Source organism: Mangifera indica, chromosome 7, assembly GCF_011075055.1.
Source record: "Mangifera indica cultivar Alphonso chromosome 7, CATAS_Mindica_2.1, whole genome shotgun sequence".
Classification (NCBI taxonomy): Eukaryota; Viridiplantae; Streptophyta; class Magnoliopsida; order Sapindales; family Anacardiaceae; genus Mangifera; species Mangifera indica.
In genome coordinates this window covers 2,583,232-2,644,179 of record NC_058143.1, presented here as the reverse complement: position 1 = coordinate 2,644,179, position 60,948 = coordinate 2,583,232, and the positions used below count along the sequence as shown (strand labels likewise).

The following is a 60,948-nucleotide window of genomic DNA, read 5'->3' as shown; positions in this document are numbered from 1 at the left end:
ACCTTGACAAAAACTAATATATCTAAGACTCCTCTGCAGACCACAACACATTTACATTGAACAAATTTTGAGCAAATTCAAGGCATCCTTAAACTTACTCAATGGCACAGGCTTTGTTAAGATGTCAGTATGTCAGCTGGATTGACATCTGTTGATATTTTCTTCACATTAACTTTACCAGCAGCCAACACATCTCTGATGAAATGCAGTCTTACATCAATGTGTTTAGTCCTCTCATGAAATGCAGAATTTCTGGACAAGTGAATAGCACTCTGTGAATCACTGAAGACTTCTGGAACATCAATATTCAGCCCCAATTCAGAAATAATTCCCTTTAGCCACAGTGCTTCTTTAACTGCTTCAGTTAATGCTATATATTCAGCCTCAGTTGTTGAAAGTGCCACAATGTGTTGCAAATTACACTTCCAGCTTACAACATTTCCACCAAAGGTGAAAACATAACCAGTGAGGGATCTCTTTTTATCAAGATCAGCTGCAAAATCTGAATCACAAAATCCTTTCACAGAAAATAGGTTAGTAGCATCAGCAGTATAACATAAGCCATAATCAGATGTACCCTTCAAATACCTTAATAACCATTTTGTTGCATTCCAATGTTCTTTACCTGGATTACTCATAAATCTGCTAACAAGACTAATTGCATATGTTATATCAGGTCTAGTACCTATCATTGCATACATTAGACTTCCTACCACATTAGAATATGGTATATTCTTCATGAAATCAGATTCATCAGAAGACAAAAATCTAGCAGATTTTAATTTAAACTGAGCACCCATAGGAACATTCACACACTTTGCATTGATCATATGATATAGTTCAAGTACTTTTCTAATATAAGTAGATTGAGATAAAGTCAAACATCTTTTCAATCTATTCCTACTTATATCCATACCAAGTATTCTCTTTGCAGGACCCAAGTCCTTCATTTCAAATTCAGAATTCAGCATACATTTCAAATCAAGTAAAGCATTCATATCCTTAGAAGCTATAAGCATGTCATCCACATAAATCAGCAAATATACAAAATTGCCATTTTCAATTTTTTTAAAATAAACACAGTGATCATAACTGCTTCTAGAAAATCCAATTGAAAGAACAAAATCATCAAATCTTTTGTACCATTGTCTAGGTGACTGTTTAAGACCATATAAAGATTTATGAAGTAAACAAACCTTATTTTCATTAGCAGGTTTCACAAACCCTTCAGGTTGTTCCATGTATATTTGTTCTTCTAATTTTCCATGCAAAAAGGCAGTAGTAACATCCATTTGTTCTAATTCTAAATCAAACAAAACAACAGTAGATAACATTAGTCTAATAGATGTATGCTTTACCACATGAGAGAATACCTCATTATAATCAATGCCTTCTCTTTGTGAGAAGCCTTTAGCAACAACTCTTGCTTTAAATCTTGCTTGTTCAACACCAGGTATACCAGGTTTTCTTTTGAAAACCCACTTACATCCAATTACCTTTTTACCTTTAGGTCTATCTACAAGTGACCATATGTGATTTTTCTGTAGAGAAGCCATCTCAGTCTCCATAGCTTTCATCCAATCATCCCTGCATTTACTTTTACACACTTGCTTGAAATTAATAGGTTCATCCATTTCTATCACATCACCTATCTGTAATGTATATGAAATGAGATCTGCATGTGCATACCTAGAAGGTAGTCTAATTTCCCTTCTAACCCTATCTCTAGCAAGTTGATAATTGGACAAATTAGGACTACTTTCAGATTGAGAACTTTCTTCTTGACTCTGTAGTGGTGGTTGCTGATTCAAGTCTGAGATTTCGTACTTTGAAGCATGAATTTCATCCAAACCCAATTTAGGTCCACTACTAGACTCTTGAGACTGTCTATGTAAGCTAGACTGTGGTGTCTCCACCTCAATTTGAACCTGTCCTGATTGAGTACTAACAAACAAGTCTTTATAAAATTTTGATTCATTAAAGACTACATCTCTACTTATCACACATTTTTTATCATCAATCAACCACAATTTATAGCCTTTTGTACCTGTAGGATAACCCAAAAAAACAGCTTTTAAAGCCCTAGGATTTAATTTTCCTTGATTTACATGAACATATGCAAGACATCCAAACGGTTTCAAATGGCTTAATGATGGTGGTTTTTTATTCCAAAGTTCCATAGGTGTTTTAAAATTCAATGCAGATGAAGGTGATCTATTAATCAAATAACATGCAGTGGCAACTGCCTCTGCCCAAAATCTTTTGCTTAAACCTGAATCTGCCATTATACACCTAACTTTATTCATAATGGTTCTATTCATTCTTTCAGCTAACCCATTTTGTTGAGGTGTTTCAGTACATGTTCTATGCCTAAGTATTCCTGCTTTCTTACAGAAATCTGAAAAAGGTTTATTACAAAATTCCAATCCATTATCTGTTCTTAAAACCTTTATTTTTTTGTTAGTTTGATTCTCAACAAGTGTTTTCCATTCTTTAAAACAATCAAAGGCTTGATCCTTATGTTTTAAAAAATACACCCACACCCTTCTAGAGTAATCATCAATAAAGGTTATAAAGTAATGAGAATTAGACAAAGAATTAGGGATCTGTGGAGATCCCCACAAATCAGAGTATATATACTCTAAAACATCCTTAGTTCTTTGAGTAGCAGAGGCAAATTTAAGTTTATGTGATTTACCCAAAACACAATTTTCACAGAAATCCAAATTACCAATCTTATCAAGATTAATCAATTTCTGTTTACAAAGTTCATGCAATCCAGCAACACTTATATGTCCAAGTCTTTTATGCCACAAAACAATTTCATCAGATTTAGGATTTAAATTCATAGAATCTGACACAATAGAACCTTCCAAAATATACAGCCCCTGATTCAATTTCCCTTTCATAACCACTAAGGACCCTCTCATTACCTTAAGAACACCATTTTCAGATTTAAAAGCATATCCATTTGAATCTAAAGTACCTAAATAGATTAAATTTCTTCTTAGATTAGGCACTAACCTCACATTTTCAAGAATTTTAATAGAACCATCATGCATTTTAAATTTGACACTACCAACAGCAATAACATCACATGACTCATCATTTCCCATTAATACTTTACCTCCATTCAAGTATTTAATGTCAGTTAGCCAATCTTTCCTAGGTGTTATGTGAAAAGTGCAGCCTGAATCCATAACCCATTCCTCACTAAGCATTCTCTCTGTTAATGTAAGAACCTCAGCACTCTCATACCCTTCTAGGAAATTTACTGTGTCATGGTTTTCATAATTGTTATTATTATTATACAATTTCTTTTTCTCTGGGCAACTCTTCTTAAAATGACCCTCTTTATGACATTGCCAACAAGTTTTCTTACTTTTAGATTTGGATCTAGAGGTTTTCCTATTTTTCAGATTATTTCTCTTTTCAGTCCTACCTCTAACCTGAAGCCCTTCATTGATTGCCTTCCTTTCAAATTTAATTTCTAAATCTTTTGATTTTAAGACACCCAATACATCATCTAAAGACAAAGACTCCCTACCATATTTTATTGCAGCTTTAACATCTTTAAAAGAATCAGGTAAAGAGTTCAAGATGATTATTGCTTGGTTTTCATCAGATATCTTCTCTTCTATATTAGCCAAACTAATGACAATTTTATTAAATTCATCCAGATTATCATCAAGAGATTTGTTAGAAACCATTCTAAAACCAAACAATTGTTCCTTCAGGTAGATTTTATTAGTTAGAGACTTAGTCATATACAGTGACTCTAATTTCAACCAAATCTTTGCAACAGTATTTTCATTATCAACCTGTCTTAAGACATTATCAGATAAATGCAAGATAAGAAGACTATATGCAGTTTCTAAAATTTCAGATTTCATATCAGGGTCCATATTTTCAGGGAGAGCAGATTCACCACCCAATGCCTTATTACATTTTTGATGAACAAGAACAACATGCATTTTCTTTCTCCACATATTAAAATCACGCTTCCCATCAAATCTCTCAACATCGATTTTTGTTTGACCCATTGTTAATTAAGTATTTACTAATCCAGTTCTTTACAAACCACAATAACAGAAAGAGATCAAAGCAAGCTATTTATTATTTTATTTCTTTAAGCCACAGTGACAAAATATCTAACACATGAACAATATAGTCACAATCGGCAAACAGAGAACAAATAGCAAGCAAAAAATAATTTCAGCTCTTTCAGAACAACAATTTCAGAATGTAAAGAACATCAAGATAAACAAATCTTGAACCAAGAAACACTCCAAACAATTTTCTTCAAACAAAAATAACAATATTCAACTCAAGAGTGCTCTGATACCACTTGTTAATGTTTGATTTTACCGAGTTTGAATATTAATCAGAGTTTCGGATCGATTTTCAGTCAAGAATTTGCATAAGAATCATATAATAAACCATACACAAGTCAACACACCAATATTTACTTGGTTCGGGTTCAAAAGATTAGAACCCTACATCCAAGGCAGAGGAATCCTCTAGTAAATCCACTAATTTGTAAGTAAAATAATACAACTTACAGATTCAGAAGCCAATCTAGCATTACAGACATAAACGGAAACGAATCCAACCTTTCGACTCGAATCCTTCCTAAACCCGAGCACCACAGCGACCTTGTACACTGACTCAAGTGTTTAGACAACTAGATTTAAGCAAAAAATAGTGGACTGATGCAGTTCTTGTAAACCTAGCAGAGAAGAATGAAATAATCCAGAAGAGAAAAATATTTCACAAAGGCTGCCTTTTTCCTTTTCAAAGAAATAGCCACGTAAAACCTTTTTTTCTCTTCACTTTTCTTTTCTCTAAAACCAACTAATGGTTATAAACCATTAGTTAAAGCATTAAACCCAGCAAGGACAAAGCTACCCCTGGATAATAACTATAGCCCAAACTTTGCTCAAACTTTGCTCCTTATTTACAAGACTGCCATTAGTTTATGTCACAGACTTAACAGTTTTCGTTTAGGATTATTATATGAGGTTCAACGGCTTAAAAAAGGGCTAGTTAGATAAACGACATTCTTCAGATTGTCGTTTGTTTTCTGGAGATTTCTGTGCCCTTCTTCCCCGGTTTCAGTTGGTTCAATATTTTAATATAAATTCAGAAAAGAAAATAAAGTAAAAGGCAAAAAGGCACACGTGCAAAACTTCACACATGTGGTGAAAAAACCTTTGAAAAACTGTGTTTTGCCCCCCACCACATGGATTCGTGTGATGGGAAACTTTGAAAATATCCAATACCTCCCCATCTCTAACAAATCTCACCATGCGAATTTACATGGTGAATGCCAAATTCTCAAGGCGAGATTTGAAGTTCCAAACTCCGTTTTTCGAATCCCATTTTATTAACAATCAACTCTACATCTATTCTAATACAAAACCTTTAAAAGAATTCATCCAAAATACCAACGAATCAATCGATTTCATCCACTGTTTAAATTCATGTTGTGTATAATCTGCCAATTTGAATGGAAAACTACTTCTATGCAGTACGTTTTTATACAACATATCAATTTGGAAGCCAATTTTGCACTTTTGTTAATGTGGTATACTCTCACTGGTTGGTTAATAAGGCTTGCTGGCTATTTTGTTTTCGTTGGCTATTTTGAATTGGAAAAATACTTCGATGCATTATGTTTTAATACAAACTATCAATTTGGAAGCAAATCTATGAGACTCTTGGTGAAGTTTAAAAAAATTTCCCCCCCTTAGTATCAACATAAATGTGATTTAGGACGGTAGGATGAGAAAAAATTCTCTGTTGTTATTTTGTAGGTTGAGAATGCATGCCTATATTCCAATTTGACATGAGCTTGATGCATAGATTACCATTAATGAACTTTTTTGAGACTAAATTTTTTTTATTGCTACATGCTTGGGCAATTTCTTGGTTTGGTGAAAGCTTCATCAAATGATAGTCTTTTTCTATATAACATCACAGCTCGTGGCGAAATACTGTAGGAGATGCTTAAAAAATGATGAGTTTCATGCATGTACTTGACGGGGTTGAGCTGCATCCACCAGTATCTGATGTTTCCTGCAACGGTCTTGCTGCCAGGGTATACTTCTATGCTTATCCTGTTATTTCTTTGAGATCATTGTTTGTTAGACTTGACTAATTTGATAACTAATGGGAATTAATCATGGGTTTTATTGTGTCTATGCATATGCTAGTCTGACATGGTTGTTACAGCTTGAAAAGTGCAGGATGTTAATTGAAATTGCTGGAAATTACTTAGATGGAGGAGGAAATCCTTTCCATGGAGATGCGGCGTGTAATGAAGTTTTAGAAGGGCATGGTAGTGAAATTGGATCCATGTTGAGGCATGAATGTCTTTGCACAAGTGCCGCCTTATTGCTTAAGGTTCTTTAAAAAGTGTTGCTAAGATAAATGCTTGTAATCTCTTTATTTTGATTGAAATCTGTTTCTAACAAGTCATTAGCTATTTTAACATGGCGAATAAAAGTAGTAATATGTGTAGACCTAGTTTTGAGTACTAAATTAGATACTCAAATTATACTTACGATTAATATTAATTTATCCTTGATTAAAATTTACTCAACCAATACATTATCTGAATACTTAATTAAGCATTCAAAATTATGTACATATAGTTTTATTGATAATATTTTATCGATGAAACAATAATATTCCTTTGTGACTTAATGGATTAATACTCATAGTTTGAAACATTGGGTTGGATATCCGAGTCCGGACACAGAAAATTTGTATTCAAATGGTCAATCTTTGTTCTTTGGCAACAAGCACAGAAAGTGGGAAGCCAACTTTCGGGACTTGGATCAAATATCCGACCATTCAATCTTTGAGTAAGTCTCTGTCATTGTCCAAGACATGAAGCTCATGCAATTTTGCCTCACTTTCATAATATTTTAATGTGATAATGACACTCGGAGAGATCGAACTTTTTTTTTTGAAGGAATTAAATTTTATTTTTTATTGAAATAATTGAATTTTTAAATTTTTTTATTGTTAAAGAGACTAACCTTTCACTATTTTTTATAGCAAAAATCAAACTAAACACCTTGTATGAGGGAAAAAAAAAAAACCAACTTTAATTCAATCTGTGAGTAAGCCTCTCATTTTGCACGACATGAAGCTCAACCTCATGCTCATTTAGTCAAAGTTCCTCTTTCAATTTTCCATTTCTTTTTTTCCTTCTTTCAGGACTTATTTGTAATTTCCCTTCAACATCAGGTGGGCAGGACCCATCCGTCATAATTTACAGATACGGTTGATCCGGAATGGTATGTAACAGGAAATTGACCTAATAGAGTGGCATCTTCTGCAATTATATTCATTTCTAGGGTCTTTTCATTTCCAAAACCTTACTTATATTTACCTAATAGAGTGGCATTTTCTGCAATTATATTCATTTCTAGGGTCTTTTCATTTCCAAAACCTTACTTATATTTACCTAATAGAGTGGCATCTTCTGCAATTATATTCATTTCTAGGGTCATTTCATTTCCAAAACCTTACTTTTATCTACCTAATAGAGTGGCATCTTCTGCAATTATATTCATTTCTAGGGTCATTTTCATTTCCAAAACCTTACTTTTATCTACCTAATAGAGTGGCATCTTCTGCAATTATATTCATTTCTAGGGTCTTTTCATTTCCAAAACCTTACTTATATTTACCTAATAGAGTGGCATTTTCTGCAATTATATTCATTTCTAGGGTCTTTTCATTTCCAAAACCTTACTTATATTTACCTAATAGAGTGGCATCTTCTGCAATTATATTCATTTCTAGGGTCTTTTCATTTCCAAAACCCCACTTATAACATATATGCCCCTTCCCTTCCCTTACTAAATTTGATATCCAGCCTATAAATCTTCACTCACGCCAACAAACAATGGCCTTTTTAGAAACTATCAAAGAATTTTTCTCTTGGATTGTCAGCTTCATAACCTCCAAAATCTCCCAAATCTGCCTGAGAATGTACCCGCCTTCATCGTCACAACCACCGTCTTCCTCTTCTACTGACATAGAATCTCAACCAGTTGATGTTCCTCAACAAAATTACAACCTCTTTCTGCACCAGTGGAAACATGTTGTCACGGCATTTTGCTTGGAAGCTGCTCTTCAAATAGCTTTGGCGTCTGCCCAAATCCAATCCCAACTCCCTGTTTCTTTTCATATCCTCTCTTTGGCTATCTTGCTCATCTTTCTTTCACTGTTTGTTTCAAGCTTCATAGGCAGCAATTTTACTTCACGAGCTCGAGTTTTGGAGATGGCATTAGGTCTCCTGGTTACCACCACTGTGGTTTTCACCATCACAATTCCATTTCCTCTGAGCCTCAAGTGCGTTTCATGGGCTCTGTTTGCAATCTCCCTCATCACCATTTTGATATGCAGAGCCTCAAGGTCTCATTCTGTTCTTACTCATTGAAAAAATTAAACTGCCTTCTTGCTGTTTTACATGTTCTGTACCTGTCTAATTTCCCGTTTTTTGTATTTGTAATGAGATGGTGTAACATTTCTCCGGTTTTATGTTTGTCATATGTACTCTGTTTTTGTTTTTGTATTGGACACTCTTTGTAATCTCCTGGCTTTCCACTGTCATATCTTCAAGTTCATCACAATCAGTTGGTTGTAAAAATAGTTGATGATTATTATGCATGTAGCAGGAAATAGAAAGCGGATATCTATGTCCGAATATTAAATCAAGTGCTGGCTCAAACTTTAAGATCATAAATAGAAAATCAGATTACTTTTAAATTCGCATATCCGGATGGAATTTTGGCATTACATTACATGTACCAAAAATAAATAAATAAATAGATAAAACAAGCGTAACATGCGACAGGCAAACTGAAATCTTGGAGCAAATATTATCATAAATAGGAAATTATTGTTATCATACAAACCACTGGAACAAAAATGCAAAATAATATTTTGAACCCATACTTCCTAAATTCGGATATTCTCTTAGGAGATTCAGGTTATAGTATATACAACGCAAAACATGTAGGAAAAAGAGTGATTTGAAGTCTGTGACAATTCCGATATCCATATATGAGTCATTTATATAATTTGACTTCTCTCCGAGGATGTATCCATGGCATATTGTTGACAAATTTATGTGGAAGATCCAAAAATGCAAGGAAATATATTATAGATTATAATTGAATTTTAGAGGATAGCCTATTAAGAATTGGAAAAGGAGCTCAAGTGTAAACCCATTGCAAATTAGATGAATTAGTTTCTACTATTTTATCTAATTTTTTCATTTTATTTTTAAAAATTCACAATTTTTTCACCTAAATTTTGAAAAGTTACATTTTTCCCCTTTAAATTTTAATCTTTTCCTTCATTTTTCGAGTAGCATCTCCATCTCTGCTCATTGTCACTTTTTCTTTCAACGTGTTTGTCTCTCCATTGATGCACTCTCTCTCCTAACATTGATAGTTTGTCTCTCTACAAATCGAAATGTTGATTCATCTTGAATGAGAGATTCAATTAACAGTTGACCGCGATCTATTGTCGATCGTTCTCTTCAACCAATCTTTTGATGAAAACATTCGCTTTTAAAAGAGAGAGTGAACGAGTTCCGATTTGTAGGGAGACAAACCGTTGACATTGGGAGAGAGAGCGATGACAACCAAAGATGGAGATGCTTCCTACAAAATGAAGAAAAGAAAAGATTGAAACCCTATAGTGGAAAATGTAGTTTTTTAAATCTTAGGTTGAAAAAATTGTGAGTTGTTAAAATTAGGGTAGGATAATGGGAAAAAATTTTATTTATTTAATATTATTAGTGAAGTAATATGTTTATTCTTATATCTAATAAAAAAATTTAATAAAAATTCGATGATAAATAAATATATAAGTTTTTAAAATCTTACAAGTAAGAATTTGCAAATGTACTAAACTTTGAGGGGGGAATAAGTCTTTTGGCCGAAATGACGTACTGATGGGTTACTATAATGATGGAAAAACAAGAATCGATCAACTGTTCGATAAAACATGAAAACTGATACCAACATAATACGAGTAAAGGAAGGCATGTGGGGTGTCCTCAAAAGTCAAAAAAAGTGATTTTCCAGGTATAACCTAAGTCTTGCCAGTTTTGCTAAAGAAAATTCATAATTTGTTGTAACTATTGACCATCCATATTCATTCTAATACTTTTTTTTTAATCATTGTGCAACTATTTCATATGGAGGCTTTCACATCAAGTTACTTGAAATTAATTAATTTCATTAACATTTATTGTGCCTTATTTCAGGAACACTACATCAAAATGGAATCTACAGTACTTCCAAAGTGATACAATGATTTGGACATTGAAATTGTAGTATTCTTGCTGATATATTAGAAGAAATATGTATAACTTAACAAATTAGATTTCCAACATTATGAGATGAGACTATATCAATAAGCAAATTTTATAAACTGCAGTTCATAAGATTTCATTTCATTCTAATTAATCATTTATCATAGTAACAAAACAGGTTTGAGATAGGGGCAAATTACATACTCCCTCCCCCATATTCACCACCATTTTTTTTCCCAAAAGGGAAAAGGAACACAGGTAGACTATTTGAGCTCAAATTACACATCATTATCATCCTCCCACATTGGTGGTGACAAGTATGAATGGACCAAAGATAAAGGTACCAGTGGCCGTGGAAATACATCATTAAAATTATTGTAGCCACAATAGCTTGTAAATAATGTAACCTGGGCCTTTCTTTGAACAACATATTTAGAGCCATTTGCGCTTCCCAAACAATCACAAGAAATTAGCCCATCATTTCACACGTGTCTGCACTTTTAAACAATTTATCAACATTAGATACAAAGATACAATTGAAATTATTATGAGACGAAGAACAAGAGGCATTTTTACATGTGGAATTCTTCTGGATCATTGGTTACCTTAGAAGGCTTACATCAATAAAAGAAATCACAACAAAACTATCCAATGTCAATCTAATCCTTCCATCCCTTGGAGTGACCATCTTCCATGTATAGTATTTAGTTCTCAAATACAGGTTGCTCGTAAGGTTATATGACACATTTACAAGTATGAAATGTATTAGTATATGAGATTTTTGTGGCTAAGTATTTGACTTGGTTCTTCCATCATATGTGAGTGGGAGATAATGGATCTGGGTCCACCTATGATTCGTTGACCCGACCTGGTTTTCTTACTTGTCAAAGGACAGTTATTGGGGGTTAATAATTACCAGTTGGACTCTTATTTAAAGTTTAAATTGCCTCCCAAAAAGAGAATAACACCATTTTTATCAGAAAAAAAATACTCTTGTAGAAACCAATGCACATATCTTGTTTCCCTAATAAAAATGCAATACGTGAAGCAAAATAGGTTGTGGAAATCGACTAACGTCAATACATCACACCAGATTCGAAGAGGTTTCGTCAAAAATTGAATCTAGGTACGTAAATTTCTATTTACAGAATTTTACAGAATTTGATTCTAGTATGTTTGATTATTCTCAATAGAAAGATAAGTATATGTTGGAATAATATTGACTATTGTGGACATTGGCATGTAATTTTGGGTGAACCATGATAAATTGCAAGTTTTTTCTTTTTGTTGTTCACATTAGTTTGAGTATCATTGTTTGTTTTATTGATTATACGAACTTTTTGATTTGATCATTTTCTATATAATTTGTAATGTATGCACATCAACTAATTAAAGTAAACCTCTTTAGGAATATAATGTATTGGATAATATTTGAGCAATGCCATGAGGACATAGTTTTGAGTATTAGATTGAATACCTAAATAATACTATCATCAACAAACTAGATTCTTATAAGCCAAAGACAGCCTCTCAATTGTTACGCTAAAACGAGAAGGGAGCTTATCTATATATCCAAGAGATTTGCACTTCTCTTGTTCGTAAACAACAAGAATATTATCCTTGATGCAAACAATGAGTACAAACTTAAGTATAATTGATGATATATTATCATGTAATTGAATAATTTTAAATTAGAAAAAAAACAACACTTAATCATACGATGATATATCATTCTTTGTACTCAAGTTTGTATATATTGTTTGTACATATAGTACAACACCAACAAAATTATTTTTTCCAAGTATAGACACGTGATTTATAAAGACATATGTAAAAGAATATAATTTTGTTAATATATATTAAATTTTATATTATTTAATAATTACATAATTTTGTTCAAAATTAGTTATCTTACCTAAGTGTAACTTGATAAAACAAAGAAAATTTATGGGGCCTTTGATTTAGGTTGGGATAATTTATTTTTATCCGATAATCTATCATTTATTACTTTCATTATCATATTTAGTTTGTCAACTAATAAATTATTCTACTAATATTATAGATAATATAGTAGTTAATTTGATTACTATCTTTACGATAGTTAGTCAAAAGTTATCAAGATTTGGACAAATATACCTAAATTTTCAATTAAAATAACAAATAATATAGAAAATATTTAAAATTTAATAATAACAGGACAACTAAAAATAATTTTAATGTATCATTACATGAAGAATATTTTAGAAAATACACAAAGAAAATGTTCTAACATAAAGCATATTAGTTTAAACCAAAAACACCCAATAATTATACATATATTTATTAGGAAAATCTAAAATATTTAAAGTGAAAAAGAAAAACAAATCACTGTAAAGGCTTGAAAACATGTTGAATTTAAGCAAACAAAAAAAAGAATTTTAGTCATGGATTCTGCATTGGTTAACCCTAATTTCTTGAATTCAAACAATAATTTCTTAAAAAACAAAAAGAAAAGTGAAGAGTAATAAACAAGTTAGTATATAAGATTACCTATAGATCTCATTGAAGAGATTGAAGATAGTCTATGATTGCATCCCTCATTTCTAGGATACTGTTGTTTTACTAAACAAAATCTTTCAAATACTTGATTTTATCACTGATATTTACCTTTAGCAGCTACGTAAATTACACAGATATCAGAAAGAGAAAATAGGAGATCATTGAAATTGATTTAACATAAAAGATAAAACTGTTAGTGTAAATATATTTATGTCAATTACTTATCATATATTGTTAAGATAAATCTGTATGAATTAATAATAAAATAACCCATTAGACCATATATAATAGCCCACAAGACATGTGTTTAGGCCCAATAAGGTTTGTCGGATCACAATTTAGTGGAAACATGACAGTATAACAGTATGATCACTTGAGTCTCATTGGAATATTCCTATCTCAAAACTAATATTATTTTTTAATAAATATACTGTATACTGGCGTGGTCAAAGTATATTTAGAAGATCACTTGACCCTAAAATTTTAGAAAAACATATATTTTTTACAGCAATTAAAAATTTTGATCTTATTAAAATTTATCAACTTAAATCTTTTAACCCCACTTATTAGAATATTAGAATTCCTGACTATGCCCTTAATACTACATATATATATATATATATATATATATATATATATATATATATATATATATATATATATATATATATATATATATATATATATATATATATATATATATATATATTTATACATATTGATATGTTTTTTTTTTTAATTTTAATGACTTAAGAGTTATGTTAATATTCTTAAAAATTAAATATTAATGTATAACCCTCCTTAAGGTACTGTTTAGGACCATGGATTTAAAAATTATATTGATTGGGCTGACTAGTTTGGTCTCACCGAAATTGGGCGCAAGCCTTGTGACTAATGACAACAAATAATTTTTGACAAGTTGAGAGACTGCTAGACACCCTGGGGAGGCCTTGAACATCTTCAAATTCAGAACTTGATCTCTATTTGGACAAGCCTAAAATTCCTTTAGTTGAAGAATTTGGTTAATTTAGTTCAATTCAATGCTATGAATCAGCTCTTGAAATTGGCTCTCTTGTCAGCGCAAATTCAATCCCAACTCCCCTTAATCCTTTCCTGTCCTTTCTATTGCTACTTATATTTTGTTTACAGTTTCTTTCGAGCTTTATCGGCCACCGTTTTTAATTCTAAAGCTCAAGTTTTGGAGTAAGCAGCAGGCCTCCTTGCTGCTACAACTGTGTTTTTTACCATTGCGATTCCATTTCCTTTGTGTACCTGGGCTCTGTATGTAATTCCTCTATTAACTATTTTGTTCTTCTGAACACGGTTTTAATTTCTTTGTACTGTTTTATCTTGGTGTTATTGCTGTAATTTTCCTTTTCTTTTTTATGTTTGGTATAATTATTGTCAAAGTTCCTTCCATTCCTTTTTTTCATTTTATGTCAAATATTCTGTCGACATTAATAAGTAAATATTTTTCTCTCATATATTTTCTACTGTATTGTTTTGTGTTATAAAGCCTATCAAATTTTGTCTTGAAATTCTTGATCACTTCATCCGTAAGGCATTACAGACATAAGTTTCCCTATTCGGTTAGTGGGTAGGGGGCTTGCTTTACAGTGAGTTTGAGGAAAATAAAGGGCAGCACCCCCAGACCCTTAAACAGTTTGGGCTAAACACATGAAAAATCATTTTAGGATTACTTTTAGAAATAAAAAACCTAATATATTTTCTCTCATCTAAAAATATTCCTCTGTTGTATGAGTGGTATAAAAATTTATAAATAAATATATTTATTATAATAAGAAAGATGCCCATTACACAGGGCTTTCCGGAGGCCTGCACTTTCCCTTCATTTTCCTTATTTTTCTCACAATTCTCTCCGGCCTCCTCTGCTGTAATTCCCTTCTTTTATCCGTCACAACCAACTTGCTCTCCTTGATTGTGCCACGTTTCATTGTCTCTTCCAGTGGTCCATGCAATTGAGTATTGACACGTGTCCAAGCTAGCTACTGCCATGTGTCTTCTTCCCTCCCCACTCTCTTTTCCTCGTGTAGTACATATGTGAGCTCTAAAGACTAAGTCAATCAGAGAATTTCATAAACTGCAATTCACAAGATTTCATCTTATTCCATCCAATTAATCATTTGTCATAGAAACAAGTTCTTTAGATTAAAAAAAAAAACAAAAATACTACTTATAAGAGTAACTAGAATAGATATTAATTACAAGAGGATTAACCATATAGTAATAGCAGAGGTTTGAGATAGGGGTAATTACATACAGACACAGACCTGGGATTTTCTAGCATTCTTCTGCACATTCTTCCTGTCCCCTGTCTCTGTTGTGATCTTCTGCTGTTTCTGCATTCTGCACATGTTGATCTGTTGTACCCTCCAAGTCAACTGTCCCTCCCTCAGCTAGCATTTCGCCATCTGTTTCATGTAATTTTCCGCCAAGTGTCATTCTTTTAGCTCTCTTTCTCCCTTTTCTTCCTGGTATAAACTTTGACCCTACCCATCCAGAGGCACCTTGTCCTCAGGGTGCAATTGAGGGAAAAGTCTTCTGATGTTCTCATATAATTCCCAAGAGCATTCAAAGTCGGGAAGCTGCATCCATTTTATAAGCAGCTCGAGATCTCCTTGAGGGGGATACCTGTATTTCAAGACTGCTTCGGCCTGCACAATTAGCACTTCTTCTTCGCTTAACCCTTCTTGTAAGGGTTGGCTCTTTGCTGCTGGACCTATCTGGTTTTTTTAACTGTGAAACACCGGGTGTATTTTAGCTGGCATGGGAAGCTTCGACTTATATACGACCTCCCCTATCTTCTCTCTGATGGCAAAGGGACCATAAACTTTGGCCCTAACATTGCCTTACCCATCCATCTAGAGACACCTTGTCCTCAAGTTGCAATTGAGGGAAAAGTCTTCTGATGTTCTCATATAATTCCCAAGAGCATTCAAACTCAGGAAGCTGCTTCCATTTTATTAGCAGCTCGAGATCTCCTTGATGGGGAATACCTGTATTTCAAGACTGCTTCGGGCTGCACAATTAGCTCTTCTTCTTCGCTTAAGCCTTCTAGTAAGGGTTGGCTCTTCGCTGCTGGACGTATCTGTTTTTTAAACTGTGAAACATGAAACACCGGGTGTATTTTAGCTGACATGGGAAGCTTCGACTTATATACGACCTCCCCTATCTTCTCTCTGATGGCAAAGGGACCATAAAACAAAGGACTTAATTTGTCATTAAGGTGCGATGCCAACGAACGGATACGATATGGTTAAAGATTGAGATGAACCTAGTCCCCTACATTTAATATTACCTCCCTGCATTGTTTATTCGCTGACTTCGTCATTTGTTCTTGTGCCCTGTGCAGGTTAAACTTAAGTGCATCCAACATCAGATTTCTTTCTTTGATAGTAGTGTTCGCCTCTTCTATTTTTTATTCTTTTTCAACCCATCTAAAAATTGGCAGTGGATCTCTCCCATATATCACCTTGAAATGTGTCATCCCGGTCGAGCTATTGAACAATGTGTTATACCAATATTCTGCCCAAACTAACCACCTCGGCTAACTCTTAGGTTGTTCAATGCAAAAACACCAAAGATATGTTTCGATGCTTCGGTTTACTATCTCTGCTAGACCATCCATTTGGGGGTGATTTGCTGAGCTAAATTTGAGATAGGTGTCAACAGCTCTAAATAATTCCCTCCTCCAAAACCCACTCATGAAAACTCGTTCCCCGTCAGTAATTATAGTTTTAGGGAAGCTGTGGAGGTGCACAACCTCCTTAATGAAAATTTCAGCTACCTCCTTGGCTGTGAAAGATGCTGAAGTGTCATCAAGTGTTCATACTTTGAAAGTCGATCAATCACCACAAGGACCGTGTCTACTCCTCTTATTTTTGGTAGCCCCAAAATAAAGTTCATCAATAAATCTTCCCAAACCTTCTCTAGTATCGGTAACAACTATAGTAGCCCAGCAGGCGACATCACCTCCTATTTCATGCATTGGCACATGTCGCATTTGGCCACAAAACTTTTAATATCGTCTTTCATTCCCTCCCAGTATAGAGTGGTAGCAATCCGCTTGCATGTTTTGTAAAAACCAGAAAGCCCCCCATATGAAGAAGAATGAAATTCAGTTATAAAAGATGGAATGAACCTGGATCCCTTAGGTATCACTAGTCTACCTTGGTATAACAAAATGTTTCCCCTCATTGAATACCCTTGGTGTGTCGTGGGCTTGCATAACATCTCGTATTTAATTTTGTTCTGTTTCTCATCTTCATCAGTTTCTTTCTGTAAACCCTCATCTCATACCATTTGTGTTACCAAATAAGCATGTAATTATTCCATAAATTTGGGATTACAGGATAGTGTGTTGATGACTTTGTTCTCACCCTGGACGATACACAATTTGAAAATCAAACCCCATAATCTTAACTAGCTACTTCTGTTGCCCATGGCTTAGTACTCTTTGTTCTGTCAAGAATTCCAGGCTCTGTTGGTTGGTTCGTATCTTGAAATGCCTCCTGAGTAGATAATGTCACCACTTTTGAAATGCCAACATGATCGCCATCAGCTCACATTCGTATACTGATTTACTTCGATCCAGTATTGAGTGTGCCTTACTGAGGAAAGCAATCGACCTCCCTTCTTGCATTAGCACTGCCTCCTCTCCCACTTCTAATGCATTAGTTTCTCCTAATGTCGGCATCACTAGCACTGACACTGTTATCATGGCAGATTTTAAAGCTTCAAATGCCTGCTGAGTGTCCACCCCCCACTAAAACAAGTTGTTCTTGCATAGATTGGTTTGAGGCTCGGCTATTTTTCCATACCCCTTTACAAACTTCCAGTAGTATCCCATTGACCCAAGGGATCCTCGAAGGTCTCTGATGTCACTCGGCTGTGGCGAATTTTTCATTTCATGGATCTTGCGAGGATCAGCCTCCACACCACTTCTGGATATGGCCTAAATACTTTATTCTATTTTGTCCGAAGGAGCATTTCTTTTGGTTCACCACTGGATGATTGTCCTTCAGCAAGCTCAGCACCACCCAAAGATGCTACAAACGGTCCTTGAATTCTCTTTGTAAACCATGATGTCATTGAAAAATACCAGCATGAATTTCCGCAGATAAGGCCTAAAAATGGTGTTAATCAAATTCTAGAACATGACAAGAGCATTAGAGAGGCCAAAGAGCAGTACTAAAATTCGTAATGGCCCACATGCATCCGAAAGGCAGCCTTCTCTACATCTTCTCATATGTGGATTTGGTGGTATTCGGATTTAAGGTCCAATTTACTGAATACGACAACCCCAACCAACTCGTATAAGAGTTCCTTGTTGGTTAGCATGGGAAACTTTTTAGGGATTGTCACCAGGTTCAAGACTCGGTAATTGACACAAAACCTCCACCCACTGTCTCTCTTCTTGACTAAATGCAGGGCTCGCAAATGGGCTCACACTTGGATGTACTACTCAGACTGTCATCATCTCCTACACAATCATTTCAATCTCATTTTTTTTGTAGTAGAGGTACATATAGGGTCACAAGTTTGGGGTTGTGTTCCATTCATGAGGGTGATGGCATGGTGCAAAGCTCTCTTTGGCAGAAGTCCTCTGGGTTCCCCAAATAATCCTTCAAATTCAATCAGCATCTCAACAACTTCAGGAGGGATTTAATTTGTTCCTTGATCATCTAAAAGGTCCCGTAGTTCCATCTCTAACCAATACCCCTCCTTTTCTTCCGTGGCTTTCATCAATGCCTTAAAAGATGATTCCAGCAATGATAATGACAAATCCCCCTTCAGCTCTATTTTCGTACTCCCAAGTAAACCTCAAAATCTATCTCTTCCAATTGGTTTTTATGTCTCCCAATCTATGTAACCATTTAATTCCTATTATCAAATCCACTCCTCCCAAGCGGAATGGAAGGAAGTTCTGTGTTATCGTGATGCCCTGCAGTGTGATCGTTACTCCCTCACATTTACCCACCCCCTTTACTCTGTGGTCATCTCCCAACACCATGGCGAACTGTGCGGCCTTCATCGGAATTTTCAGTTCTTCCAGGAGTTTCTCCGAGAGGAAGTTATGAGTCGCTCCGCTGCCGATCAGAACTAATACCTTCCTACCCCTCAACTCCCCCACCATTTTCATTGTTTTTGGACAGCCAATACCAACCACCGAACTCATATTCAAACTCACCATCCTCTCTTTATTCATTTTCTTCGTCCGCGTGCCAACTTCTAAGAAGCAGAGGAAACTGAACACTTTATATACCTATTGTTTTAAGCGTTCTATACTTGTCTAATTTCCTCTGTTTTTGTATTTGTAATAAGATGGTTAAAAGACGTCTGGTTTTATTTTTGTCACATGTCCTCTGTTTTTGTTTTTTTATTTAATAAATGGGAACTCTGTTTTTGTTTTATATTTTATTTAATAAATGTGAAATCAAGTGATGAGTGGATCAATGATTTGGACCAAGCGTTGAGTTGGTTAAGAGTTTGGTCCAAGTTTGACCGATCTGACTAACCGTTTGGATTAGTTTTATTAGCTATTATATATATTAGACATATTTTTTGAACAAGTTATAGAACATATATATTTTCAGTCTAATGAATTTTGAACCAGCTCCATTGTAAAGGTTAAAACAAGTTTTAGCTTTAACTTAGATCAGACTAATTATTGAATCTAAGTTGGATCAATTGATACAATTTAGATTTTAAAAACCATTGAATCTCAGTTGGATCAATTGATATGGTTTAGATTTTAAAACAATGGAATGGATTACTCGTGACAAAGTTGAAGAAAGAATTAGATTTTTTGAAGTCAAATGGAATTTTGGCATTACATGCACTAAAAATAAATAAATAAAACAAGTACAATATATTAACGTGTGACAAATTGAGATCTTGAACTAATTCACTAATATTTAATTGCAACTCATGACGACCTTAAAAATTGATTTGGCAAAACGGGTTAGTTACTCGCAAAACCTGTGGGTAAACCATCTAAAAATGAATATGCAAGATAAATTTTCTTTCCTTCACACAATATTTACATACTTAAAGAGAAAAATTATCGAAAATTAAAAAATGAATATATTAAAATAATAAAAAGCAAAAGAAAAAAGTAAAAAATTAATATTAGTGAGTAACCCAAGGATTGACCTGTACTCGTAGAGCCGGATAGAGTTTTAGATATCATTTCTTATATAAGTTGACTCTTTTTCAACCCACACCAGTATTGACCTGACTAATCTGCCCATTCGTCAGGTCTACTTAAAAACTCTACAGGTTCCTTGCCTAATTTGGGCCAAATGATTATTTTTAAACCAAGGTTTGATGAAATAATATTTTCCACTCTTTAAATTTAAAAAAGTCGTTTTCTCAATTAATCTATTAATTTTTTTATAAAATTGTTGAAAAAGTAAAAAAGAAAAAAAAAACCCTCTAGCTAAATAGCACTTTACCCTTAAAAATTATATTAATTTCAATTAAAAATAATTAAAAAATTATTAATAAAAGTATAAATATGAGTGTTAATGACATATAATAATATATTTGTGGGAAAATTATAATTTTTTAAAATGTTAGGGCTATGAATGAATTTTTTCAAGGGTTTTGGAAAGTTGAAAAAAGTTTGGAGTTTTTGTTTGTAATAATTTTTTTAAAATGACATTTTCAACCCTACAATACTATGTATAGTTCAATCAGATAGAGGTATTATTGTAATATTTTAAATTTGTAGGATAAAATGACAATTATTACACAGTTATTGTAATATTTGGACAAATTGACATGAATAGTTATTTACTATTAATAACAAATAACTAACTTTGACAAAAGAGTAAAATGATATGAGCAATGTCATGTGTACATATTTTTAAGTATCCAATTACATATAATATGTTATCATATGCTTTTACAATGTGCTTTTGCAAAAGAAAATAATTAGATTAGTAATGTGCTTTTGCAAAATAGGTTTGAATAAATACACAAAGTAAAGAAAATGTCAGCCAGACTTTCATAAATAATGAAAAAAAAATATAGAAAGAATTATATTTTTTTGTTGTATATTTTCGGTTAAATTATTTAAATTTTGATGTAGCATTTCGATGGGATGTAGAAGTGAATAAAAAAAAGAAAAAAATGAGAGACAATTTTTATTATCATGTACAATTTTCATATTAGTTTGAGAAGATGAGATGAACAACAATCAAGATGTAAACATCACGTGGCAATTGACAATAAAGCTTGAGAAGTATAATATTTTGTCAATTTTTATACAACAAAATGTTAATCCTTTTTGTATTAAAAGGATAAAAAACATATCACACATTCAACAACTTAATTAATTATTTTCAATAAAGTTCAACCAATATTTTGTACATGCCAATTTGAATTTGAAGTCATCATCAAGATCATTATAATCATAAATATCTTGAATTTCATCCACAATGGAAGAAGGCAAAGAAGGAATTTCACCTGGCATTGATAAGAAATCACGTGCCATTCTAGATAGTATTGGATAAACTGGAGATTTGTGACGCCACCATTGCAGAACATCAAACATTTCATCTTGAGGAAACTCTTCTATCGAATAGCAGTCAAGTTCTGATTTTGAAGTAACATTATAGTCAAAGTTTGAAGAGGATGATGACATGCCCTTCACATATTCATTGAAAATATTTGTAACATCGTCAATCGCTTTTTGAAAGTGTATCTCAAAATCATTATCATAAACCATTTTGTAGATATCTGCTACCATCTCCAATTTATACCGTGGATCCAAAAGGACCATGACTTCTAAAATCGACTGAGAATTCTTCCAATATTTTATAAGACGTTTTATGATCAGTGATGCAAAGTGGCAAAGGTAATAATTATCACTTTTCCCCAACTGAACCAATTTGAAAAATATGTCACAGACTACTTTAAAATTCGCTTCATTGTTAGAATATACTAACTTCGAAATTTCATTTTTGTAATCAAGTAGCCCTTGCCAACCCTTATAGAGCAAAGTTGCATCATCCCAATCCTCTTTTGTAAAATTGATAAACTTGAAATCAGGATCTATATGCTCCAGTTCATTAAATGCTTCTTTACATCTCATTACCCATTCAAGCACTCTAATGCTGTTATCCCAAAGAGGAGGAGTACTTTGGGAAGTTACTATTTTGCCCATGGACAGAGCTTGATGTACCGCACATTCAAACTTTTGATCATTGGATGGTGTGCGGACGTAGTCCTTAAGCTTAGACGCTTTAGCAATAATATTATTTGGCGAAATTTCTTTCAAAATATTGAAAAATTCCAAACAAAATATATCTAATAAAGCATAACTCGGAACATCTATCCCAATAAACGGAAGTGAACCTCTTTTGTTGAACCAGTTGTTCAAATTCTCGGTAGCTTCCTTATATAGTTCTCCATCACAGATAAACATGGAAAACATTTTTGTGTGTATGTTCCAATCCACAAGCAAAGACTTCAAAATTTCATAGTCATCATCTTCATCCTTATCTTCACAATTTTCCACAAATATAATCATGTTTCTCAATTTCCAACTATCATCAACAAACCAGATTTTCGCCAGGCAAAAACTCTTCCAATAAGACCTATGAAATGTTAAGCTAAAACGAGAAGGGAGCTTATCTATATATCCGCGAAATCTATACTTCTCTTGTTCGTAGACAACAAGAATATCATCCTTGATGCCGTTTAGCCCATACTTAATAATCCTTCCCACAAAATCAAAGCCATTTGAATCTGGGCCAATTATATTTTTCTCTTTTACTTTATCTACAACTGCACTTAGATTTCTCAAACTAGGGCAACTTTGTAAATGATTTTTGAGATGTGTGGTTCCACTCTTACTTGATCCTACAAACTCTTTTTTACAATGTTTACACTTAGCCCATTCCTTTCCATCTTGGCCTACATGCTTTGTGAAGTCCTCCCAAACCTTTGACCACCTTTTTCGTTTTGAACATGATAAACTTTGTGCATTTGGACCCCTCACCACATCATTCTCTTGATTTAGAGTAGACCCAAAATAGATATTTTGTTGAGTGATCTCCTGTTAATAGACAAACAACTCTATCACCTAATAAACTATAGAAACCAAACAAAAATTGAGTTTAAGGAGAGAAACTGAATCTCTAAAACATATTTAAGACAACCAAGTCAATTTGTATAGTTTTCTAGCAAGTACAAAGACATTGGCTAAAAACTCCAAAGATTATTGAATATATATTTTTCTATATTAATTGAAGCATTTATAACTTTAATTTCTTTCAAATATATGATATAAAGAGAGGGAAAATGAACCTGTACATGGTGTTGTTCTGTTCCATTGATGTTGGAAGATAGAGTTGGCCCTCCACGTTGCACTAAAGATTTAATATCCTTCCCATTTTCAATGAAAATAATAAAATAAGAAACTTTGTCATTTTGGTTTGGACAGACATGCTCTTGTATAAAATATAAATTTTGTTTTTGAAAAAAGTCCATTTAATGTTATTCAACTAAAAAAAATATTTTAAATTTTTCTTGGAATTAATTTTTTTTCCTAGTAGAATTATTCTAAATTGTTTTCTATTTGAATGAAAGTTGAATTTTGTCTAATTTGTTTTAACTCTGAAATACTCTAAAATCGAAAACCAATTCATTCCCTTCTATTAAAATTTCTCCTTTTCAAATTTTCAATACTATAAATAAAATTATATAAAAGCAAGTATTCTTTGAATGGAAAAGCTGTAGGACCCAATTTTCCTTTTCCTTTTTTATTAAAGATTCATATAAGCTGGTTTAATAAATCGATTTTTATTAATTGAAAAAAAGAATCATATACTTCGATTAGAAGGCAATTTTTCCTTTACATGAAAAAGAGATTCTAATTATAACAAAGTAAAAAATATATGTAATATAAACGTCAGTAAAATACCTTTCAACTTTTGTTCAATAAAAGATAAAATTATTTCAATAAAATGAGAGAGTTTAAGTGACGATTTTTCTACCATAACTTCTTTTTCATGTCAAACTCTATGCAATCAATAAAGTTTCATGAAGTAATTATAGAAAGTGATCCATAACTCCACTCATCCTTCAATTTAATCCTTAATGGAAAGATATAGATAAAAATGTGCATAATTCAATTTAAACCATAAAAACTAAATTGAACCGTTTAAAAATTATAGTTTAATATAGTTTAGATTGTAAAATGATTTAGTTTGAGTTGAAAATTTTTAAAGTTGTTTTTTCCAGTTTAGGTTACGTTTTGGGCAATTTTCAAATTGAACTAAATCATATTTTTTTACAAAAGTAAATTATATAACTATATTTGATAGAATTTTCAACAAGTAATTAGGTGTTTATTTTTTCATACTTATTTTTTCTTATATATTTTATCATTTTCTTTACATCTATATTATATATATTTCATACTTATTTTACATGTTTATATTATGTTATAGAAAATTATAATTTTATTAATTTTATTAAATAATATACATTTAGAAATAAATTATTTTAATTGGTTTAAACTACAATTCAAACTATATGTTTTCAGTTTGATTTGGTTTGGTGTGAAACTTAAAATGGTTTGAGTAGGTTTGAAAATTTTTTAAATCATTTTTTGCAATTTGGTTGGATAAATCTCTCAAACCGGCCCACGTATACCCTAAATATAGAAAATGTTTACAATTTAAGGTCCTTAGGTAATCAATTTTTAAAAAATTACATATACCATCGTTTTGCAAAATTGGATCTCATAGAAGGTTTTACATTTAAGAACATTTTCTCATCTTGCAATGGTTGGAGATCGGTCTTGATATTTCACAAATTTTATTTCATATTGTATTATATGTAATTTCAATTTATGTAGATAAATATAGATAGTTATTTGTGTCTTTAACATTCAAACCTATATATATATATATATATATATATATATATATATATATATATATATATATAACTTTTAACTTTGGAATATCATGTAAGGTTACCTGTAGATCTCGTTGAAGCGATTGAAGACAGTCTATAATCTCATTCTTCATTTCTAGGATATTTTTGTACTGTTGTACAAAATCTTTCAAATTCTTGATTTCTTTACTGATTTTTGACTTTTGTAGCTACATATATTACACAGGCATCAGAAAGGGAAAACAGGAGATCATTGAAATTGATTTAACATTAAAGATAAAACTACTACTTACTAGTAAATAATCTGGAGGAGTAAGTTGAGTTGTGATAAGATCCATCTCTTTCCTTACAAATGAGCCTAAATGATTTGATATGTAAGCTTTTGAATAAGAGAAACTGATGAAGCTTGCGCTGGACAAATATTAAATAGACATTAGGCAAGTGAGTGCCGGTCTCTTTGCTCTTTCATTGTTCGTCTTTATCTTCTGTTAGTCAAACTAAGTGGTTGGTAGAAGTTAAGCTTTTGAACGATAGAAAACTGATGAAATTAGGGTCACCAATGGCGGCTTCTTTGCTCTTTCATAGGCCTCTGACAGTCAAAAAGAAAGAGGAGTGGTGGTCGTTACATTTGGAAGTACCTTTCTGTGCGTTACAGGAGATAAATATATTCTATTAGCCAAAAGACTGTTTCCCACCCAAATTTTGAATTATTCTCCAAGTCATATCCACAGAGTTTAAAAAACTCAAAATATCACCCATAGATCAGCTATCATTGAATTTTTTTTGCTAGAAATAAAGAAAAAATCATTATTTTACTAATAATATTAAAAAATATATAAAATATATTTGTTTTTCTCTTAAATTTTAAAAACTAACAATTTCACTCATACTTAAAGTTTTTTAACTTTGAAAAATCATAATTCCCCTCAAATCTAAGGTTTTTTTCCTTCACCCCATTGACCACTATCTCTGGCGTCAATAACCTCCTCTCTTCACTCTAAAATGTTGGTCAGCGTCTCTGACAAAGAGATCAGTCTTTTTGTCTCATCGCCAAAGAAGATAGTCGAAGGAGAGAAGAAAAAAACCTTAAGACTTGGAGGAGAGGGTATTTGACTTTTCAAAGTTAGAAAATTTTAGGTAGGGGTAAAATGATAGTTTTTAAAACTTAGGGAAGAAAATGTAATTAATTTTATTTTTTAATATTGTTAGTAAAATGATAATTTTACTCTATTCTCTAACATAAAATTTTAACCTCAACTGGCTCATAGGCAAAGCTTTAAGTTTTTCAAACCTCATAAATGTAACGTTTCAAATGTATCAAAACTTGGGTAGAAAATAGTGTTTTAGCCTATTTTATTTATGTATATCTATTTATCATCCATAAATATTTAACAGAAAATTAAGCTTTTTGGGTATAGTTTAATCATACTTGGACCCTTAAGTAATGTATCACAGTATAAAATTTTTACGATAGAATATATGGTGAAATCTCCTAATGGCATGTTACAGTTGTTGAAATGAAAATATTTTTTATTATTTCCGTAAAGAAATAATTCTTTTTTTAATCATTTTTAATGTCCATTGAATAATATTTCAATAAAATTACAATAGGATACGTTTCCACGTTTCAGAAACGTTTTCATTTTCGAAACTCCCCGAAACTTGTAGGAAATGTTTTGAGTCTTCAAAATTTTTGAAAAATTTTGAAACACATTTATTTTAGAAGAAAAATCGTGAAATCGATTAAACACATATCTTTTATATTTTCAAATCGAAAATATCTTTAAATCTCATATTGAATTCATCTCCTCTCTACTTTTTGATGTGTTACTCATCTTTTTCCCAACATATCATATAAATTAGTGTATATTGTTGCTTTTTTCTTAAATATCTACATACGTTTGCTTAAAAACAATTTACAATAGGTTTTATGATTCTATTTTATAATATTTTTTCTCTTTATTTTTTTTATTATTTAGTTTTATATTATACAAGTTTATGTATTTTTATTCTAAAAAATTTAGTATTTATAAAAAAACCCTTATATTTTTTATATTTATAAGTTTTCTCACGTTTCCATTTCTTATATTTTTTTAAAATGATTATTTAACATAAAAATGAAAACTGTAGAACAAACTACTCTTGATATATCCAAAGATGCTAAGTATTGTCTTAAAGTGAGTAGTATAAGGACCAACCATGAATTATCTAACAATGTGAATAACATATGTTATGTTTGGTCTAGTGGCAATTAGATATGTTATTTTGTGTCTCAAATTGACGAGGGCATTCTGGTAATTAGTTGTGTAAGGGTTGTGATGTCTTTAGCTTAGAATGCAAGGGCATTTAAGTAAAACCAAGGGTTAGATATTAACCCAACCTTATTAGAGAGATAATTATAGGGGAATTAAAATAGATCACTTCTTTCCTTTAGTTTTGACGCATTGCATTCTCTTTGGAGGCTACCTAAGGCTTTTTGGTTTGCTTTGATTGTGTCGGTTTTGAGTTTCCCGGTCTATGAGAAGGTCGTTTCTTCCTTTGCTCTTCTGTGTTTAGATTATTGTTGTAACTTTGCATTGTTAATCTTAGAAACTCTTGTTGTATTGTTGAAACTAAACTATTATTAGTGGATTGGACTAGAGAAAACACTTTTAACTTGGATGTAGGTTTAGTTGTAGGGGATTCAATCATTCCTAAGTTTAACAAAACCGATGACAATATCTTATGTCATAAAAGACTAGGGCATCTAAGTTTGATGGGGTTGCAAGAGTTGGTTAAACATAAACTAATAGATTCTAACAGAATTGATGTTTTAGATTTTTGTAAAAATTGTGTTTTAGGTAAAGGTAAAAGACTAAAGTTCACTACAACAACTCATAGATCTAAACAGGTGCTAGATTACATTCATTCAAACTTATAGGGATCTCCACTACTACCTAATTCCCTCTCTAATGCACATTATTTCTTAACATTTGTTGATGATTATTCTAGAAGAGTTTAGATGTATTTTTTGAAGAGTAAAGATCAAGCATTTGATTTTTTAAAGAATAGAAAACTCTTGTTGAAAATCAAACAAGTAAAAATATTAAAGGGGTTATTTGAATTTAGAACATGTGGATTTGATAGATAAATTTTACAAAGAAATATGTGGTGGTAGCGGGCGATAGATAAAATAACTGCAACTTGCGGTCTAATCCGGTTCACAATTCCAAACCGGCCCAGCACATTCACTGTTGAGTCAACAGATGCAGTGTAAAATAAATTAATAAAATATTATTTTTTATTGTGCCACAGTTTTTTACTACACCTTTTCTTTTTTACCTTTTTAATTTTACGTATACCACTTCAATAGAAATTGTTTCCAGCGTTGCCGACGTTGCTCAAATCTAGACCTGTGTTGCCGTCGACGCCATTGCTTCAGTCCTGCGTACTCAAAACGGTATGGAGAAGTACTATGAGGTTTATGATGTAAAGAGAGTGGAATATATGTCCTTCTGGAATACATTAAATGCTGAGAAGAAAAGGGATTTCTTTAAAGTGAGTCTTGAAGAGCTTCAAAGAAACTGAAAATCAATAAATGTTCATTTGGTAGACAAGGAAGCCATTGATTTTGCTAAAGAACACAAAACTTGGATGTGTTGGGAGTGTTGTGATTGTCGCCTGAAGTTTGGAGGTTTGGGGTTGTATAGAAAGCATTCCAGAGAGTTTCATTGGAGGAATCTTGATGGGGTGGAATTGGAGTTTCAGATTCCCGGTAAAGTGATTGAGTTTATTGAGAATGGTGAGTGGAAGCCTTTAGATGCTGAATATTGGGTAGATAAAATTCTAAGTAAGATAGAATCAGAGCTTTTTAGTTCCTCCAATTGTAATTTGTTTGATGAGCGGAGCTTAAATGAGAGTCTGCAAGATTTGATAGGTTGTGAAACTAATAAGAATGAATTAGTTGAGTGTGCAGTGATTCTCAAGGGTAACCGGTCGAATCAGCCGGATCAAACGGTCCAACCGGTCCAACCAAAGCCACTACTCAAAACGGTTTTTACTCCGGTCTGGTTTTAAAAACCTTGATTACGTGTACTAAAAATAAATATATAAAACAAGCATAACATATTAACATGTGACAAACTAAGATCTTGGAATCAATTCGCTAATATTTAATTGCAACTCATAACAACTTTAAAAATAAATCTTGCAAAATGGGTGAGTTACTTGCAAGACCCATCTAAAAATGGGTTCGGGTTTTAGAATTTTGGATCTATATCCATGGATAATGAATTTTTCGGGTGGGTTGGGTATGCCCGTAGGTCACCCATCACTTTTTTCCTATTCATCTTAGTCTTTCTCTTCAACATTAAACTTGCAATACACTCAACACAAATTTCACATATTTCAAATTATTGAAAATTATGAAATGAATAGTTTAAAATAATAAAAACAAAAGAGAAACAGTAAAAAAATAAATTAGCAAGTAACTTGCGAGTTGACATGTACCCATAGGGTCGAGTATGGGTTTTGGAAACTTGACTCTTTTTCGACACGTACCTGTTTTACCCACACTTATATCAACCCAACATGCACCCGACCTAAGCTACCCCTTCATCAAGTATACTTAAAAACCCTATTGGTTTCCCAACTAATTTAGATGGAATGACTTTTTCCAAACCAAGGTTTGGTGAAATAATGTATTTCCACTCTTTGAGTTTGAAATAGTCATTTTCCCAATTGGTGTATTAAATTTTTTATAAAATTGTTGAAAAGATTAAAAAAAAAATCTCAAGCTAAATAGCACTTTATCCCTAAAATTTTATTTAATAATTTTTAACTCCAAATTTATGTTAATTTCAATTAAAAATAAAAAAAAATAACTAATACAAGTAAAAATAAGTGTCAATGACATATAATCATATATTTAAGGAAAAACTACAATTTTAAAACATTAGGGTGTTAATAAATGTTTTGAAGGGTTTTGGAAATTTGAAAAAAGTTTGTATTTATTTTCTAATATTTAAATTTTCACTATGCTCTCTATTAGTTACAAAAATGATAATCACACACTTAAAAAATTGGACAAAATACAACATATTAGGGGTGAAAAGATTATATTACAAACTATCAGGGCTATTATAATATGTCAAATTATATGAGATGGATGTAGTAATTTTTTTAAATAAGATAAGAAAAAATGTCTATTTGTCTGTAATAAATTTTTCAAAATGACATTTACAACTCTAAGTACTATACATAAGTCAATCCAATAGAGATGTTATTATAATATTTTAAATCTCAAAGATAAAATGATATTTATAAACTGGCAATCAAGATGTACACACCATATGGCAATTGACGAAAAACCCTGAGAAGCATAATATTTTATCATTTTTATATAACAAAATGTTAATCCTTTCCACATTAAAAGGACAAAAATTATAACATATATTCAACAACTTAATTAATTATTTTCAAAGACATTCAACCAATTTTTTGTACATGCCAATTTGGATTTGAAGTCATCATTGAGATCATGGCAACTATTACTAGCATGAATACCTTGAAATGCATACCACAAGGAAGAATCTAAACAAGGAATCTTAATAGGTATTGAAAAGAAATCACGTGTCATTCTAGCCACTGTTGGATAAATTTGAGATTTGTCACGCCACCATTGTAGAATATCAAACCTTTCATCTTGAGGATACTCATCTCTCAAATAACAGCTGAATTCTGATTCAAGTGAAGCACTATAGTCATGGCTTGAAGAGGATGATGACATGCCTTTTACATATTCATTGAAAATATTTGTAACATCATCAATCGCTTTTTGAAGGTGTATCTCAGAATCATTATCATAAATCATTTTGTAGATATTTTCTACCATCTCCAATTTACACCGTGGATCCAAAATGACCCTGACTTCTAAAATTGACCTAGAATTCTTCCAATATTTTGCAAGATTTTCTTTGAAAAGTGATGCAATGTGGCAGATGTAATAATTATCACTTTTCCTCAATTGAACCAATTTAAAAAAGACGTCACGAACTATTTCGAAATTCACACTGACGGTTTTACATGTAGGATCTACCAAGTTAAAAATTTCCTCTTTGAAATCATGTAGCACTTGCCAACTACCATACAATAAAGTTGCATCATCCCAATCCTCTTTTGTAAAATTGATAAACTTGAAATCGGGATCTATATGCTCCAATTCACTAAATGCTTCTTTACATCCCATTACCCACCCAAGCAGAACGTCAATCTCAATCGACGAACGAGGAACAATTTCGGAAGTCACCATTTTGCCTTTGGATTGAGCTAGATATGTCGCATATCCAAACTTTTGATCATTGGAAGGTGTGCAGATGTAGTCCCTAAGCTTAGACGCTTTACCAATAATATTATTTGGCGAAATTTCTTTCAAATGATTTAAAAAATCCCAATCAAATATCTTTAATAAAGCATAACCCGAAACAACTGTCCCAATAAAAGGTAGTGAACCTCCATTGTTGAACTAGTTGTTCAAATTCTTGGTAACTTCCTCGTATCCTTTTCCATCCTTGATAAACATAGAACATATTTTTCTATGTATGTTCCAGTCCACAAGCAAAGACTTCAAAATTTCACAGTAATAATCTTCGTCTTCATCTTCATCTTCATCTTCATCCTCATCTTCACATTTTGCCACAAAAATAATAATGTTTCTCAATTCCCAACTATCATCAACAAACCAAATTCTCATAAACCAAAAAGGCCTCCACAGCCCCCTCTCAATTGTTACGTTAAAACGAGAAGGGAGCTTATCTATATATCCACGAGATTTACACTTCTCTTGTTCATAAACAACAAGAATATCATCCTTGAAGCCGCTTAGCCCATACTTAATTATCCTTCGCACAAAATCAGAGCCATTCAAATTCGGACCAATCATACTTTTCTCTTTTACTTTGTCTGCAACTGCACTTGGATTTCTCAAACCAACGCAACTTTGTAAATGATTTTTGAGATGTGTGGTTCCACTTTTACTTGATCCTACAAACTCTTTCTTACAATGTTTACACCTAGCTTGTTCTTTTCCATCTTCACCTACATACTTTGTGAAATCATCCCAAACCTTTGACCATCTTTTTCGTTTAGAACATGATAAACTTTGTGCATTTGGACTCATCACTACGTCACTCTCTTCATTTAGAATAGGTCCAAAATAGGCATTTTGTTGAGTGATTTCCTGTTAACACACAAACATCTCTATCACCTAATAAACCATAGAAGCCAAATAAAAATTGAGCTCAAGACGAGCAACTAAATCTCTTAAACATATTTAAAGAAACCAAGTTAATTTGTAAAATTTCAAAGATTACTAAAACATATTTAAGATTTCTAAAGATTACACAATATATATTTTTCTTTATTAATTGAGGCATTTATGACTTTAATTTCTTTCAAATATATAATATAAAGAGAGAGAAAAAAAACCTGTCCATGGTGTCGATCTGTTTCATTGATGTTGGAAAATACAGGTGGTTCTCCACGTTGCAATGAAGATTCAATATCCTTCTCATTTTTAATGGAAAAAATAAAATAAGAAATGGGGTCATTTTGGATTGGACAAACATGCTTTGTATAAAATATAATTTTGTTTCTTTGAAAAAAAAGGCTATTTAATGTTATTCAATTATATAGAAAATTTTAAACTATTCTTGAAAATGAATTTGTATAAAATAAAATTATTTTGTTGGAGTATGAAAGAGTTTCAGATCTATATAAAAATAATTATGAATTACATTTTAATGATAAAAAATAAATAAAACTATGTAAACAAACAATGAGTACAAACTTGAGTATAACTGATGATATGTTATTATGTAATTGAATGATTTTAAATTTAAAAAAAAATAACACTTAATCATATGGTTATATATCATTTTTTATACTTAAATTTGTACCCATTGTTTATGCACATAGGACTATTCTAAAAAATATATATTTTCTAAGTATAGATGTGTGATAAATAAAGAAGTATGCAAAAGAATATGATTTCGTTAATACATATTAAATTTTATATTATTAAATAATTACATAATTTTGTTCAAAATTAGTTATCTTACCTAAAGTTTAACTTGATAAAGCAAAGAAATTTTATGGGGCCTTTGGTTTAGGTTGGGATGATCTTTTTTTATCCAAGTAATTTATCTTTTATTACTATTATTACCATATTTTATTTGTCAACTAATAAATTATTATGTTAGTTTTTTATTATAAATTGTGATGTGATAGGTAACATAGTAGTTAATTTTATTACTATTATTATAATAGATATTAAAATATTACCAAGATAATATTTTACACATAAAATTCTTTGGATAAATATACCCTAAATTTTAAATTAAAATAACAAAAAATATAGAAAATATTCAAAAAATTATAATAATAAGAGGACAACTAAAAATAATTTAATTAACCTATTTTATAATTTCACAACATTAAAAATTTTTCATATATCATTACATAAAGAATATTTTAGCAACGCCAAAGGACTATTTCCCACCCAAGTTTTAGCCCATTTTCAGAAACACACCTACAGTATTTCAAAAATTTCAACACCTACTCATAGGCTAACTTTTATTAGAATTTTCTGTTAAAGATAAGGGTAAAATCATCATTTTACCACTAAATCCTAAATCCCTAAAAATCTATATCATTTCCCCCCTTAGTTTGAAAAAAAAAACAATTTTCCCTAATGATTAAGTTTTAAAAAGCTACATTTCCCCCCAGGGTTTGAAAATCATTTTTCAACCAACTAATTTGACGAACGGACAATGATCGGACAATGATCGGACAATGAAAGGATGACATATGGATGACGAAATATCATCTATCATCTAAACGATGAAGGATGACTCATTTTCATCCAGACGAAGCATTGTCTAGATCTGGATGACACTTCTCAAAAAAGCGTCATCAACCTGGATAACACTTCTCAATGAAGCATCGTTGATCTAGACGATGCTTCTCGATGAAGTGTCATTGATTTGGATGATGATTGTCAACGATGAAGCATCATCATTCTGGACAACGCTTCTTGATGAAGCATCATCCTTCATCGTTTAGATGATGGACGACTCTTTGTTGTCCAAATGTCATCCTTTCATTGTTTGCCACCGTTTGTTCACCAAATTAGTTCGCTAAAAATGATTTTCAAACCCTAAGGTGGAAATGGTAAGTTTTTAAAATTTAATCTTAGTGGAAAATTGTTAGTTTTTCAAACTAAGGGAGAAAATGATATAGATTTTTAGGGTTTGTGATAAAATAATGATTTTACCCTTATCTCTAACAAAAGTTAATCTATGGGTAAATGTTTGGGTTTTTGAAACGTCACTAGTGTGTTGTTGAGAATGGGCTAAAACTTGGGTTGGAAATAGTTATTTGGCCTTTTAGAAAATATACAAAGAAAATATTCTAACACAAGGCATATTAGCTTAAACCCAAAGCACCCAACAATTTTACACACAAACACACACACGCACATATATATAACAATACACAAAAATATATTTAACTTAGCAAAATCTAAAATATTTAAAATGAAAAAGAAAAAGAAAATCACTCCAAAAGCTTGAAAACATGTTGAATTTTAGCCATTGATTCTGCCTGGTTAATCTTAATTTCTTGAAAAACAAAATGAAAAGTTAAGAGTAGTAAACATGTAAGATTACCTGTAGATCTCGTCGAAGAGATTGAAGATAGTCAATGATGTCATCTCTTATTTCTGGGATATTGTTGTATTGTTGTACAAAATCTTTTAAACATTTCATTTCTTCACTAATTTTGAACTTTCTTAACTACGTAAATTACACAGAAATCAGAAAGAGGAAACATTGAAATTGATTTAACATGAAAGAGAAAACTATTACTTACTTGTAAATACTCTCGAGGACTCACTTGAACGTTTCTTAGATCCATCTCTTTCTTTGCAAATGAGCCTAAATTATTTGATTCGTAAGCTTTTGAATGAGAGAAACTGATGGAGCATGCACTGTATAAATGGAAATTAGGGTCATCAGTGGTGGCTTCTTTGCTTTTTCATTGTTAGCCTTACTCTTCTTGCAGTCAAAAAGAAAAGAGTAGTGTTGGTTAAGTCATTGACAAGCATCCTGCATTTACAACACTGTTATCATATAATATATGAACTTTAATTGTAAGTGGTCATGCTTTTGCTTACAATAATGTTATACATGTTATGAAAAGAATAATGTTTTTTCTCCGCCGAAAGCAATTCATGAAATGGGCGGTGGATTAAGTTTAATTGGCATTCCATCTTGGTTTCGTCGTATCGAAGAAACTTCACATCTTCTATCTTTCTTCCATCTTTCCCCTTTGAATTATCTACGTTTACAATATGTTATCAACACAATTTGCTGAGATATTTTTTAATACTATTAATACCATGATTTGCTCACATCCACTCTCAATTAAAGAATTTATTGTCTTAAAAACAAATTTAAAAAATGCGAGCAATATACACTTTGTTATATTATTCCATGTACAATACTAAAATTTTTCAAATCTGTAGATAACATTTTTATAATTTAAGTTAAATTTTCGTTCCTCTAAAAAATATTTATATATTAAAAAAGAAAAATATTGAAAATTATGAAATGAATACATTAAATTAATAAAAACAAAAGAGTAATTATGAGAAATTAAAATAAATGGGTAATCCAAAAGGTTAGGTACGGCATTTAACAATGATTACCCATATAACTTGACCGTTTTCGATCTATACCTATTTTACCTACACCCGCTTCAACCCACTAGACACTGAGCCTTACCCGACCATTTGCTAGGTCTACTGACTAGGGCTAGTAGCCTTTGGGTTTAAATTTTTTTATTTTATTTTTTTATAAATCCCTTCCCCCACTCTCTAACCACACACTCTCCCTACATTCTCTTCTTTCAATCCCTTTCTACATTTTTTCATTTAATATTTCAATTTCAATCTCAATTTCTCTCTACATTTTTTGCATCAATTTCTGTATTTATTTTTTTGTGTTTGATTTTAAAAAAATCATTATTAAGATTTACTAATATAATTTTCCTTTCAAGTTAATATAGCCGAGGATTGTAAATTGCAAGTAGATTATTCAAATCACATTTTATTTATATTTTAAAATAATGTAAAATCAATTTCTATTATTAATTATCATATCTAATTTAAGAAATTCTTTATTTTATTGGTGATGCCGCGATGGACTTATTTTTTTTAACTATGTTTTCTTGGCTTACTTAACACTTGAGCCAGAACAACTATTGATTATATTGTTAATAAATATTAAAAGAATGGTAGTAATAACAAGCACAAAAAAAATGCAAGAGTCATTGTCGAATGACTATGCATACAAGTTACTCGTTCTTCTTTTTGGCAAAGTATATAAATAACAGTTGTCCCAGTTTAAACGTCTGGTAGATCAAGAAGACGTAGTCAGAGAAAACAAGTCTATTATAGCGACCAACAAAATAAAGAGTTTTCTTTAATTAAATATGATAATTAGTAATAAAAAAATGATTTTATATCATTTAAAAATATAAACAAAATGTAATTTAAAAGAACAATATGTAATTTACAATTCTTGATTGTATTAATTTGAAAAAAAAAATTATATTAGTAAATTCTTTTTTTTCTCGCAAAGCTTTTGAACGAGAGAACTTGATGAAGCTCGCAGTGTATAGATTGAAATTAGGGTCATCATCAGTGGTGGCTCCTTTGCTCTTTCATTGTTAGTCTTAAATTAATTCTAAAAAACTACTTTGTATATTTAATCAACAATCATCCTGTGTTTGACAATAAGACAATTGGTGGGTAGGTCTAATTCTGTCATTTTCCTTCACATTAAGAAATAATTTCTGCTCAGCAACTGTTTGAAGAGAACATAAAATTCTAGAGATTCCTCAAATTTCATTTTGAGTTACTTGAATCTATTTATACAACTAACGATGCCATGTTTTGTCAGATGACATCTCAAACCATTCAATAAAAGCAAAAGAAACACAAAATTATTATATGTAACCATCCATTTGACAAATGCATTTTCTAATGAAGCCTAGACTAACCAAAAGACGAAGAGATGAATATGAGGACTTCTTTAACTACAGTGATAGTCTCCATAGACCACAGTCCCCCTATTTTTAAGAGTAGTGTTATGTGCGGTGACCGATGTAGTCCACAAGTACAGTGAGCCATATTAAAGCCGGTATAGCATGACTTGCGATCGACTGATTGCAAGGACCCTTGGTTACAACCCGAAAAACAAAGATATATATATATTCATGATGAGTATTTTCAATATTATTATACAATCGGAAGATCTTGAAAAATAAATTGTAATTTTAAATTGAAAAGGAAAGTTTTATAAATGTTATGATATTCAATAAATAAATAAATATATGTATTAAGTCATTTACTAACATACTGATTTTAAGGTAAAATTATAAGTATTTAGAAAAAGAAAAACAAATTTGTAAAATTAATTTTAGTCGTGTATGCTTTCTACTTTTGCAAACTAGGTAGGAATAAATACACAAAATAAACAAAAATATCGTATTTTAATTTTGATGCAGCATTTCTTGGGATATTTTTCAGCTGTTTTTCTTTTTTACGGGGCAACGAGGAAGCACTTACGGGGAAAGGGGAGAAAAAGAGTTGCCAAAAGTTAACCGTAGAGATACTCCTCACCGCCGACTGGACCTACCAGAACCGTACAGTAATAGCAGAGGTTTTTTTTCCTGAAACGAAACAGGAATAGTTAGGAACTCATCCTCTTATTGATCTAAAATAGAAAATTAAAACACAAAAATATAATAAACTGAAAATTATTTCATTAATAAAATGATTATAAAAATAAATTAAACAATTTGTAGAGTTCGAAACCTCTCATTCTGAAAAGTTCAAAAGTTTGAAACTTCTCATTTTCTGGCAGTTCAAGTTGTCAGACACCTCCCCAAATTAGCCAAGATTGGCTGCCTAAATTACAAAACCCTAGAATATTTTTTGTTCTTCTCCTATTTGAAACCTAAATGTTGTTCTTATAATAAAAACTGGATTGAGGTTAAGTATCCACACAGGTAGACTATTTGAGCCCAAATTACATTTCATCATCATCCTCCCATGTTGGTGGTGACACCTATGAATGGACCAAAATAAAAGGTACCAGTGGCAGTGGCAACACATGCTAACATATGGTGGCTATTATGCTAACATATTTGTCCAATCTTACCCATGTATTAACTCTGGCCTAAAGATCAAATAACACGGAATAAAAACCGAGTAAATGGACAGTGGCGCAGTATAACAACCAAGCATGCTCCTCTTAACAATCTAGTCTCCAAGAAAAGAATTGTAACTAGTTTAAAGTAATTAGAAAACTGTGAGACAAAAGAAGTATGGATCTGTGACCCAGAGAGTTGATAAAACTGATAAAACATTAAAACCTCTAGAGAGAGAACCTGAGTTCGAGTTTCTATTACGCTTGCAAAACCCTTTGCATTAAAATCTCCAAAGAGAAGGTTTAAGTTCGAATCTCTACTACGTTTGTGAAACCTCGACTTATCTGATGCAATGATTGTAGGTTGGTTATTGTAGCCCAGGATTTACTTATCCAACCAATATGGCGGGACTCCCTGGTTAACCAAATAAAAAAAAACAAAAAAAACAGCATGGATCCAAATTAAAATCAGGAACCATATTGTGGGTCAAGTAAAATGATGTATCAGAAATCGTTACTCAAAACCAAAATCCAAATTCGAATCATTAAGCAGTGATGATTTTCTGCTGATTTTTCCCGATCACTATAAAAGGTTGGGGACTGATGCAAAAACAAGCATACGAAGGATAAAGTGCCATCTAAAGCTATACATGGCATATTTCTCATCATTAAAGAAATGAAAGAAGAAAAAAAATACGGCAGAAATCAGTCACCTTAGAAGGCTTACATCAATAAAAGAAATCACTACAAGACTATCCAAAGTCAATCTAATGCTTCCATCCCTTGGAGTGACCATCTTCCATGTATGGCCCAAGAAATCCTGTGAACTGAAAAGACAGAAATGCACATGATTATTAAGATCTTAGGTTTGCCAGTTACCAGAGGAAATTTATACACCCCAATCACGGAAAAACTATTTCCAAAAGGTTGATTTTATGCCCAAAAAAATCATTATTTAGAATTAAAGCTGTGGTGTCTCGAAATGGAAATCACAGAAAGCCAAAGATTTGAACTCTAGGCTTGGCACTATCCAAGGCTAACTTGCCGTGCTCCTGCATGTTCAAGAACTCTGGGCTGTTATGGTTTTATGGGATAGACTTCAACCAAGTCATGCAGCTCCCTACTAAATGCAACCTCCCCAACACTTCCCATTGCTAAAAAAAGATGCCTGATTTTGTAAGCACACAAGATTGATGTTTTATTTTCTTTCTTGCTTGTGCTCTCTAGTTTTGAGGGTGATTTCATGTTGACTCCTTGTGTGTCAATGATTTTCATTTTTATTTGTGTTGTTGCACTACTAGTTCAACTAATAAACATAGCAAGAACTTTCGCTATTCAAGTCACTGTGTTCATTTCTATCATATATTTATTTCTAAAACATAGTTTGAACTTTGAACCACTGTAGAAATTTATTCTTTACTTTTTTTAGAATTGTACATATGGTGAGAGCCTGAATCCAGTTCAAACCAACTTCTTGTTTGGCTCGATCCAATTAGTTGAAGTAAAACTGGAGATTTAGTCTGATAATTTAACTCAATTTTTGTTTGATTACCTTTTCAATTATACTATATTTATCCTATTAATAATACTATTTATTCTACCGATAACTCTATGACAATATTTCCAACCATTTCAAATGAGTTCAAACATAAACCAACCTTTATAAATTTAAGTCAAATTCGAATAAATTCATATTAGGGTTTTGGCTTAATTGGAATCCAACTCTAAATTAGCGTGCAACTTAATTATTTAACTAGATATAATGTGAATTGTGAAAGCGGGAATTATCAAAAGGGACTGGATTTTTTTAACAAACGAGGGGAGTAGAGCAAAACATATTCACGAGGCCCATACGTTTGCGATGCTTCTTGGTATTATTGGGCTAAAATTGTTGAACTGTATTATTGCATCGATGTTGTTAACTCCTAACTCAATGAGTTGGTTAATGAGCAATTTCTTTTTTTTACACCAAATTTGATGCACAAATCATAAATTATCATATAGATATATATATATATATATATATATAATTTTATTATTAATTATATATAAGGAAATACTTTTTCATTCATCCAAGAATCATGTTTTGATTGTGAAGTATTTGTAACCAATGATTTTAAAATCAGATTGGATCGATCGATTTAACCAATTGAATTGAAAATCGACTCTAAGTTTGGTCTAGTTAATATAAAAAATGGTTTTTCTATTGATTTGGTCAAACTCGATTAAAACTAGATTTGTCCAAAATTTTGAATTTTTTAAATTTTAATTATTTTTAAGTAATTTAATTATTTTTATTAGATTGGATGAATTTCTAAAAGTTTGTAAGAAAAAATAAGTTCAAAAATAAAAGAAAAAAGAAAAAAGTATCTTATATCTATTGAAATATCTTTTATAGACAATAATTTACAGAATTATATTTTTTTGTATCATGAGATTGAAACTTTTTTTATTTTAATTGTTTCATTGAAATTAGATGAATAATTATTATTCTTTAAAAAGAGTATGTTCTAATTTCTATATGTGTGAGTATCTTAATTGATTTTATTTTTTATAAATTTTTAAACAAAATCTTTTCGTTATAATTTAACAATGAGTTAAATCAGTTGATTCTTCGATTGAATTGATCGAGCTGATTAAACCATGAACTAATGAGATAACCAATTTAATCATCACTTTGGTTTTAAAAATATTTTTTCTAACAATAAAACTTTGAAAGCGGTTAGATACTAATAAATATGAACAAAATAAAAGATAAAATAAATAATTAACTGAAGTTTAAGCCATTCAAGTTTGGCTTTCGAGTCAAACTCAAGCTGCTTACACCCTACAGAATATATTAGTTATGTGGGAATTAACAAATTTTTCGAATGAAATTGGAGCCTTCTTGCTTGGCTGGATTTGCAGGGAAGAGTCTCTAACCCATTTACAGAGTCAGCCGTGCGCACCACCACAAGCCACCCCCACTACTTCCGCCATCTATCGCTCATGAGTTTCTCCTCGAGTCTATCATCCGTCGCACTCTATATATCTCAAAGATCTCTCGATGTCGGGGTCTAAGGCTTCTCGGGTACTATTTTGTTTCTTATTTGCCCAATCACATTGATTCCAATGACTTGCTTATATAGGTTTAAACTTCTCACTTACAATTGAGAGAGGTTTTCCGAACGTGTAGTCTCTATGGCTGTCAAAGACCCAAGCCCACTAACTGTTTGACAAAAGTTCTCACTCAACTTTGTTAGTGTAGTTCAGGAGTTTTTGGGGTTAGATTTTAGTCCAGATTCTAAGGTTGATGAATTTTTGTTGAGATATATAAAGAACGAGAGATGGGTTTATTTCTTTGAAGAGAAATTTGCCTAGAGATTGTTTACCTCGTTGCCTTTTGACTAGAATATGTAACAAGTACAGTGAGATGGGTTTGATTTAGCACTATAACAAAGTGTTTTATGAATGCCAGAAAGTGATTTCAGTTGTTTCTTTTCCCTCTTTTAGTCTCTTGATTGAGATATTATCATTTGTTAAATAGTTTTAATAGATGAATCAATCCACCGTGGGGTGGAGTTTGGCTTTTCCGCTAAAATTGTTGGCTCTTGATGCATTTTTTTTCCCTTTTGTTTTGAAGGACAGAGTATCGAATGGTAATTCAGGCTTTATAATTTTGAATGGAAAATGAGGTTTTAAACTGCTTGGAAATCAATTTGCTTTTGCTCATTAGATTTGTTGAGGGTCATCCATCTTCACATTAACACGTGCTTTTTCATTTCATATAATTATTATGAAATCCACACAATATAATAGACTTCGAGGTTGAAAATTTGAGGAGCCAATAAAAGTTTTGTTGTGTTAGATTCGAACACAAATTTTTTTGCAGGCTAATGGCCAACTGACCGTGAGCCAAAACAAAGGTAAGTTTTTGTCTAATCAGCGAACTGGGACTGAAATAAAAATGAGAATGTTGATTTTTTTTTTTTACCCTTTTGTAATTACAGCAGCTTATGGTCCTGTTGTTAATTTAGGTCGGCCATCACAATAACTGAAGCCCAAATATGCAAACAGCTTCACATTGTTGCCCAGTTTTTTACCTTTCAAACAGGTTTCTACTTATTTTTATCTATTTAGTAAGTTTCAGACACTGATGAAAAAGAATATAAATGGAGGTTACGTTCTAAATAACTATGCAGAAGTTGTGTTAAATGACAAGGCAATTGAGATAAAATTGTAGACGAACACCAACTTAGATGTAAAAATGGCATGGCAACTGAGATAAAACTTGAGAAGTATAATATTTTTTTCATTTTTCTATTAAAAAAGTGCTAATCCTATCCATATTAAAGGGAAAAAAAATTATAACATACATATTCAACAACTTAATAATTTTCAGGGGTGTTCAACCAAAATTCTGTACATGCTAATTTGTTTTTGAAATCATCATCTAGAGAATTACAAATTAAAATATCTTCAAATTCATCTGACAGGGATGAATCTAAATGAGGAGTTTTGAAAGGTATTGATAATAAATCACGTGTCATCCTAGCTAGTGTTGGATAAAGTAGAGATTTGTCACGCCACCATTGTAGAATATCAAATTCTTCATCTTGAGGATACTTGTTGTCTCTCAAATAGCAGCTAAGTTCTGATTCTGATGTAGAATTATAGTCATGGCTTGAAGAGGATGATGACGTGCCCTTTACATAAATATTGAAAATTTTTGTGACATAATCAATCGTTTTCTGAAGGTGTGCCTCAGCATTATTATCATAAATCATTTTGTAGTAACATTCTACCATCTCCATTTTGTACCGTCGATCCAAAATGACACTCATTTCTAAAATCAACCCCGAATTCTTCCAATATTCAACAACATATTCTTGGCAACATGATGCAATAGTGCGAAAATGAGAATTATCACTTTTTTTCAACTGATCCAATCTTAAAAAGAAGTGACAAACCAGTGAGAAATACGCATTTGCAGTTTTATATTCAGCATTTGACAAGTTAAACATTTCTTTTTTCAAATCCTCTATCACTTGCCAACAACTATACAATAAAGCAGCATCATCCCAATCCTCCTTTGTAAAACTTACAAACTTGAAATGAGGATCTATATGCTCCAGTTCACAAAACGCTTCTTTACATCCCATTACCCACTCTAACAAGCTTTCACTATTATACCAAGTCTGAGCAACACTTTGTAAAGTTACTATTTTGCCCATGGATAAAGCTTTTTCTACCGCACATTTAAACTTATGGTCATTTGGTGATGTGCTGACATAACCCCGAAGATTAGATGCTTTAGTTAAAATTTTATTTGGAGAAATTGCTCTCAAATTATGAAAACTGAAATTCCAGCAAATCTTAGCAAATGAAATCGAATGCAAAACAAACGTCCTATTGAAAGGAAGTGAACCTTGTTCATTGAACCAATTTTTCAGATTCTTCACGACTTTCTCATTTTCTCTATCATAGGTAGTCACAAAGCATATTTTTCTGTGTATGTTCCAATCCACAAGCACAAACTTCATAATTTCATAGACATCATCTCCGTCATTGAAATAAATAATCCTGTTTCTCAATTCCCAACTATCATCAACAAACCAGATTCTCATTTATCAAAACCCATATTCCAACAACTCAATTGTTACACTAAAACCAGAAGGGAGTTTATCTAAATATCCACATAACTGACACTTCTCTTGATTGTAAACAACAAGAATATCATCCTTGATACTGTTTAGCCCATTCTTAATTATCCTTTGCACCAAAGTAGAACCATTCAAATCTAGAGCAATCACACTTTTCTCTTTTTCTTTATCTGCAACTCCATCTGAAGTTCTCAAACCTAGGCAACTTTTTAAATGATTTTTAAGATATGTGGTTCCACTCTTACTCGATCCTACAAACTTTTTCTTACAATGTTTACATTTAGACCATTCCTTTCCATTTTCGCTGACATACTTTGTGAAGTCCTCCCAAACCTTTGACCATCTTTTTCGCTTAGAACATGATAAACTTTGTATATTTGGACTCATCACCACGTCACTCTCTTGATACAGAGTAGGTCCAAAATAGGCATTTTGGGGGTGATTTCCTGTTAACATACAAACAACTCTATCACCTAATAAACCATAGAAGCCAAATAAAAATTGAGCTCAAGGAGAGAAACTGAATCTCTGAAACATATTTAAGGCAACCAAGTCAATTTGTATTTTTTGCTAGCAAGTACGTAGACATTGGTTAATAATTCTAAAGATTATTGAATATATATTTTTTTATTAATTAAGGCATTTATGACTTTAATTTCTTTCAAATATATAATATAAAGAAAGAGAAAATGAACCTGTCCATAGTGTTGATCTGTTTCATTGATGCTAGATGATACTAGTGGTTCTCCACATTGCAATGAAGATTCAATATCCTTCTCATTTTCAATGGAAAAAATAAAATGAGAAACTTTGTCATTTTGGATTGGACAAACATGCTTTGTATGGAATACAATTTTTTTTTTTTTGAAAAAAGGCTATTTAATATTATTCTATTAAATAGAAAATTTTAAACTATTCTTGGAAATGAATTTGTATAAAATAAAATTATTTTGGTGAAGTATGATAGAGTTTCAAATCTATGTAAAAATAATTATGAATTAGATTTTAATGATAAAAAAATAAATAAATTTATGTATACAAACAATGAGTACAAACTTAAGCATAACTAATAACATGTTATTATATAATTGAACGATTTTAAATTACAAAAAAAAACACGCAATCATATAGTGATATATCATCTTTTGTACTTAAATTTGTACCTATTGTTTATATAGTTAGTACTACTTTAAAAAATATACATTTTCCAAGTATAGATGTGTGATATATAAAGAAGTATGTAAAAGAATATGATTTTGTTAATACATATTAAATTTTATATTATTAAATAATTACATAATTTTGTTCAAAATTAGTTATCTAACTGAAAGGGTAACTTGATAAAGCAAAGAAATTTTATGGGGCCTTCGGTTTAGGTTGGGATTTTTTTTTTAATCCGATAATCTATCTATTATTATTATCATTACTATATTTTATTTGTCAATTAATAAATTATTATGCTAGTTTTTTTTATTATGAATTGTGATGTGATAAGTAATATAGTATTTAATTTGATTACTATCTTCACGATAGGTATTAAAAGATTATTAAGATAACACTTATAAAATTCTTTCGACAAATATACTCTAAATTTTCAATTGAAATAACAAATAATATAGAAAATATTCAAAAAAAAAAATTAATAATAAGAGGGCAACTAAAAATAATTATATTAATTTATTTTATAATTTGACAACATTAAAAAGTTTTAATATATCATTACATCAAGAATATTTTAGAAAGGCCAAAGGACTATTTCCCACCCAAGTTTTAGCTCATTCAAAAAAACACACCAACGACATTTCAAAAACCTAAACACCCACCCATAAATTACCTTTTGTTAGAATTTCTTATTAGAGACAAGCGTAAAATTATTATTTTACCACTAAACCCTAAAAATCTATATTATTTTCCCCCTTTAGTTTGAAAAACTAATAATTTTCCCTTAGAATTAAGTTTTAAAAAGTTACATTTCTCCCCTAGGGTATGAAAATCATTTTTTACTAACTAATCCGACGAATGAACAATGGTCGAACAATGAAAAGATGACATATAGATGACGAAGCATTGTCTATCATCTAGATGATGAGGGATGACTCCTCACTGTCCAGACAAAGCGTCATCGATCTGGACAACACTTCTAATGAATCGAAGCATCATTGATCTGGATGATGCTTCTCAACGGCAAAGTGTCATCGATTTGGATGACACTTCTCAACAAAGTGTCATCCTTCATCATCTAGATGATGGCAACTCTTTGTCATCCTTTTATTGTTTGCCACCATCTATTCACCGAATTAGTTGGTCAAAAACAATTTTCAAACCTTAAAGTGGAAATGGTAAGTTTTTTAAAACTTAATCTTAGAGTGAAATTGTTAGTTTTTCGAATTAAATGGGGAAAATGATATATATTTTTAGGGTTTAATGGTAAAATGATGATTTTACCCTTGTCTCTAATAAAAGTTAACCTATAAATGGGTATTTGGGTTTTTGAAATGTCACGAGGGTGTTTTCGAGAATGGGCTAAAACTTGGGTGGGAAATAATCCTTTGGCCTTGAGAAAATATTCTAACGCAAGGCATATTAGCTTAAACCAAAAGCACCCATCAATTTTACATATAAATATATATATATATATATATATATATATATATATATATATATATATATATATATATATGGAGACACAAAAATATATTTAACTTAGGAAAATCTAAAATATTTAAAATGAAAAAGAAAAAAATCACTGCAAAAGCCTGAAAACATGTTGAATTCAAACCAAAAATATGAATTTTAGCCATCTGTTCTGCTTAGTCAAACTTAATTTCTTGAATTCAAATCCTAATTTCTTGAAAAACAAAATGAAAAGTGAAGAGTAGTAAACATGTAAATATATAAAATTACCTGTATATCTCGTCGAAGAGATTGAAAATAGTCCATGATGTCATCTTTCATTTCTGAGATACTGTTGTACAAAATCTTTCAAACATTTCATTTCTTCACTAATTTTAAACTTTCGTAACTACATAAATTACATAGACATCCGAAAGAGAAAACATTGAATTTGATTTAACATGAAAGAGCAAACTATTACGTACTTGTAAATACTCTCGAGGACTCACTTGAACGTTTCTTAGATCCATCTCTTCCTTTGCAAATGAGCCTAAATAATTTGATAAGTAAGCTTTTGAATGAGAGAAACTGATGGAGCATGCACTGTATAAACGGAAATTAGGGTCATCTGTGGTGGCTTATTTGCTTTTTCTTTGTTAGCCTTACTCTTCTTGCAGTCAAAAAGAAAAGAGTAGTGTTGGTTAAGTCATTGACAACCATCGTGCCTTTACAACTCTGTTATCATATAATAGATGAACTTTAATGGTAAGCGGTCATGCTTTTGCTTACAATAAAATTATATACATATAAAATAGGCCAAAGGTGCATTCCCAAGTTTCTACCCCTAACTTTGAAAATCTCATTTATCCACCCATAGATGGTTAAAGTTAATGAAATTCTAATCTCTTAAAATTTTATCTCATTTGTTCTCTTTAAATTTTAAAAACTAACAATTTTCTCTCCTAAGTTAAGTTTTAAAAAATAACATTTCTCCCCTTAGGGTTTAGTTTCAATATCCGGTCACTCTCTTTGGCTTCATCGCCGACCGTTTCTCCCTCTCGATGTTTCCCTTTCTCTGACGGTTTGCTTCAACAAGATCCTAACTCCTTCGGCATCATGCGACGTTATCTGAGAAGACAAATTGTCTTTCCAGACCACAAAGACTAGATTGATCATCGATCTCATCTTCGTTTGGGAAGACGATCGTCTTCCCAAACAACGACAAGACAACTTGTCTTCCCAGACAAAGATGAGATCGACGATCAATTTAGTCTTTGTCATCTAGGAAGACAATTCATCTTCTGAGACAACATCGCACGGTGTCAGAGGGATTGGGGATTTCGTTGAGGCAAAACCATCAAAGGAAAGAGAATCGTTGGGAAGAGAATCATTGGGAGGGAGAGATAGTCGATGATGGCATTAGAAAGAGTGATCGGATATTGAAACTAAACCCTTAAGGGAAAATGTGATTTTTTAAAATTTGGTTTAGGAAAGAAAAGTTAGTTTTTTAAATTTAAGTGAAGGAAAAGAAGATAAAATTTTAGTTTATTCTTAATACTATATATAAAATAATGATTTTACCTTTAAAATTAACAGACTTAACAACACATAGATGGATAATTAAGATTTTCAAAATTAAAAAAGTAGAAACTTGGGAATGCAGCATACTTTGAGTAGGAATAAGTCCTTTGGCCTATAAAATATGAATTTTAATTGCAACTGGTCATGCTTTTGTTTACAATAATGTTATGAAAAGGTGGTTCTCCACCGAAAGCGACACATGAAATGGGCGGTGGATTATCTCTTTAACTGACATTCCATCTTGGTTTCACGGTATTGAAGAAACTTCGCATCTTCTATCTTTCTTTCATCTTTGACTTTTGAATTATTTACGTTTATAATATCTTATCAGCATAATCTGCTTAGATATTTTTTAATACTATTAATATTATGATTTGCTCAAGTCTACTTTCAACTAAAAAATTTTTTGTATTAAAAACAAATTTAAAAAATGTAAGCAATACACACTTGGTTATATTATTCTGTGTTCTATACTAAAATTTTTCAAACCTATAAAATTTTTTTTTTTATAATTTGAATTAAATTTTCATTTCTTTACAAAATATTTATATACTTAAAAAGAAAATATTAAAAATTATGAAATGAATACATTAAAATAATAAAAACAAAAAAAAATTATGAGAAATTAATATTAGTCTATAACCCACAAGGTCGGGTACAATATCTAAAAATAATTACCCATATAATTTGACCATTTTCGATCTATACCTATTTTACTTGCACCCATTTCGACCCTCCAAGCACCTAGTCTTATCCGACCATTTGCCAAGTCTATTGACTAGGGTTAGTAGCCTTTGGGTTTAAAATTTTTTATTTTATTTTTTTTATAAAGCCCCTCCCCCACTCTCTGACTACACACATCCAAACCTGATTTCTTAATCTCTCCTTGCATTCTCTTCTTTCAATCCCTTTCTACATTTTTTTATTCAATATTTCAATTTCAATCTCAATTTCTCTCTACATTTTCTTGCATCAATTTCTGTATTTTTTTTTTTTTTGTGTTTGGTTTAAAAAAATCATTATTAAAATTTACTAATATAATTTTCCTTTCAAATTAATATAGCCAAGGATTGTAAATTACAAATCGATCCTCCAAATCACATTTTATTTATATTTTCTTGGTTTACCTGATGCTTGAGCCAAAACAACTGTTGATTGTATTGTTAATAAACATTAAAGGAATGGTAGCAGTAACAAATATAGAAAAAATGCAAAAGACACCATCGAACATCCTCGCTTGCGAGTTACTCAGTTCTTTTTGTTAGCAAAGTGCATGAACAACAGTTGTCTTAGCTTAGATAGTCGAGTAAATCAAAAAGACATAGTCAGAGAAAACAAAGAGTTTTCTTTAATTAGATAGAATAATTAGTAAAAAAAATGATTTTATATTATTTTAAAATATAAACAAAATATGATTTAAATAAACGATATGTAATTTACAATTTTTGATTATATTAATTTGAAAAAAAATTATATTAGTAAATTTTTTTTTTCTCGCTAAGCTTTTGAATGAGAGAACTTGATGAAGCTCGCAGTGTATAGATAGAAATCGGGGTCATCATCAGTGGTGGCTTCTTTGCTCTTTCATTGTTAGTCTTCATCTTCTATTTGTCAAAGAGAAGATGAAGTGGTTGGCAAAGTCTTAAATTAATTCTTAAAAAACTACTTTTTAGTCAACAATCATCCTGCCTTTGGCAGTAAGACAATTGGTGGGTGGATCTAATTCTGTCATTTTCCTTTGCATTAAGAAATAATTTCTGCTCAACAACTGTTTGAAGAGAAAGGGCGATAATAAGATGCGTTTTTTACAGATAAAATATGAATATGTGCGATCCTAAAATCATTGGTCGAAGACATAAGTAGTCAATTCTTGCACAATGCTCATCGGCATCATCATGACTAAAGTTTCCTCTACGAGAATTGTTATATTGGTCTTGTAAATTATTTGAGGAAAAAAACGCGTACTTGGTTGGAGTAATGAGTCTAGCTAATCTTTTTACAATTTAAAACTAATTAGACTTGACCATAGGTTGTGTTGGGTCGTGCTCAGTGTGGCCTGTCATATCCATGGGTTCTGTTGTGTCATAACCCACCAAAAGGCAGGCCTTGTGAGTTGTGTTGGTAGGGCTGGACTCGAGCCGAGCCAGCTCAAGCTCGGCTCGGTCGAGCCAGAAACGAGCTGGGCTTAGCAGAGCTCGATCGAGCTCGAGCTGGCTCGATAGATTTTTAATTAAAATTTTTTATACAAAACGACGTTATTTTAACCAATATATATTAAAAACGATGTTGTTTTGATAACAAAAACCGAGCCGAGCTCGAGCTTGGGTCGGCTCGAATCCAGCGCTATGTGTTGGCTTATAATATGACAAAGTTAATACCTCTTGGTATGTCTCTATAGACCTTTAGTAGATCAATCCGTAACATTATATATTTAATTTTACATTATTCTTCTCTAATAATATTGTTCATCAATCAAGCCAATCGAGCTCAATTTCGAGCTAGTTGTTCTAGCTTCAAATTGAGATTAAACAAACTCACGTTCTAACTCAGCTTGTTATAAGATCTATTCCTAGTTCTGGTTTAAACCAATATTTTGCATGCACTCTTGTTTTACACAAACCAACCAATCAAACTAACAATTTGCAATCTTTGCTATAGATTTTTGCCATATTGAAAAGATAGATGGTGCCACCACGGACTATGTGTCAAAACAAACACACAGTATCCCTACAACCCTAGCAAAGGCTATTATGACTGTGGACCAATCCAACTATCCTAGAATTTCAACTATAGACTAGCTAAAATTGCCCTCAGCTTTGACGATTTAAACACTCTTGAAATTATTGCCAATGACCTTGTTATATTTGAGACTTCCCTATAGTACTGGACCAACTTTGTTCAACCTATAATGAACCAAGGGTTTGGTGCAACTATTTGAGCCATCAGTGGTGATCTAGAATGTGATCATGGAAACCCTAGCACAATTTAGGCTCATATTAACTATAACACTGACTATTGCAACAAACTTGGTGTTTCTCTTGGTGATAATCTTTCTTGCTATGATCTCAATTTAGCACCACAATGTAACACCCTTTTCCAATAACATACCCCTATATAAAATATGATCCGAAGAAACACGCACTACTTGATTTATTAATTAAAGATAGCGGAACTTCAAAGTAGACACGTCAATTGGGTCAGGCCTCCAAAGCACAAAAAAAAAAGCTCGACACAAAAAGATCGAGCCCAACATTGTAGCATGTTGGGCTAGACCCATGGGCCTATTGGGCTAGGCTTGAGGTTTTAATATTAAGCCCATGGGCTGGCCCGATCCAATATTGTGTATAAAAAATAAAAGTAAAAAATATTTTTTTTCCTTCTACCTCGTGGTAAAGGCAAGCTTCTACCAAGGCAAATGCAGAATCTACTTCTACCGAGTGGCAAATGCAAAATCTACTTCTACCACCTTTGCTTCATTTTTAAAAATTTTTTAATTAATTTATTTTTTTTATATAAACCCATTCAATTTTTCTTCATTTTCACTTTCATTTACAAATCTCTTAATCTCAATTTTTTCATTATATTTTTAATCTCATTTTCTCTTATTAACTCTCTTTTGAAAAATATCTAAATTCGTAAATAATATTTTTTTATGTTTATAATTTCATTTTTATTTTACAAAATATTTGAATTCGCAAATAATAATTCTTTGTTTTTGAAGAATTCAGAGATTTGGATGTAGAAAATGAGTAGATAAATGTTATATAGTAGTATATTTTATTTATGTGTTGTAATTTATATAGTATGTAAATTAATTTATTAGTACTATATTATCAATTTATAATATTTTTTATCATACAACTACAGTATTCTCATCACAAATGAGGGATTATAAATAAAATATTTGAGGTATTGTCCTCGTTTTTAATAATTGAAAAATAACTTGTGTTTAAAAATTTTTTTAAAAATATTAATTAAATGGGTCGGCCTGATTAAAGCCTGGCTTGACCCAATTAAGGCCCATTATTATATGGGTCAGGCCTTGGGCCTTTATATATCAATAGATCGGCCCTGCCTAAAGGCCCATTAGGCCCATTACTATTTGGGCCTCAAGCCCAGCTCGGCCCATTGGCCCGGCCTGACCTATGGACACCTCTGCTTCAAAGCATGCAATTAATTCACTTATATCTAAAAACGTGTAAAAAGATGTAAATTGAATAAATACTTTAAAATGTATTAAAATCCTCCATTATTACATATCAAGTGTCTAAAGGCAACTAAAAATCCATAAAGTGCATAATTAAACGACATGATTTATGGAAATGACAATTTTGTCCCTCATCCTCATGCAACAACTCGACTAGACTAATGGCTCTCTTGCATGCCCAACAACTCACTTCTACCTACTAACCCACACAAAGAAACATGTAAGTAAAAACACTCAGTAAGCTAATGACATCTTGGTACCCTGTACAAAATATAAAACTAAAATTCTGACATTCCATCACTAAATATCCTTGTGCCTAAAGCAGATGGTTTTTGGCTTTCTACCTTGCCCATCCATTTATTCTCAACACCCTCGCGCCCTAACTACATAGGCCATCTCACATAGATTAGTAAGGCCTAAACTGGTCTCGACATCTTTGATGCCCTAATGAAGACAATTTGGTTTTTGCCTCGATCGAAGAGGTAAGGGAGAAAGACCAGAGAGAGAGATAAGATGAGAGGGAGGACGACCAATAGTTGGAGACTGCCAATCGACGATCAAAGACTGCCAATTGATGGCGAAGAGGAGAGGAACAAACCCTAAAGGGGTATTTGTCATTTTTCAAATTTTGGGTTGGGAAAAAAATATGAGATTTTTAAACCTGGGGAGGAACATGTAATAAAACTTAAATTTTTTATTAAATGACAGTTTTAATATATGGGTATTTGGGTTTTTGAAAATTGGAGGGTGAGAGTTTGGGATTTATTAGTGTACCTTGGGTGGGAATAAGTATTTTGGCCTTTTGTTTTTTTCAAGTTTCAATAGTGAGCACACAGTGAAGCTACAAGTTAACATTAAATTTGAAGTATTTTTTGGAAGATTAATGCCCAGATAGAAAACTTCACAAAACAAATAACTAGTTCTTCTGAAAAGGTGACAATTCAGCTAATGAACAAGCTCCAACATCAATCAAAAGTTTTAAATTTTACACGAAATTGAATTCTAAACAACCAAAGACCTAATTAAAAAAAAAAAAACCCATTAAGCTACTATATCAACCAAAAAAGCAGAGTATCTTCAATAATTTCTTTCATTTCTCTCATATTTCTCAAGAACCGAACAGATTCCCAACTATAGAGCGAAAAAAGAAAACGAAAAATCTAAGAGATATCCGATTCAATAGAAAGTGAGAATAAAGTGGTAGTTTTTCATACCTCCGCCATTCAAAAACGATGTCGTCAGGGGCTTCTTCATCATGCTGAGTCTGTTGCTACAGCTTGAAGAAGATGACGAAGAAGAAGCATTCTGTAACGGCAAGGTCAATCCTGTAATTAACTCGCTAAATGCCCCGGCGAAGGACAACATGACGGAAATCACAAAGATAACATACCCCTTAAAAGGAACGGCTGAGTTTTTGACCTGATGTTGTAAGATTAGAGCCATCATGAAAGTGAAGCAAAGCCATAGAATAGCCTTTAACAGCTTAATCTGAAAATCTACGGTTGAAAGTAGATCTGAAGAAGAGACGAATTGAGAAATCGACCGCCGAAGAAAGAGATCCTTCAGCGGACGTGAAACCATATTGTGGAAAATTCGATTTTGTTTAGAAGAATCCGATTATCCGAAATTAAAAAGTAAGTGGCCAATGATACCTTATTATGCGGCGAATAAATGTCAAATCACTGGATATAAAATTATTTTAATACCCCTACAGTATTAACTGGTAGGTTTGAAATGGGAGGGGCAAAATGGGCATAAAAAAGATGAGACTCGGCAAGGATTTCGAATCGTTGGATATCGGATGAGACTCGGATAATAGGCTTCAGTCAATCTCTCGTCAATTGTCATTGTATGAAGGGTAATCACTTTCTACCTAAAGTTTAGTGAAATTACTATTTCACCCTCTAAGCAAGGGTTTCGAATGGTTGGATATCCGATCATCCGAAATTGGAAGAAGGTGCGTCAGGGCCCATGTTACTCCTTATAGACTTTAATAGTGGACATGACCCACCAAGGCAGTCGAATAGTTGGATATCCGACGTGACTTCGGAGGTCGGATACCGAGGAAATCATGCTTTCCTTCAATCCAAACAAAGTAGACAAAGGTGGTTGTATTGACGATAAGGCCGACATAAATACTAAACAGAACCAAAATAAAAAAGCCACCGCAGAAACCGCTCCTGTATCGATATCATTCCGGCTCCGAAAACATTGATGTCAATCTCTCAACACAAATACAACAATCAATTATAGACAGGTGAAAATTAGGGATACCATCTTCTTCCAGTGGAAGATCCAGACTGGTGAAAGATATTGAAACCAAATACCCAAGTTTATACAGATTTCAGCTACGCAGACAACAAATACAGCAAGTCTGATTGATTTAGTGTGCAACGAAGATCTAAAGAAAGAAATAACACATGTTGGATCCAAACCTTAGAAATCTTAGAACTCTAATATATAAGAGAACGAAAATTTCTAAATTGCAAAAGTTGTACAGATCAACACCAGATATAGATCTTGCCTGATAATTTGATTTTTGTCCTAACTTTTTAATCAGAACTGAAATGGAAAATATTGATATTCAATTTGCTACCATTCAGTCCTCGATAAACCCACCTGAAACTTTCCAGAGACAAGGCAAGAAGCAGAATTGATATAGCTGCTGCCATCGAAGCAAAGGAAAGGAAAAAATAGCATCTCCGGAGAACGGCGAACTCGGGCTTATTTCTGAGCAACAGAGCGCTGAATGCTCCGGCGAAGGATAACATGATGCAGATGACGAAGGCCGAGAAGCCCTTGACGGTGTTAATTTCTTGATGCAGCAAAATCAGAGCCGAAATGAACGAGAAACAAAGGCAGAAATTAGCCTTCAACAAATGAATCTCGATTTCTTCGCTGGAAAGGAGATCTGCAGAGATGAAGCGAGAAAATAGGTGACGTGGAAGTAGACGGATCGGCTTTGTATAAAGATGTTGTAACCACATGATCATGGAAGTCTTCATCTTTCTGAGAATCGTCTTCTTTGCTTAAGGAAAAAAGAGGAAGAATACATATAATGGCCAAACCCCAACCAAGGCTTTCGAATAGTCCGACTTGATATCCGAAAGAAAAAATCCAAGTGACTGTGTTATGTGCATAAAAATTACGTTTCCCTAGGCGTGAGAGATCCACTCATTTTCAAATTAGAAAAGGTCAAAATCCCTTTCCCACTCAAGCTTTAATGAATAAACCTGCTCACCTCTCAAATTTGAAAAAGTCAATCTCTCACCTATATATTAAATTTTTTACAAAAATTATTATAAGAAAGAAAGCTTTTTGGGTAAATAAAAATGTGCCTTCCAAAAATTTATTAAATATTTTGTATGCCCCTATTTATATTAATTTTAATTTAAAATAAAAAAATTGCTAAAGGTTAATAATAGTTTTATAATTTTAATAATAAGATAAAACTATCATTAAAAAAAACTTAATAAATTTATTATCAAAATATATGACATATAAGAATTTATCTTTTTAAAATTTAAAAAATATGAAAGTGTTGTTTCATCATCCCTTGAGTGGGAAATAGAAAGAGTCATTTGACCTTTAAAAGAGTAGAGTAAAACAACTTGCTAGGAGAATGTTAGTTTCATACACCAAAGTCCTAACAAAGCGAAAGGGTGAACCACCCATTAATTGTATATATTTTTTAATTTTTCTTTCTCTCGATTTCGGATACCCAACATCCGACTATTTGTGGCCTTTGAGCAAGTTGATTGTGCCTGGAACTTCTAGAGTAATAAGTTGATGCTAGTTTGAATTGATTTTGATTATGGTCAGTTCTGAAATTGGTTATGGTTGTGCTTGCTATGGAGGATCATATTATTGATGTCTTTAATACATATTGAAGGTTGTGCAACCTTGCCATGGCATCCTGCCATGTTGGCTTGAACAAGGATATTAAGTGTAGTTTGAAGTTTGAAATTTGGGAGCCAATTAGTGCGTTTTGTTTAAACATAAAACACACTGCTTCATTTGAGAAAGGGGTAAAAGAGAAAAAAACGATCAAATAATTTCCAATTATGATTTTTACAGATTGAATCATTTATATAATATATAAAAGGAAACTTAAGATATTTTATATCTTTTTTTTTTGAATGAGATCTTAATTGGTTTCATTAAATATCTTACCATTTACGAAATCCAATAGTTTATGATGTAAGTAATAATCATAAATATATTAGCAATTGGGTTTTTTAAACGAAGTCTCGATGCTTCATTTTATTAGTCTAGACCAGCCGATCATAAATTATTTTAATTGTTAATATTATATTTAGGAAAATTAGCAAAAATGGCCAAAATACCTTCTCACTAAGCAAAAATGTCCAAAGTCACTATTTTCAAGCAAAAATACCCAAATTCATTATTTCTAACAAAAATGCCCATGACTTTTTCTAAAATACCAAAATTACCCTTCCCTTCATTTATATAAACCTTCTCACTCACTAGAAGGGGTTAAATGAAATTTTATTAAAATTAGGGGGTATTGTGATATTAAATGTTATAAGAGCATTATAAATTTCTCAATGAAATTTTAGGAATAGATAATTGAGGGGTCAAACGAAATATTATTAAAATTTGGTAGGCATTTTGATATATCGACTCGTATTTTTCAGATTTCCGAAGAATTTTTCGATTGTTGTCATTCTAGGGTTTTTCAACTTTTAGAATTCGAATTTCAGTTTCGTTTTTTCGAATTTCACCGTTTTACAAGATATCGACTCGTATTTTTCAGATTTCCGAAGAATTTTTTGATTGTTGCCATTTTAGGGTTTTTCAACTTTTAGAATTCAAATTTCAGTTCCATTTTTTCGAATTTCACTGTTTTACGAGATATCGACTCGTATTTTTCATATTTTCGAAGAATTTTTCGATTATTGCCATTCTAGGGTTTTTCAACTTTTAGAATTCGAATTTCATTCTGTTTTTTCGAATTTCACCGTTTTACGATAGATCGACTCGTATTTTTCAGATTTTCAAAGAATTTTTTGATTGATGTCATTCTAGGGTTTTTTAACTTTTAGAATTTGAATTTCAGTTTTGTTTTTTAGAATTTCACCATTTTACGATAGATCGACCCGTATTTTTCAGATTTCTGAAGAATTTTTTGATTGTTGCCATTCTAAGGTATTTCAACTTTTAGAATTTGAATTTCACCATTTTACGATACATCACTCAAATCACATATAGAATGAAATCAAATACATATCTATATATAATGACAGATAAAGTACATCATACACATACGCACATACAATAAATATATACATACGAACATATGAAGAACGATAAATAAACAACGAGGTAACTAAATATACATCCGTGAGCTACTCGATACAGTGAAAATACAACTGCGACGCTAAGCGTCGACGCATAGAGGTAGACGACTCTCGAGAAAAATCGTAGCTCCGTGACAACGCCAAACACTCAAAAAAATGTAACATAAACACGCCACAGTCAACGAAGGAGATACCCGAAACATGTCCTCTCAAATAGTCGAAGCTGATCCGGGGTCAATGTAGAAGTAATCCTAGATAATGTGTTGCACTGTGTACGACATATCGCATCTGGTCGGAAGTGTCTAGACTCATCAGGGATTTGCAGCTCGTCGTCAACCCATTTTCTTTTGCGAGAATTATCCTACACAAATTTTAAAAATTCGTTAGACATTCAAAAAAACAAATTTGTAAACAAATGTATTCGTGGAAAAAACATAAAAAGAAGAAAAATATGAAATAATCAAAAAGGAAATGACAAAACTTAACAAATAAGATTGTTCAAATTTTAGATGTTGAAATACCTTAAAATGTCAATAATTGAAAAATTGATCGAAATCTAGAAAATACGAGTCGATATAGCCAAAAACGGTGAAATACGAAAAAACTTCAATGAAATGTGATTTCTATAAGTTAAAATACCATAGAATGTTAACAATCAAAAAATCGACCGAAAATAAGAAAATATGAGTTGATATATCCTAAAATGATGAAAATCGAAAAAACAGAATTGAAATTCGAATTCTAAAAATTGAAATACCCTAGAATGACAACAATAAAAAAATTCTTCGAAAATCTAAAAAATACGAGTCGATCTATCATAAAACGGTGAAATTCAAAAAAACGAAACTGAAATTTGAATTCTAAAAGTTGAAAAACCCTAGAATGACAACAATCAAAAAATTCTTAGGAAATCTAAAAAATACGAGTCGATCTATCGTAAAACAGTGAAATTCAAAAAAACGAAACTAAAATTCGAATTCTAAAAGTTGAAAAACCCTAGAATGGTAACAATCGAAAAATTCTTCGAAAATCTAAAAAATACGAGTCGATATCTCGTAAAACGATAAAATTTAAAAAAACAGAACTGAAATTCGAATTCTAAAAGTTGAAAAACCCTAAAATGGTAACAATCGAAAAATTCTTCAGAAATCTAAAAAATACGAGTCGATATCTCGTAAAACGGTGAAATTTAAAAAAACGAGACTGAAATTTAAATTCTAAAAGTTGAAAAACCCTAGAGTGGCAATAATCAAAAAATTCTTCGAAAATCTGAAAACTATGAGTCGATATATCGTAAAACGGTGAAATTCAAAAAAACAGAACTAAAATTCAAATTCTAAAAGTTGAAAAACCCTAGAATGGCAACAATCAAAAAATTCTTTGGAAATTTGAAAAATACGAGTCGATCTATCATAAAACGGTGAAATTCGAAAAAACGGAACTGAAATTCGAATTCTAAAAGTTGGAAAACCCTAGAATGACAACAATCAAAAAATTCTTTGGAAATCTAAAAAATACGAGTCGATATATCGTAAAACGGTGAAATTCGAAAAACGAAACTGAAATTCGAATTCTAAAAGTTGAAAAACCCTAGAATGGCAACAATTGAAAAATTCTTCGGAAATCTAAAAAATACAATTGATTTATCGTAAAACAGTGAAATTCGTAAAAACAGAACTGAAATTCGAATTCTAAAAGTTGAAAAACCCTAGAATGGCAACAATCGAAAAATTCTTCGGAAATCTGAAAAATACGAGTCGATCTATCATAAAACGGTGAAATTCGAAAAAACAGAACTGAAATTCAAAAACACGAATCAAGATATCCTATAAATGAAAAAATTGAAATATTGAGTTGAAATTACGTTATTACATCGTAAATTGTGCCAAAAAGCTCCAAAATTCGAAAAATCGAATCTCAAATTTGAAAATTACATATGGAAAAACCCTAAAACAGAAAAAAACAGATATAAAATTCGAAAACTACACGATCAGAAACCCTAAATAACAAAATTCTCAATTTACCCCCTCATGAAAATTCCTTTTTAAAACAGGTCGACTGTTATATGACAAATTTCAGAAAAACCTGCTCTGTTCTAAGGAATCTCCCCCGGCTCCCCAATATTTTAACACGGCTATTTTACCCCCCTAACCCACGGTCAATGTCTGTTGACCGTGGGAGAAATCATTTGACCGTGGGAAACACTGTTCTCACGGTCGGACTGCCAATCCTTTGGTAGCCATTTGCGGCCGAAATTTGGTTGTTTTGGCCAAAATTTTTTCATAAATCAAATCTACACGTTGTATAACACAAACCCCTCAATCAATTCAACGAAAACAACCAAAAATCAAAACATTTTAAGCATTGTTCAAATTGAAACCATAAAATTTCAAACCTCAAAATCTCAATCAAATCTCAATAATATGAGTAATAACTTGATTCAAACAAGATTATGGAAGATTTATTAACCTTTTTTGCCATTTGCGGTTGTCGGAAAGCAAGAAAATCGGCGGAAATCTGGTTGACCGTGGGATGAGCGTGGGAAAGTGGGAAATTTTGAATTTTCTTTGAATTTGTACAGTGAAATGACCGTGGGAAGTAAGAAATTTGCTGTGTTTATATATGGGGGCAGTTTCGTCATTTCACAAAACCTGGGCATTTTTGTTTAAACCTGAATATTTTGTGCAATTTTTTACACCCCTAAATTTTGGCTATTTTTTATAAGTTCCCTTATGTTTATCTCACTGGACCGCCAATTTTCTTCTGATATGAGGAAACCTTTGCATGCCTCCTATACCTTCTGGAGGTCTATGCCCCATAAAAACTGTTCACCTGAGACCATCCCTTGTCCTGTAGCTCCTGACACTAGATTAGAATTCTAGCCTCTCCGAGGTGGTATCCCACTGATGGCTCGTGTTCACTTTTCTCTCCACACTAACGAAGTCTAGGGCTTCAGTTTACTTCACTTCAGAAGAGTTGACTTGCAGTTCAACTGAGTTGCAGCACAGATCGAGCAATCCAACGGCTAAGATGAGTGTTTCTGTTAGTCAGTTATTTTGTTTCTAATTGTAACAAGAGCTAGTTGAGTTTTTGTTGAGCTTTAGTCTATATAAGGCTGTATTCGTTGTTCTGAGTTTAATAAGAAAACTCTGATGCATTTCCAGTGATCTACCTGCATTTTATTTCTGTTTCATTGCAAAAGCTTGAATCTTTCACAAAGCTACTATTTCGACATCTTTACAACGTCTATAAGAAGATAACTATAGCCCTACCTCAGTTTTCCAGTTTCAGATCCAGATTTCTATCATGCGGTTTCAGCTGAAGGATCTCTTTCTACGCCGGCCGATTTTTCAATACATCTCTTCTTCAGATTAGTCTGTACGTTTAACAGCTTAATCTGAGAATCTACGGTTGGAAATGGATCTGAAGAAGAGATGTATTGAGAAATCCGCCGCTGTAGAAGGAGATCCTTCAGCTTTGCGTGACGTACGTGAAAACACATTCCGGATGTCTGGAT

The 60,948-nt window shown here is 31.9% G+C and overlaps 3 protein-coding genes and 2 long non-coding RNA genes across 8 annotated transcripts; all 5 read right to left on the bottom strand.

The window, feature by feature from the left end:
* Nucleotides 1-10,439: 10,439 nt before the first annotated feature.
* LOC123220386 lies at nucleotides 10,440-11,009 on the bottom strand. The gene is made up of 2 exons (XR_006503039.1): nucleotides 10,951-11,009; nucleotides 10,440-10,837 (listed from the first exon to the last, which is right to left on the bottom strand). It is a non-coding gene; the product is annotated as an uncharacterized LOC123220386 (long non-coding RNA).
* A 10,074-nt stretch (nucleotides 11,010-21,083) lies between these two features.
* On the bottom strand, nucleotides 21,084-25,440 carry LOC123220382 (zinc finger BED domain-containing protein RICESLEEPER 2-like). Its single transcript, XM_044642595.1, has 4 exons — nucleotides 25,111-25,440; nucleotides 24,901-25,026; nucleotides 23,222-23,299; nucleotides 21,084-22,970 (listed from the first exon to the last, which is right to left on the bottom strand). Exons 1-4 carry the CDS (start codon nucleotides 25,153-25,155, stop codon nucleotides 21,243-21,245), a joined length of 1,977 nt encoding a protein of 658 aa, XP_044498530.1. The 5' UTR covers nucleotides 25,156-25,440; the 3' UTR covers nucleotides 21,084-21,242.
* A 4,728-nt stretch (nucleotides 25,441-30,168) lies between these two features.
* Nucleotides 30,169-47,231, bottom strand: LOC123220368 (zinc finger BED domain-containing protein RICESLEEPER 4-like). Of its 2 annotated transcripts, none has more exons than XM_044642568.1 (4): nucleotides 46,808-47,231; nucleotides 34,522-34,647; nucleotides 32,282-32,359; nucleotides 30,169-32,033 (listed from the first exon to the last, which is right to left on the bottom strand). In XM_044642568.1, exons 1-4 carry the CDS (start codon nucleotides 46,850-46,852, stop codon nucleotides 31,320-31,322), a joined length of 963 nt encoding a protein of 320 aa, XP_044498503.1. In that variant the 5' UTR covers nucleotides 46,853-47,231; the 3' UTR covers nucleotides 30,169-31,319. The 2 variants fall into 2 exon arrangements, with proteins under 2 accessions (XP_044498503.1, XP_044498504.1); XM_044642569.1 differs by lacking the exon at nucleotides 46,808-47,231 and adding an exon at nucleotides 34,724-34,831.
* On the bottom strand, nucleotides 30,264-31,106 carry LOC123220872 (zinc finger BED domain-containing protein DAYSLEEPER-like). The gene has a single exon (XM_044643460.1). The coding sequence runs from the start codon at nucleotides 31,104-31,106 to the stop codon at nucleotides 30,264-30,266; it is 843 nt and encodes a 280-aa protein (XP_044499395.1).
* A 4,869-nt stretch (nucleotides 47,232-52,100) lies between the features above and the next one.
* LOC123221205 lies at nucleotides 52,101-55,275 on the bottom strand. Of its 3 annotated transcripts, none has more exons than XR_006503236.1 (2): nucleotides 53,325-55,275; nucleotides 52,101-52,309 (listed from the first exon to the last, which is right to left on the bottom strand). It is a non-coding gene; the product is annotated as an uncharacterized LOC123221205 (long non-coding RNA). The 3 variants fall into 3 exon arrangements; XR_006503235.1 differs by having other exon boundaries at nucleotides 52,101-52,306; XR_006503234.1 differs by lacking the exon at nucleotides 52,101-52,309 and adding an exon at nucleotides 52,965-53,241.
* Between the last annotated feature and the right edge of the window lie 5,673 nt (nucleotides 55,276-60,948).

Bases quoted from the DNA above. Each gene is read 5' to 3' on its own strand.
- LOC123220382 (XM_044642595.1), bottom strand. From the start codon at position 25,155: ATGGATCTTATCACAACTCAACTTACTCCTCCAGATTATTTACTA. The intron at 25,027-25,110 runs GTAAGTAGTAGT...TAATATATGTAG, and splicing joins CTCCTCCAGATTATTTACTA to CTACAAAAGTCAAAAATCAG. The intron at 22,971-23,221 runs GTTCATTTTCCC...GTCTATTAACAG, and splicing joins CAGAACAACACCATGTACAG to GAGATCACTCAACAAAATAT.
- LOC123220872 (XM_044643460.1), bottom strand. From the start codon at position 31,106: ATGGTGACTTCCGAAATTGTTCCTCGTTCGTCGATTGAGATTGACGTT.
- LOC123220368 (XM_044642568.1), bottom strand. From the start codon at position 46,852: ATGGATCTAAGAAACGTTCAAGTGAGTCCTCGAGAGTATTTACAA. The intron at 34,648-46,807 runs GTACGTAATAGT...TAATTTACGTAG, and splicing joins GTCCTCGAGAGTATTTACAA to TTAAGAAAGTTCAAAATTAG. The intron at 32,360-34,521 runs GTAATCTTACAT...AAAAATGAGAAG, and splicing joins CTCTTCGACGAGATCTACAG to GATATTGAATCTTCATTGCA.